At 46.7% G+C, this 60,948-nt stretch overlaps 1 protein-coding gene across 1 annotated transcript; it reads right to left on the reverse strand.

The window, feature by feature from the left end:
* Positions 1-29,462: 29,462 nt before the first annotated feature.
* LOC142774269 (uncharacterized) lies at positions 29,463-60,032 on the reverse strand. The gene is made up of 10 exons (XM_075874660.1): positions 59,876-60,032; positions 50,440-50,633; positions 47,815-48,001; positions 42,808-43,033; positions 41,225-41,279; positions 38,838-38,950; positions 37,173-37,518; positions 35,132-35,399; positions 32,330-32,541; positions 29,463-30,902 (listed from the first exon to the last, which is right to left on the reverse strand). Exons 1-10 carry the CDS (start codon positions 60,030-60,032, stop codon positions 30,534-30,536), a joined length of 2,127 nt encoding a protein of 708 aa, XP_075730775.1. The 3' UTR covers positions 29,463-30,533.
* Positions 60,033-60,948: the final 916 nt, after the last annotated feature.

A 60,948-nucleotide genomic window follows, 5' to 3' on the forward strand; every position in this document is an offset into this window, starting at 1 on the left:
GGCGATGGGATGCGTCATAAATGACTTTTCGATCTTGCTGTCGCGCTTCCGTGTTGATGCGAGTACGATCGTGACACCGAGCTAGTCTTGAAATGTATCCTTCTCTGGTAGACGGAGGCGAGTTGACGTCACTGTTGAAAAAGGAAACGTCGAGGAATAAAGTAGGGGAACGTCTATAAACAAGGTATAGAACGGCGAATAACCGGTGGTGCGCTGAACGGCCGTGTTGTAGGCAAAGGGGAGGAGTGGTAGGGGAGTATCCCAGTTTTTGTGATCTGGACTGTTGTAGACGGCTATCATATCAGCAAGAGTACGGTGAAACCTCTCGGTGAGACCATTGGTCTGAGGGTGGTAGCTTGTAGCTGTCTTGTGTGTTATTCCAGAGGCACGCAATACTTCATTTAGCACTTCTGACAGAAACACCCTTCCACGGTCACTCAACAATACACTAGGGGCACCGTGGCGCAGAATGATGGCGTGCAGAACGAAGTCAGCAACTTCTGAAGCATAGGCAGTTGATACAGACGTTGTCTCCGCGTAACGTGTCGAGTGGTCTACGGCGGTCACTATCCATCATTTGCCAGTGGATGTGACAGGAAGACGGCCTTAAAGGTCGATACCTACAACCTCAAATGGCGTTTTGCGGCACGAAATTGGCTGTGGAGGCCCGGCCGGTGCAGTTGTCTGGATTTTACGACGCTGGCACGGGACACAGGAACCGACGTAGCGCGTGATGCTAGTAGAAATACCGGGCCAGTAGAAGCGACTTCGAATGCGATCGTGAGTTTTTTTGAATACCAAAACGTCCGGCAGTCAAGTCGTCGTGGAAGGCTTTAAGAACGTCAAGTCAAAGAGAGTGTGGTAACACGGGGACCCAGCGTTGACCATCAGGGTGGTAGATGTGACGGTACAGGACTCTATTCTCCAGCTTAAATCGCAAGAGTTGACGACGATGCCGCACGTTAGGTGGATGGGAAGCTCCTGAAAGCTGGTCCATAAAACGCCTACAGTACGGATCAGACAACTGGCAGGAGTGAGGTGTGCGCTTGTCATCCGATAATAGCTGGCCTATTGAGGTCCGCTATTATCGCCAATTTTACTGGTGACATTGCACAAGCTAGCTGTCGTGCCAAGCTGTTAAAGGGGAACATAAAAGGTTTGAAAACCTCAGTACCTTCTCTGGTAACCTTTTTTGGGGCACGTGCCTACTTTTAAGGCACTTTCAATCTATCATTCAAGAGTCTGTGAAAAAGCACTGTTACTCTATCGGTGTCTAGTAACATGATTTTCTTGCCGACGCTATCGCTGGAACTTGGAGGTTTGGGCGTGGACAAGTTACAGGACCAAAGGAAAATTGCAGCCGCATTAAATGCTGTTAATGCTATTTGTTGTTCCTCTGGTACATTAAAAAAAGAAGAGAGGAATGTAGACGTGTGTGCAGTGTAGTCTTTTTTAAGCAAAAAAAATTAATTTGCTAAATCTCATTAAATGTCTCTACAAAATGTGGCACACCTTGTCCAAAGAATTTCATTCCACATTTGCTTCAGCTAATCGCCTATACACTGAAGGTGATGTTTTGATGTCCTCGACAAGCTTAACGTCCTTTAGACCTCCGCTCAATTCATAAAATGACAACACTGTGTATTTGACTGATGTTTTCATTTTTACTACATTTATTTCATTTTTTAGACAATACAAATGCATTGCCGACGTTCACGACAATAGGAGATGGTTTGCCTCCCAACATGGTCCTAAAGTTTGTAATGGTTTTAGTGGTTTTAATGATATTTTTATCCAAAATTACAATATTAATATTGTTTTAGGTTTGCCGTCCCAAAACCGTCATATGATTGAGAGATGCAGTGGTGGAGAAATCTGGCAATTTTGAACGCCCGGGTTTCTTCAACATGCATCTAAATCTACTTCAAGGGCCTCAAGCATTGTCGGCTCTGTTGAAGTTAGTTGAAGATTGACCCTGGTATTCACAAATGCTTCTCGACTCGACTTTAACCCTTCATTCACTTGACAGAGTTTGCACTGCGCCGCTGCTCGGCAGAAAATGACCCTGCGCTACTCAATAGTCACAGCAGATTATCGCTGATATGCTGTGACTTGCCGTGCCCATAGACGGCGCTCCCATCACCTTTCTCAAGTGAAGGTGAAGCGTTGAGTGAACGGACATTCTAGAATACCGGGTTGAATGTCACCAAAAGACTCATTTGTAATCATTAGCATGAGTGCACGTTCCTGTTTGTACGACTTGCGTGACACTCATAACTGCACCATAATCAAATGGCTCTCAATTCCTGCATAAAAGGAACAAAACCAACAAAGTGCTAAGAAATGATGTAGAAAAGCATGCATATACTACTGCTAGGAGTTTGCAGTTTATCTGCTTTTCTAAGAACATCCACCGTCTGGTGGCATTTTATTCCGAAAACTGGTCACAATTGCCATGTTTTTAAGTTATGCTTGTGGTACGTGTCAAAATGTTCCGTTTTCTTTAATTGCTCTGCCCATGCACATTCGACCTGCATAATCTACAACTTGAATAGCAGCAGTGGGCATTCTAAATTATATATGCATCATGCTATCAACGCACACGCCTGTGCCCTCCTGCTATTTATTAAGCAGTTATGGGCTTACTAAATCTTGCTGTACATCGCTGTTTTATTGGTGTCGGTGTCAACAACTTCAAGATTTTTATCGATGAGCAGTCTAGTTGTGGATACACTGAATTGAAGTGCACATAATTTCTTTTGTTGGTTTTAACATCCAGTGTCCAAACAATTTGTTCTTTAATACTGTGCTTTGAGAAGCTGCAGAAGTAAGGACATCGATAGATGTCGCTGTGAGCGAGATTTTATGAAAGGTTTCCAAGCACAAAGCTCTAGTTTGTGGTGGCGGTGAAGTCTGTCAGTATGTTATGTATACGTAAACATTACGTCATTCCACTCCTGGGTGCAATTTCTTGGTTACACTACTATACTTTTGTTATGGTCTCAAGATGTTTTACATTTTTGTTTGTTAACCTCTTAGGTGTACCTCAGCCTAGCACATATTTTTGTTACATCTTTATACTGCCATCTTTGACTCTAGCATGTGTGTTGTTCTCGAATCCCCGCTTCAAGCACGCAAAAGTGGTGAGCGCACATTTCACGGACATTATTTGTCCCCTTAATTTATTTTTGGAATGCTTAGAGCCCTTGTCTCTTCTCGAAACTGTTTGCCTTTATGATCAAAATAAAAAAGAAGCTTCTGAAATCTTGTTGCTTTGTTCTCAGTTCTTTCCATGAACGTTTGTTGACTTCCCTGAAAGAAGCTCTTAAAAGTGGTGATCTCAGGTGCTATAGTCTCTTCCCTTGCTTGTGAGTGTGTGGCATTATAGGAAAAACATGCAGGTATGATGTCTGTACCCAAAAAGTTCTGAAAAGAATTGCTGGAGTAGAAGCTGTCTCGTCATTTTGCCAGCTAGTGACACGCCTTACACAGCCTTAGGTGATGTGGCTTTAGCCACATCCTCTTGCCATCTTAAGTTAAGACAGCGCTTGCGCAACCTTCATCTCTAAAACGCGTTATTTTCGGGTAGTGCCTGCTTAGAGATAAAGTTGTTTAGCTCGGTTAATGTAAACACTAGGTGAACTCTAGAATAAAAGATTCTTGTTCTTTGTGAAAATAACATATAGAGGTGGGTATCTATGATACGCACTCCAGTAAAACTTGCCAAGACTAAGATTTTCTGAGCGAGCCGAAAAAATTGGAAGGACCCTTAAGCTTCGCCTTTATTAGTTGAACGCGACAGCGATATTCTGTTCGTAGTGTGTACTTTAAACACTTTGTGCATCAAATCTTTTCGAGCTTACTATGCACTCACTACATGGCCTTGCGGGTGCAGTAATGTGTGTGCCTTTTACTAGCTTTAATCTATGAAGTCATTATGATAATCCCATGTACTGACGCCCAATAGCAATGTACCCTTCTATCACGCATTATTACGGCAATATTTTATGTTGTATTGTGAAGCATGTATACAGGATGCGTGGGTTTGTAAAGCATGAAAGTTACTTTCACTGCATTTCCAAGCAGGTGCAGTTATTTTCAGGGTACTTTCAAGCAGAGGCGTGGTATAGTTAATGGAAACATGAATGTTAGAAGGGCACTCGGAACCAATGGTGTCATAATGATGGCATTTTGTACAAACGATTGTTCAGCTGAGAGACTTCATGAAAAACTGCAGTTTCAACTGGACTGGTATCGAGATTTTTGAAGGGGGCTGCTCAGATACCCTTTAAAATACCGTATTGTATGCAGTGGGAAAAGAACACTGTTGTTTTCATTGAACGCTAACCTTTTATCGTACCCCTACAAAGATGGCGACCACGGGTAGTTGGTGTTGGATAAAAGAGAAGCCGTACGCACCCAAGATGGCGGCTGCGGCAGCATTTTGAGGCAGGTAGAGCTTCACTTTTGAGGCATAATTTCTACTTAAAATATTTTTAAAACTCCCTGGTTGTACGACACCACTACATAAAATGGCATTGAATTTATCATTCCTTCGATTGTTCCCTAATGGCATTCTTTTTTAGTAGACCTTCCCTGAGTCCCATATTACAGTTAGCTTGAATTCACACTGCAACATCTTTGGAACCACACATACTCATTTTAGCAGTTGCATGCCAACTTCGTAGCACAAAAGAATCATTATACTGGCTGCATTCATGTAGTTGCAACGCCCATCAAGGTTGTGTATGCATTGTGATGGGACCATTGATATTGAAAGTTGTGTGCATAACTTATTCTTTGCAGTATTAAACTGTATTTTGAATTTTTAATTCAAATACAGAACCTGTGCCTTCAGAAGTATGCTTTTAAGGGCGGAGAACGTTAGGCTGTCGAGTTGCCGCATGCTGTCCTCGTCGCTTGGCGCAATGCTGGCAAGACCGTCTGTAGCATACCCATCTGTTGCATATTGAACACGCTCTCTTTCGGCTAGTTCATCTGCGATGAAACTTATACAAAACCCAACCTGCCTCATGTCTTTGTGTTTCAAAGAAATGTTTGCTCGAGTAAAGGCTGCACCAAGTTTCACTTCAAACTATTCTTCCGGCACCCGACGCAGGTGTGGATTTCCGCGAAAATATCAGGAACTGTAAATTATGCTACGAACAAAGAAAATTTGAACAGAAGCAAATGTTTTCTGTGAAACGTGTAGCAGACTCATGTTTTACTGCATCTCAAAACTGCTTTGCATGGTGTCATGAAAGACACTACGTGTAATGTTCTTTTATGTACACAAAAACTTATCTATTTACAGCCCTTATATTTACAGGATAATTGTATGTGCTCCTTGTGCTTAAAATCTATATTTTCATTTCTTTTTATGCTTAGGCTGTTCAGAGCAGTGTTGATAATTCTATGAAATTTTTTAGTTAATGTTTAGTATGCTTTTTGTTTGATGATTTTTTCATACTATTGTAATAAATTTGTGGTTTTAAACTGACCATGTTTGAACGATAGCTCCTAGCTGTACAATTTGACACCATAAACATTAACATCAGTAACTTTGGGTGACATAAAAAAAAGGTTTTCAGACTACGCAGGAGCGGCCAAATTTCTGGCGGTCACGAAAGTGTTAAACTGTCCATCACACTAACGGTGAGCTATGTATATGCACCATTGGCAACTGGCTTACGGTCAATGGACTTAAAATAAACATTCTTGAACAAATCATGTACTTTGTTTGGAGAAGCCATGCATGCTTTCCTTAAGGATTGACGTGTGCGATGGCTTGATCAATGGAGGAATGGGTTCAGCACGCATGAAAGGAGCATTCCAAAATGTCCTTGGCTCCACTTTCGATCTGAAGCAACAGGGAAAATTGCTCGCATCAAGTCCAGGACTGTTCGAGAAATTGCTGGTCCTGTCGTGCCTGTGAATTCGGATACCATCAAAAGGCACACCACCACTTTCACTTTAAAACTCGCTGCCTGAGATGAGTTGTAGTGATGCTTGCATCGTTAAAAAATCGCATGGCTTTGTCGACGCAACAGCATGCATTGGGGATTTCATGAACTTCTTGTTGCGCAGCTTCCGTGTGGTGTGCCTACAGGTTGTGACGGTGATATTTACTGGAGACTTGAACGTTAGTGTACTTCTACTTGAAAGCCTGTGATTGTCTCGTTTCTCGAAGCTGGGCCCGGACTTCGCCTCCTGTCGGACGTCACTCAATTATTCACAACACATGTTTAGATTCTGTGCATGGTTACTGCATTTCTGCCAATTCAAGCACAATCGACCGTGTTCACAAAATTTGATATGGCTGCTAAATTTGCTAGCCTTACTTACTAAAGCAGCCCAATGTGTTCGTTCACACGCAGTGCTTCGGCCTTGTGCCAAAGCTGTGACTTTTTCTTAATGCTCTTTCACTTCAATTAACAATGTCTGTTCTCGCCGTTCCTGGTCGAGAAGGCTTAAAACACTGCCGGCGCATACCTGAGTATTGCTGCTGTGTATGCTGAGGAAAGGCTTTGATGCATTCCCAATGGGATTTTCGATTCATGATGTAATGACCAGGTAAACATATTCGTCCAACCCTCTTACCATCCCATACGAATTGTGGTCGATCCGAAGGCGGCGATAACAAAAACCCCCAGATATAGTCGGCTGGAGATAGATAGATAGATAGATAGATAGATAGATAGATAGATAGATAGATAGATAGATAGATAGATAGATAGATAGATAGATAGATAGATAGATAGATAGATAGATAGATAGATAGATAGATAGATAGATAGATAGATAGATAGATAGATAGATAGATAGATAGATAGATAGATAGATAGATAGATAGATAGATAGATAGATAGATAGATAGATAGATAGATAGATAGATAGATAGATAGATAGATAGATAGATAGATAGATAGATAGATAGATAGATAGATAGATAGATAGATAGATATGTCAAGATGCATTATTGGACTGCAAGCCAGGCGTTACACATAGTATTTCGACTACCGCAAAAGTACCCTGACATGCAGAGAATGCCAAAGGTAGTGGAGCGTGGCGAAGTAGAAAATATTGTTCGTATATGCGAAACGTTATATCTCCTACCACATTGCAAATTAGCGGGATGCATTCGGCAGCAAGTTGACGGCCAAGTAGCGGTCGGCTGCTGCTGGTGAAAATATGTTAAGTGACGTTCCTCCCATAACCTTCCTCCTGAACCCTCCACGAAACCCAGTTTACGTATGCCGTCAACAAACACACGTCGCTAAGCTACTTGTGCACTCACCTGTCCCCAATCCTCCGCGACATTCTAGCAGTACCCTTTGCCGCGCATTTCCACTGGCTCCGAGATTTCACGGATAAAACTAATGCATAGACGGTATCGTACAACTGTTGAATACCTTCGTCTGATACGAGCGAATCGCCAACAATATTGCGAGCGCACGTGACCTCTGAACCTCCATCACCACCCGTTAATGCATTCTATAAGTTGCATGTATTTCTTGTATTCCACGTGTTCGGTAGCGGTTCTGGTGCTTGTCTAACGATGGAATCAGCTATTCATGTCACGTGGTGCCTCTAGCTAGGCTGACTAATTGGCAGTACATCTACGCTGATGGGCAGTACATCTACGATTTATTTCCTTCTCACTGCAAAGTTTCAAGCTCGTTTTCACAGTGAAGCTGTTTATAGTGCTAGGGTAAAAGAGAACTCATCCTGACAAGACTTAGATCGCGAACGCCTATAAGTTGGTACGACAGAATCACCATATTGTGCAGGAGAACACAGGCGAGCACTACGGCAGACACATGTAGACGTGCCCGGGATTCCCCTTCAGAGAGAGAGAGAGACCCCCTCCCCAACTCATTGCCCCTCCCGGTACTAAGTAAAAGTGTTGGGCATGCGTTGCGTTCTTCCCCTCTTTGATGACCAGAGGGGGCAGACTCTCACTAGAAGTAACTTGAGTGTACTCGGCGACAACTTTTCTTGGCCCTGAAGGGTAAGCTACAGTGGCGGAGCGTCTGCACATGTAGCGCTACGCGAAGTAGTCTGTTGTGGCGCACATTTCGTTACGCTATGAAAAGTGACGGGGCAGCACCATCAACGTTTCATGCAGACGCAGGTGCCGCTTAGTGTTTTAGGTGCGCGTAAAAAGGTGAAACTTTCTCGCGCGTTAAAGAACGCAAAGTCACAATGAATAAATTAAAGTAAATCTTAATGGTGGGAGCTGCGTCCTGTCTCAAATAGCTTCGCGAAAAAAACGAAGGAGGAACTTTTGTATTTCACGTTGTAAATGCGGGCGCTATTGTGGAACTGCGTTCACTGGCGGTATGATGCACGGGATTTGGCTCTGCAGCATTCGCTCGAATGCCAAGAAAAGTTGTCCATTGGTGCTAGTACAGTGTGCAGCATGGAGGAAGGATTATACTGAGGAGAGGCCGCTGTGCCACATTTAGTGGAGCCGGAAGTAGAGAAGAGTAGAAGACTCCTTTGCGACTCCTCCTCACAAGGTGGTGGTGATAGCGGTTAGAAGAGGAGAAAGACACCTAATTTCTGCAGCCCGGTCGGGAGCATGGCGCAGTGCCTGCTCACAAGATTGATCACGCTTCGGCGTCTCGCGCATGCGCAACTGGCGCCGGCGAGAGGGAGGCGAGCAGATTTCGGACGTGCCGTGGCGACACTGCCGCCGCCATCTGATATATGAGTTGAAAGGGGGAAATATTTGTGCTGATTAGTAGCAAACGTGCTGCGATACTAGCTTGCTGGGTGCCCGTGTGCCATTCGTAGCCTTATTACTGCTCACATTGTGAATATACAGTAGACATGCAGCCTCGCGTTTAATACACTGAATGCAAAAGAGCAACAGCGCGAATCCGCTGGATAATTGCCACGACAGGCTGTTTTCTTCTCGAGGTACGGTAAGTTCGGCGTAATAAACCTATAGAGTGATAGTGAAATGATGTTTGATTAGTCCTGCTTTTTAGTCCAATGGAAAGCCCCCGAATCATAATTCGGCCACGTGTGTCACGATACGAGCGCACGATTATCGTTCACAGTAGCTTGGGTCAGCCAATTGACTGTTGCCATGTAAAAAAAAAAGCTTCGCCAAATATGAGGTTACGGTGCGCAAAACGTAAACAGGATGCGATAATACGAACAATGAATCCTATTACTGTATCAGTCACGAGTAAAATTCTGGAATCGGCAAGCTCCTGTGAATATACAGTTGGCCACGCATATATTTTTAGTAATTGTGACCATAGTACGCGAGAACGGCTCACTGTCGCTTCCAACATTAAGAGCCGTAGAAGCTGCCGTTCACGTCTTCGAATCCAATAGGCCTCGTTCTCTGAGGCGCACAACAGCACAGCGCCGAAGGAAAACAGTGAATCTGCGGCACCAGTCATTTTTTTTTTTGAGACGTGGTCGCCAGCTTCAATTTCATGTCACGGTGGAGTGTGCCATAAAATTATTTCCTCCCCTTCCCGCTATCCTGCACCCCTTCCGCACCTAAGAGCTCTGGGACGATGCCCTCTGTGGCGGGCCTCCCGAGGTCCGCCAAGGCCTTGGTTCAACGGGCCAGGTTGGTCGCTGAGATCGTCATAGGAAACCTGGACTGGGGTTCCTTCCCACATGCTTTGCTTAGATGTACTTAATAAAATGTCATCTCTCTTTCTCTCTCTCTCTCTTTCTCTCTCAAAAACGGCCACTTTCGGCCTCGAGCAATATAAACTAAACTGGCAATTGTGAGACCAACGCTCTCTGTAGGCTTCTTACAAAATTGCAGATTTGGAATGGAAGCCGGCTCTCAACAACGCTGCCACACGAGTGGTGGTGCAGACGACACGAGACGACGACATGACCACGCGATTCCACAACTACCTTTCACGCGACTTTTCGCCACACTTTTCGCTGTACAGTAGCTCTGCAGCTCGCATTGCGAGGGCCCTGCTCAGCTTTTTTTTTCCTCCATGACGTGAATGTTCCTCCCCTCCCCTGTGCTTGGCGGTGCAAGCGCCATCTTGTCTGTCCTCCGTCGTGCGATGACACCCACATACCTGGAGTTACTGTAAATGTAGCATATACAGTAACTCTACACATAACCTCTTCCGGGGCACGGGAGTGGGTTCAGTGCAACGCCCCTACACCGTGCTAAGTCAAAATGTTGGACAGGTAGGGGCAGTCTCCCACCTACCCCATGCCCCCTATGAATAACTTGTGGAGCGCAATTGGTGCCAGTACTGTATGCAGCGTGGAGAAAGAATTATACTGAGGAAAAGCCTCTCCCGGTGTGAAAAGTAAAGATTTTACATATATCCTAGCACATTGCTAATTATCAGAATGCAAGTATAAATTCTTAGGCTTAATCTTGGACAACAAGTTAACCTTCGTACCGTACATCAAGTATTTAAAAACAAAATGTTTAAAAGCCATGAATGTTATAAAAGTGTTGTCACGTACTACGTGGGGTAGTGATAGGCAATGCCTCATGAACCTCTATAAAAGCCTCATTCGCACCCGCTTAGATTATGGGGCCGTTGTCTATCAGTCTGCTACTCAAAGTGCCTTGAAGATGCTGGACCCCGTGCACCATTTGGGCATCCGCCTTTCTACGGGTGCTTTTCGCACCAGCCCCGTAGAAAGCCTTTATGTTGAGTCAAATGAGTGGTCGCTTCATCTGCAGAGAACCTACATGTCCTTTGTATACTTCCTTAAGGTGAAAGCAGACAAGAGGCACCCCTCATACTCTACTATTAATGACTTGTCGAGCTCCATTCTTTTTCAAAACAGGCCTTCAATGAGGCAGCCTTTCTCAGTTCGCCTGAAGGGTCTCGCTGAGGACACTGGAGTGTCACTCGAACACAGTTTAATGGCTCCTGTAGCATACCCGCCACCGTGGCAGTGGCAGACTATAGACTGCGATGTGTCTTTTCTAGAAGTTACAAAACATGCGCCCATTGCCCATATCCGAACATATTTCCTGGAACTTCAACACAAATACACACGTCCTGAGTTTTTTACAGATGCCTCTAAGTCTAACTCCTCTGTGTCCTACGCTGCTGTTGGCCCTTCCTTTTCGGATGCTGGCCCTCTACATCCAGGCACAAGTATCTTCACAGCGGAAGCTTACGCGATACTTGTGGCAGCTAAACACATTAAACAATTACAAATACAAAAAGCAGTAATTTATACAGACTCCCTCAGTGTGGTAACGGCTCTGCACAGTCTTAAAAAACAAAAAAACCCTGTCCTTGTCTCACTATAATCCATATTTTGCACACTCTACACACTCAACCAACATGTTGTGGTGTGCTGGGTGCCAGGGCACCGTGAGATCCAAGGCAACGTGAGGGCGGATCAGCTCGCTGCATCCGTCCACAAAAACACTGCCCCTACACCCATATCAATCCCGGTCTTTGATCTGAAGCCGTCTCTCAAACAAAACCTCAGGGACTACTGGCAGAGCAAATGGGATACACACACACAAAACAAACTACACGTTATCAAGCCACACCTTGGCCATTGGCCACCAGTATCAAAATCACGTCTAACAGAAGTAACACTAACAAGACTCAGGATAGGACACATATACACGACACACACACATCTTTTGTCCGGTGGTGATCCACCATTGTGTGATAAATGTGGTGAGGCATTAACAGTTCTTCACGTTTTAATTCAATGTAAACATTTAGACACTCTAAGAAGACAACACTTCCCACTATCCTACCGATAACATATACCTTTACACCCTGCAATGTTCGTCGGTAGGGAACCGCTTTTTAGTCACAAATTATTATTAGCGTTTTTAAAGGAAATCCATAATTTTCATATCATATACCCGAGCATGCCGTGGCACGACCTCTCTAGAGAGGTTTTTGCTGCGGTGGCTACACAGGAAAGCACTTGCCTCACGGCCCTTGCACGCAAGGGTACTAACGTGTGAGGTACTTGTGCTAATGCCATACATGTCCGCCATCGTTTTTTATTATCACCAACTTTTGTCACCTATTCACACCATGCACACCTTTCACGGCATACTCATGATTTTATTACTTGTATGTTTTTACCAGCTTTACTGCGAGGAATTTTATGGCCCTTATACAGCCGCTAATCACAACCATTGTCCACATTCCTGTCTCATGAACTGGCGTTCTTTGGCCATCAAATGGCCCTTGCGCCAAAAAACACCATATATCATCATCAATTAGCAGAATGCATTTTGGAGCGAGTGGACTGCCAAGTGAACGGCATACACAAGCTGGGTTTCGTGGAGGGTTCAGGAGGAAGTTCATGGGAGGAACGTTACTTTATACATTTTAACTACCAGTAGCCGACTGCTACTTAGCAGTCAGCTTGCCCCACCGAATGCCTTCCCATAAGTTGCAATGCGGTAGGAAATATGACGTTTTGTGTTTCGCACATATGGACAATGTTTTTTTTTCTCTGCTCAACGTTATTTAGTTTTCTCTGTCAAACTACTTTTGCGACAGGCGAAATACAATGTGTCAGGCTTGACTTGCAGTCCCAAAATGCGCCTTCGCATATCTATCTATCTATCTATCTATCTATCTATCTATCTATCTATCTATCTATCTATCTATCTATATATTTTTCTTTCTATCTATCTATCTATCTATCTATCTATCTATCTATCTATATATCTATCTATCTATCTGTCTGTCTGTCTGTCTATCTATCTATCTATCTATCTATCTATCTGTCTGTCTGTCTGTCTGTCTGTCCGTCTGTCTGTCTGTCTAGCCGTCTACGACTGAGTGATTTCGTAATCGCCTACTTCAGATCGAAGACAATTAGGATGGGATGGTAAGGGGGTTGGACGAATATGTTTACCTTGTCATGACATCATTAAAGCGAAGATCTTGTCGGGTACGTTGTCAAAGCCTTTCCTCAGCATGCGTGTAGCGCACAAGTATGACACAGGCCGCAGTATTCGGGTCCATAGTAACCCTGTAATGCCCACTGTATCATAATTGATACATTGTATATGATACCTCAATGACGCTATTGAAACCTACTATAGGTGTCACGATAAGCAGCTATTGCAGATTTGATATGTTATGAAGGCGGTACAGTTACCTACATATAATACGATAGTAACTAAGTGCTGAGTGCTAAATAAGTTATGCCTCAAACAAAATTTATTTATATTTTTTAGCTGAACTCTGCAACGGCAGTGAGAACAGTCAGCATTTTCTCGCAATTTTTCGGAATAGCTGTTCGTGAGCATTAGAGGGCTAAGAGCGCAACGTTTTAAAACTGTTCCCAGTCGGCTCTGTCCGTCAGCCTCTTAGGAACCTGCGGAGGACATTGATTTGCCATTGATGTGCTCAGGACTATAGGGAAATGGTCACTTCCGTAAGGATTATTTACGCTTTTCTATTGCGATAGGGTTAGAAGCGATGGAGAGGCAATGCTTAGGCCTATGGAGGAGTAGGTATTGTTTGCGAGACTGTAATATGTGGGCTCTTTCCGATTAGGAGACACGCGCCGGAAGTGAAAATGAACTTCGAGAAGAAGCTTGCAGACCTGTTCCGCACCGTTCCAGAAAGGACACGTAACGCTTGCCCGTGCTCAACCTGCTGGGGTGTTCTTGGCTGAGGATTGAGTGGTTTTAACTTTCTGTCCTAGAGGCCGATTCCATAGTTTATCTGTTTCTGAGTCTAACCATATCTCTAGTGCTCATGTCGACTACTTCTCCTGGCCAGGCGCGATCCGCCTGGTCAGCGTTCCTGCCGTCTAATGAATTGCTGCTAGACTCCTTTTTCAGCAGTGGTATCGACAGCATTCCCGTGGCACTGGTACCTACATATGGAGGCTTCATCAGACTTACAAATCCTCGGGCGGTTCAAAAGGAACTTAAGACAACTTCAAACCATTTCCAGACCATCACAGACGTGCGCCCATTTGGGCGAGGAGGTATCGTGTGTAGGTCGCCGGATCAGACCTGCGTGCAGGATCTTCTCAAATGCACCTCCTTTGCTACTACCCCGGTTAGTGCTTTTATTCCGCCTCACCTTGCATGTACCAAAGGCCTTGTACGGGGACTCGATTACAAGCTGAGTCCAGCTGAGACCCTAGACAGGCTCTCTGGAGCAGGCGTAATTTCAATTTACCGGTGTAATCGCGTAGTCGACAAAGAGAGGCTACCAACCGAATCTCTCATCGCGACATTTGTGGGCACAAAATGCCCGTCAGAAATAAAATTATGGCCACTGATCATCCGAGTAGAACCCCTCGCTTCTCGTCCGATTCAGTGCAAGAACTGCTGGAGATTCGGCCACAGTGCGGGAGGATGTAAATCTAACGATCGTTGTAGTACCTGCGGAGTGGGCCATCCTTCAAGCAAGTGTACTGCAACAGCGGAAAAGTGTTGTCTCTGTGGGCGCAGTCACTGCGCCGACAACTCTGACTGTTCCGCTCGTTCCCGGGAGGTTCAAATCCTAGAAGTTATTGACTGCCGCCGCTGTTCTCGAAGAAAAGCCATTGACATAGTTAGAGACAGGGCTTTTGGATACTCTTGTATTACAGCGCGCTGCACTTCCAGTATGGACTCAAACCTACCGCAGGCTATTGAAACTGCTGTGGAAAAGGCGATGAGTAAGGCAATGGATAAACTCATATCTAACCTTTGGGACTGTTTAGTGCAAATTCTTTCAAGTCAGATTGGACAAACGGTACAGACTAGTACAGAACCTGCAGTATTACACATTACCAGCGACGCCACACAGCTACGCAATGTAGTGTTGGACGAACTTTCTGCATCTGCAGGCAAGGCTAAGCAGTCAGGAACACAGGTGCACTTGGACCGACATTCGCCTCAGCCGAGCACAAGTACTGCTACAGATATGGAACTCGATATACGAACTAATAAACGTACCAGATCCCCTATCTTCCCCGATCTCAAGTCCGAATCTAAACGGAATGAATCAGCTATTTCGCCTGAGGATGCTAACAAGGGCGCGACATGCGCCTCTGCGGTGCGCTCAACACCATAGGTCATTTGAGGGTACTACAGTGAAACTGCCGTTCTATATTCTCAGCCTCAACCGACTTACATTACTTTTGCAATAATTTTAATCTTGATATTATAATTCTCCAAGAAACTTGGCTCACACCAGATAAAAATTTCCATCTTGCAGGATTTCCTTCTTTTCGATTAGATCGCCCATCACGTGGTGGTGGTTTAATGATCCTTGTATCAAGTAAATTATGCCATAGGGCAAAAATTTCTTTCAGAATATTAGACTTGGATTGTGAATTACTAGCATTAGACTTGTGTCTCCCCGGATACCATCCTTTTTCAATTGTAAATTGTTACTTCCCCTCCGGTGTGCAAAGCACGCGTTATCTTGACAGCGTTTTGGTGGCATGTAGAAAGGAAATTGTACTCACAGGAGACTTTAATTCACATCATTTGTCTTGGGGTATAAGGACAGACTCTTGTGGTAGGCGACTGTGGGAATGGACTATTGATCACAATTTCTCCTATCTGAATAAAGGTCATGTAACATTTGTCCGAGGTCAAACTAGCTCAGTATTGGATTTAACGTTTTGCTCCAATGCAATCAAGATTTTGTCATGGGCTGTTCTGGATTCGGCAACTAACAGTGACCACCTTCCTGTAGTTTTTGACATTACTTGTCCAACAATAACTTTAGATCAGCCAAAACGCACATACATCAACCATAGCAAATTTCAAGCCTGCCTCCGTTCTGCCATTTCCAAGCTTGGAAATGCCAGTACTAAGGAGATCGCATCTACGATTGGTTCAATGCTGGAGGGATCTAGAAAAAATGCCGAATTTTCTATTCAATCCAATAAACGATCCTCCTTTCGTTGGTGGAACGATGAGTGTACGCGCGATTATAGAAGACGAAAAGCCGCTTGGAAAAAACTTCTTAATCAGAGCCCAACAAACTGGAAAGACTATCACTTCCTTGCTGGCGTACTTAAGCGTACAGTGAACCGCGCGAAAGAAGAATACGACAGTAGACATTTTGATTATCTTTCTAAATAAAAAAATAAGCGTGCTTTGTTCGCTTATCTTCGGACAAGAAAAGTACTACCAGCACCTTTAACGTTGCAGTCATGTGTCTTGACGCCAGTAGAAATGAACACCTCTCTAGAAGACGTAGCGCAAGGTTTAGAACGCTGCTTCACTGCTAATTTTTTGGCTGTTCAGTCCGTTCTGGTAAACTTGCATGAATTTCTAGAGGTTTCTTTAGCTGAATTGAATCAGACAGTATTATGCTTACCGAGGACGGCTCCCGAACCAGATGGGATAACGAACTCTATGTTGAAATGTTTACTCCAGGAATCGCCTAATATTTTGCTAGAACTAGGGAATTATTCTTTAGGGAACGCATGGATACCTCCAGAATGGAAACTTGCCAAAATTGTATTCTTGCTAAAAAAAGAAAATGATGCATACACGTTCGATAACATAAGGCCAATCGCACTGACATCAAACTTGGTGAAATTGGTTGAGAGAATCATCAATATACGAATTAATGAACTTATTACCATGAGGTCAATTCTAAGTCCCTGTCAAATTGGGTTCAGGGCTGGTTGTTCAATTTGGGATGCCCACGTTGACTTAGAAAGTAGGCTTCAATTAGCTCGGCTACATAAAAAATATGCTGCTTTAGTTACCTTAGACATCGCTAAAGCATATGATACCATGGAGCACTGTATTTTGATAGATCGATTAGAATACTTTGATTTTCCATTATACATAGTAGCGTGGGTTCACAATTTTCTCGCAGACAAAAAATTTCATTGTTTTAAAGATGGGTTTTCATCATCTACTCGTATCCAAACGAAGGGAGTACCGCAAGGCTCGGTGCTTTCACCGGTGTTATTTAATTTACTAATGAGCACCATTCCACGTAAACAGGATATAACAACTTATGTTTATGCAGACGATATCGGACTTTTTGCAATGGCAGATAACGTTCAGACCTTATATGAACGGCTGCAGACTTACCTTAATATATTGGAGAGCTGGCTCGATGGCAACAGCTTTTTACTTAGTCCAAGTAAATGTGCCCTCCTTGTTTTCCCCTTGCAATACCCTGTGAACATCTCTCTGTCTTACCATCATGAGGATATACCACAGGTGGAATCTGTTAAATACCTTGGAGTAATTTATCACACATCGCTTAACTGGCGACCTCATATCGAATATATCGCCGGAAAAGGTGTGCGGGCCATTGGCATATTACGTAGGCTAAGCAACTACCGCATAGGTATGAGAAGAGACAGATTATATTGATATATCGCATGTATGTTCATCCCATTTTGGAATTTGATTGTGTACTTTTCTCTGGAGTTCCAGCTTACAAGCGGCCTCTAATTCTTCTGGAAAGAGAAGCTTTGCGCTTATGCCTTGGCCTTCCCAAAACAGTTGCCAACAATGTGTTGTATCTCGAATCGAGGGTCCCTCCGCTTTCTTGTAGAATTCGCCTTCTGACTGTTCAGACAATCTTAAGAATTTATGAATCACCATTACGACATTCAGAAACAGCCTTTATTTCCACCCCGGAATCATTTTTTGCTGCTCTATGGCCGCTATTTCACACGCCACAAATTATATTTGTTCAAAATTTACTGGAGCCTCTAAACATACGTATATGCGACATCATGCCGAGTCGTTATAATTCAGCCCTGGTGGAAATTCAATTCGACGACATTTTTCCTAATAATGCCAAATTACTTCCCCATAATATTTTGGATGGTTTACTACAAGATCACCTGCACCGTATTACAACGAACGTTATTATTGCTACAGATGCATCACAATACGACGAAAAGTCAGGAGTTGGTATTTTCAGCCCGATCTTAAATTGGATTTATTCCCTTCGACTACCCGATTTCATACCCGTTTTTGTGGCTGAGTTTCTGGCAGTAGTGCTCGCCTTACGCAAGTTAGATACAGCAATTATATCAGCTGTCATAATAACAGATTCCCATCTCTCTGTGCAGCACTTTCTGTTGGTGCTGATAATCACGTAACAAGGGCGTTCCGTGCACTAGTACCTGTGCATTCGAGAAAAGTGCGATTAGTTTGGGTGCCTGGACATAAAGGTTTGCTTGTGAATGAAATAGCCGATTCCTTAGCTAAGTCGTCAATCAGCGAACCAATTCTACCGCTCTGTCCATCATCTGCTTATGTGACTGCTGCTCGATTCCGCAGATGTACACTTATACAAGTCTTTAAAGGTTCAGCACTAACAAACTCTACAGAATATCGCCATTTATTATATGCCTGGCGAAGAGACTTTTGCCGCACTCAAAAACAAGAAGTAGCTATCACAAAGCTGCGTTGCCGGGTACCAAATCTAAATTTCTATAAACACAGGTCTGCTCAGGCACCTTCGCCACTGTGCGCATTCTGTGATGAACTGAAGACAATAAACCATTTCTTTTTGACCTGCAGGCGGTTTAACACATTATGAAAAACCCTATTAGAAATATCTTTGCGTGGTATTGGTATGGACTTATCTCTGCCTGTCATTTTGTCTTTTGGAGCTTCCATTTCTGGTTTCTCTAATGGAACAGTATGCGCGGCCGTCCGGGACTATATTGATGAAACTAATAGGTTGACTAATTAACCAATTTCATTATCCTAACATGTCAACATAACTATATACGTAAAAAATCAGATTACTGCTCTATTCAAAGAATAAATTCGTTTATGTAAATATTTGTATGCATTACATTAAGCACCACACTTACCTAGGCTATCGGTAATTTTTCTGTTATACCTCCATCATTCCAAATCTGAACAGTAATTTCAAAACCACTCGATTCTCGGCCAATCCCCCATAGTGGGTATGCGCCACTAACAATAGAAGAACAACAACAACAACAATTTCGAGCAGGCGACCTCGTGCGTCGCTGCGAGAGTCACCGTGTAGAGTATACTGTGTGCATTGAAGTCTCCAAGGACGAGATAAGGTTCGGGTAGTTGATCTGTTAAGGCGTTTATTAAAGCGAGCATACGAAATGGCGACAGTCACGGCCAAGCACAGACTCTCAGCGCGAGCTGCGTCCTTGTTGGTTAGCCCCACTAGGAGGTACTCAAGAGTTCGACTCATTTCAGAGTTCGGAGGCTTCGCTACAGATCTATTAATGACTGTAATTTATGTTTATTCATTTGGTGGTGCGGAGGTATGTAGAGAGAGCAAATGAGTTTGTTGAAAACAACGGCTCGAACAACCACCGCCTCAAGAGATGTAGGTGGCGAACGTGTAGAGGCAGTTCCTTGATTAACTATAACACCACCGGAGAAGGCAACAGCGTCATCCCGGTCCTTTACAAAAACGACATAATGGCGTATAGAGTTGGTGTGTTTTGGTTTCAGGTGCGTTTTTTGCACACGCAGCACTTCCGGTGAATGTTCGTGTAAATGTTATTGGAAATCGTAGAGGTTTCTCAGCACTCCTGTCACCTTCCAGTTTAGTATTTGTGCCATTTTAAAGTTGTGTAGTGCTGCGTGTCCAAAGCAGTTGTCCTGGCTTACCTTGGAAGCCCTGTAATTGGAAGTTTTCCTTCTTCGGCGCGCTCCAAAGGGATGCGCCTACCCTTCGGCGTCCGATGTGCCAGAAGAGTGTGACTTTTATCCATCGCTCCGAGGAAGACTCGAAGAGTACCGACCGAAGTCGACGCTTCGTCCTCCACCGAGGACCAGCTGGATCCAACGAAAAACAGCGACGCCTTCTGCCCATAGCCACTGCAATTCCGAAGTACGGCCGTCGCCACTCGTGGTTCAACGCGTGCTTAGGGAGTGCAGTCTGGCGAGATATGCACGGTGCCCTGCGGGCCCTGCCTACGTACACTGCTTCCAGCATCCGCGCACTACTCGGGACCTCCGGCATGGTACGTCCGCGCCATCACGGGAAACGCCGCAGCCGAGTAGATTGCGGTGTGCTGTCACCCTGCGATTCGGCAATCCTATTCCACCCTTTGCTGTACAGGTCGTCAAGGCAGTCGAGAACGACGTGTCTGTCAACTTTTCGCTACGCTTGGTAAACGCTCAATGACGCGGAACGCCGAAGACGGACGTTTCAGGAAGGCGTGGTCGTGAAGGCAGAAGACGACGGTCTACGAGGGCGACCGAAGCCAGTGCACGAATAACCGAATGCTGATTCTTTTATTTGTCGTCGTTCTTTTTGAACTAGGCCTAGGTGGAACGATCGTATTTTTACGTTTTGTGTTATATTCAAACGAGAGATTGAGATATACTGTTAGGGTTTTCGCAGTCGAGTTTGTGACTTGTAGTACTGTACGTTTTCGTACTTGTACGTTGCACTATAATATCCAAATGTACTCGAATGTTTCCTGTTTTTTATTATCAATCTTTTCTTATTTCTTTAAAGTAGCTCGTACGAAACATTGCACCCGTAAAGAGCAGGGGTGGTGAGGGGAATAAGTATTACCTCCGCCTTCCATTCCCGTTTGTAGAGATTGAAAAAAGAAAACTTCACATGGACGCAAAAGTGGCAATAAAGTGGTGGAGCAGGTATACTCTCACAATGGCCAGTCATGTGGTGTATGTCAAGCCTTTTCGGGGATAAAAATAGTATACTGTTCTTTGAATTAGCCACCAAGGATCCTCGATTATCATTGTTGTCGAAAAACACGCTTATGGTCATTATCCTAGCAGCTCAATAAAATTGGCACGAAAAGTGTGGCTTAGAAAATCATGGGACAGAATTGGCCCCATCAACAATTGCATTACAGGGTGGGCGGCCCTCTGCCCCTCAATTCACCTTCCTGAACTAGCCTGTGATCCGTTCACGGTGTAAGACAAATAATTTAGGTGTGGACTCTCCGGCCACCGCGAAGGAGGGCGCGTCCAATGTTCGCCTTTAGTACATGCGCCGGCCGCAGTTTTTTGGGGAGTGCTGCAACATAAGGGCTCCCCACCATCATTATCATCACTGACCAGCTCACTCACATGCGCATGGGGACAACACTGGCACGCACGCGCGCGAGACACGTCCACTACGCTTCGTGCGTTTATGGTGGTCGTTCCATTTCGTGCTTGCTGTCCATGATCCGCAGGTCTTTTGAAATCGTCGACGGTTGTCTAGTGAACGCCAAGACCACTAGAACACACGAGCACTTGCCGCTACGAAGCAAAGAACGCCGCCAGGGTATAAGGGAAACTCGAATAACTGCGGCTGACTACGACGTCTTCTCGACGATATCTAGGCCGAAGACCGCGGATGTCCCGATCGATGTCAAGCGAACGACAGCCGCGCCGAGCTCTTAAGGCTTCACCCTGTCGAAACCGAAACAAGCTACGGCCGCCATACAATGCTGGCGTGACTAGGGCGTCGTCTAAGGTTTCTGCCATTCGTAACCGCCAAAAACACCGAGACCACCGGGACTCCGTGGAAGACCCGAAGAGTACCGACCGAGGTCGACGCTCCCGAAGTCTCCGTGGAAGACCCGAAAAGTACCGACTGAAGTCGACGCTCCAGAGGACTCCGTGGAAGACCTGAAGAGTACCGACTGAAGTCGGCACTCTCGAGGACTCCGTGGAAGACCCGAAGTGTACCGACCAAAGTCGACGCTCTCCAGGACTCCGGGGAAGGCACGAAGTGTACCGACCGAAGTCGATGCTCCAGAGGACTCCGTGGAAGACCCGAAGAGTACCGACCGAGGTCGACGCTCCCGAAGTCTCCGTGGAAGACCCGAAAAGTACCGACTGAAGTCGACGCTCCAGAGGACTCCGTGGAAGACCTGAAGAGTACCGACTGAAGTCGGCACTCTCGAGGACTCCGTGGAAGACCCGAAGTGTACCGACCAAAGTCGACGCTCTCCAGGACTCCGGGGAAGGCACGAAGTGTACCGACCAAAGTCGATGCTCCAGAGGACTCCGTGGAAGACCCGAGGAGTACCGACCGAGGTCGATGCTCCAGAGGACTCCAGGGAAGGCCCGAAGAGCACCGACCGAAGTCGATGCTCCAGAAGACTCCTTGAAAGACCCAAGGAGTACCGACCAAGGTCAATGCTCCAGAGGACTCCAGGGAAGGCCCGAAGAGTACCGACCGAAGTCGATGCTCCAGAAGACTCCGTGGCAGACCCGAGGAGTACCGACCGAAGTCGATGCTCCAGAGGACTCCAGGGAAGGCCTGAAGAGTACCGACCGAAGTCGATGCTCAAGAAGACTCCATGGAAGACCAGAAGAGTACCGACCAAAGTCGACGCTCTCGAGGACTCCGGGGAAGGCACGAAGAGTACAGACAGAAGTCGATATTCCAGAAGACTCCGTGGAAGACCCGAGGAGTACCGACCGAGGTCGATGCTTCAGAGGACTCCAGGGAAGGCCCCAAGAGTACCGACCGAAGCCGATGCTCCAGAGGACTCCGGGGAAGGCACGAAGAGTACCTACCGAAGTCGATGCTCCGGAGGACTCTGTGGAAGACCCGAAGTGTACCGACTAAAGTCGACGCTCTCGTGTACTCCAGGGAAGGGACGAAGAGTACCGACCGAAATCGATGCTCCAGAGGACTCCGTGGAAGACCCGAAGAGTACCGACCAAAGTCGACGCTCTGGAGGACTCCGGGGAAGGTCCGGAGAGTACCGACAGAAGTCGATGCTCCAGAGGACTGCGTGGAAGACTGAATGGGTACGAGCCGAAATAGACGCTTCGTATGGACCACATGAAATCATCTACGAACGATGCCACCATCTGCGCACAGTGTCCGCGATTTCGAAGCAGGGCGTTCGCTCCCGTGTTTCCAAACGTTCTTGTGGAGAGAGGTTTGGTGAGATGCTTGCGGTGACCACGCTCGCTCTTCTCTTCGAGTATCCGCGTGCTATTCGGGACCTCCGGCATGGTACCACCTGAACGTCACATGAAATGTCGCCGCCGAGTCGACTGGGGTGCGGTACATGTTATTCCACGGTTAACCGTATGGCGCCCCTTGCTCCAGCGGACTTTGAAGCGTCGAGATAGTCTAGGACGGCCTACCAACTTTCGGCGACGCTTGGTGAACGCGCACTGACGCCTAACGCCGACGGCAGACTTATCGGAAAGATGTCGCCGCGAAGGCCGAAGGTGACGTTGCGCGAGGGCGGCTAAGCCTTGAAGAGAAATAAGTGGATGCTTCATTTCGAACTATGCGTAATAGGACCATTGTGTTTTCAAATATTGTGTCAAATTTATAATTGGGCTTGAAATGAATTGTATGGGCTTTCTCCGTCTAATTACGAATTTGTTATTGTTTTCGCACTTCTGCGTTACAAAAACATCGAATCGCCTTCGTCCATTTCCTTTTCTTGATAATAATCTTCACGTAAAGTGAGCCGGACGCAGTGGCGTAACCAGAATTTCAAGGGCTTAGGCTTCTCCGTTGTCTGTGTGTCCAGCACACGCTACATAACCACTCTACGCCCGCCGTAACTTTCATAAAGTAGGAGTCCCGGCACTTCCCTTCCTTCCCCTCCCTTCCATCATGAAGTACCCACTGTGCCATTCACCATTCTGATGATGTACCTGATGATTATATGGGTAAAACCACCATATAATTATGAGGGACGCCGTAGTGGAGGGCTCCGGAAATATCGATTAGCTGGGGTTCTTTAACGAGCACCCAAATCTGAGTACACGGGCCTAAACAACATTTCTGCCTCCATCGGAAATGCAGCCGCCGCAGCCGGGATTCGATCCCGCGACCTGCGGGTCAGCAGCCGAGTATCTTGGCCACTAGACCATGGCGGCGAGGGCTAATGATGTACTTGCTATACATCTGAAAGGCATTACGCGAACTTTTTATGTGCTGTAGTTGATCACGATGAAGAATAGGCGTCTTTCAGGCTACATATTCGCGTTGTGCCATGGATGGAAACGAACCTAAACGCCCTCTCGCCTGCAACTTTATAGAACTAGAACGTTCTAGTTCATTATATTCTTATGGCTTTATCCAAGCGCCGTGTGTCTTGTACTCCCCGACAAAAAGATAACTAAAGTTAAAGTAAGCCGGTTTGGTAATGTAATGTCCACTGCGAAAATTTAGCATGAGCAGGATGTACTTATGTATGAAATTGGCTTTTATAGTAATTATTTTATTAATAAAGAATGCCCACGCCTCTAGATGGATATTCTAGTGGGAAAGACCAGTTGCCGATTATGTGAAATTATGTATAGACTGCCATGTAAATTGTAATGCAGTAATATCAGGGGCGAATTTAGAAGCCGAATATAATTAATCCGTTGTTGCATAATGAATAGATCGACACTTCCAATGGAGACTCTTGAGCGTATCCAAAGCGCTTTCTTTCCAGAAATCTCTTTGAGAGGCCCTCCTTGTCCGTCAAATACTTGTTGTTCCTTGACTGTTTCGGTGAGGTAGAGAAAAAGAGAAGAAACTTTATTTTTATTCCACCTAAAGTTTCTGGGCAAGTGGGTGGTGTATCTGCATTTCGATCCTCAATTTAGCTCTGTATACCTACTATAAAGAGAGCGTCCTGCTGACTGAGAACTCTATATATACGGGCCTCGTTTCAGATTAGGTGTCATTGGATGGTTGCGAAAGCTCTGAATTTTGTGAAGCCATGCCCGACTTCCCTGGTGATTCAAATACATGAGTCATCTGGTTAGTTGCAATCTGTGACAGGAACTTACAAGTGTTTGCGGCCAGGCGTTGCATGGGCTTTTCATTGCCTTTTTATTCACATCAGTGATAGAGAGGATGACGCTTCTATTTCAGTGTTATCACGAGCCACAACACTGTTAGTGCAGTGGAAACATGTTAGCCAATCGGAAACACCTTCTGCAGGGAGGACACCAGCAGTAAGCGTTGCTCTCGTTTTTTCAACTTTTTATTGAATCTAAGAACACCATCTTATGCTTTAGCTGACGATGACACACTACGGATTACACACTGATGAGAGTAAAATTACATTCCCTTTAACAACTGCAATTACTAAGAAAAAGAGCAAAAAAAACTGATTCAGTTTCATAAATCACATGCGTGCATTTGCACAACAGTACATTTCTTGTAGTCCGTATCTGGAGCTACAACCAACCGATTTAAATACCAAAACGATGGTCAAAATTTATGCAATATTTGTCATGCACATTACTCATGTTACACATTCCACGTGGCAATAAACTTTCTACAGATTTTCTTTGCAAGCTCTTAAATTTGCATTTTTTACTTTTGTCGGCATTGGCACAATACACAGCAATATTCGCATGTCGCGTTTCTTCCCAACTTATCACAGTCACAGCTTTGGTACCACCTGTGTATGCTATAAGCGTCGTTAGGTTGGTGAGATTAAACGTAGGCGAGCGCAGACCTGAACGTTCATTCAGGATGTTCTAAATTAGCTGACGTCTTGAATTCTAAAACATTATTTAAAGTCTGCGTCTGATCAAGAAAGACTGGAAGCAAGATACTACCAAGAACGTGCAATAGCACTTGAATAAAATCGAAAAGGCATGTGAAGCTACTGTACTAAAATCAAATTTACGTCACACTTGTGTGCAGTTTATTGTGGAACACCAAGATTAGTATCGGCGTGCAACTTACGGCGTTTAACGTTTATATTGGCGCATTAATCCAGGATGTACTGCCTTATAGTCCCTGTTGGTTGGGACACTTCACTTGATTACACCTACTCTGATACGCCCAAATTTAACAATGAACGACTATAATATAGAACAAATTTGTAAAAGGAACAAATGACAACAGCGAACAAAATTAAGTAGAATTAAACAAATACATAATGATAAACATGCATAGTATTTCGCATGTGAAAAAAAAAGATGTGTGCTCAAGGTTCGAGAAGACTTAAAACAGAAAGCAAGATAATGAGAACGCATTACAGACACCAAGAACGAATGTGAAAGAAAGCTTTGGTTAATAAATGAAATGAAAGAATTGTGTTGTCAGAACACCCGATCTGAGGTAGTGTTCCTTGACTATGTTTAACAAAGTATGAAAAACTTATCGATAATCAAAAGTTTTCGGGAGTTAACCCTTGCCGTTGCCAAACAACACAAAATGTCTGCTGACAGCCTTCAGCAAGGTAGAAAAAAATACTTGACGCCCCAGGGGTGGACAGCACGAAATACAGCAGCATGAATAAACTGGAACTTTGTTAAAGGCCTAACTGGTGCCATCTTCAAGAAAACCATTGCTGAGCACACGGAGGAGTTGGCAGCCACAACGCGCATATGTCGACACTCGATGATTCTGTGAACGCTGCTCCAGTCGAAAATGGAAACAACGTGATATGACGCATTAGCATTATTTCATCAACAGAAAATGTCAGTCCGTGCGAAGCGCAGGAACCAGGTGACACGGACGAAAAAAAAAAAGTGGGGCGACGTTTGGCATCGGCCACTTCGTTTATATGAAATGCAGCCGTCTGAAAAAAGCGGATGGCCGTTGTCACTATAAGAAAACGAATGCAACATCACAGTTTGCTCATATCACAGACTGGCGTAGACTAGAAAGCAATTCTTGTACTCTGGTAGCTTATCGAGACGCGAGAGGCCGGTCAGACTTCGCTGAAAGAGATCAGATCGGCCGCTAGTACGAACTCTCAGGAACGTGAGAGAACGAAAGAACGTGGCAGAAGCCAGGTACTCAAGACTAATAAGTCTGCCGTCCGAAGTACAGAAACAATACAACTAGGCTTTATAGGAACACCGCGAAGCGCGATGGTGCTCAACTGCGGAATATGCCCCGTTTTGCACGATGCATTCAAAGCGCACGTCGCCTCCAGTGCGGTTGCTTCGGAAGTTCACACCCGTTTCGTCAAGCTACGCCCGAACATCCCGCAAAATGGACGCTTATTCCCGTTTTTTCACTTTGTGCTAACTTCCTAGGTGAACTTCCCAGTATAAACCGTCTGAGACATGTTCCCATTGGGGAGGACGATCTCGTACTATGTTCCCATCTTTCGTGTCCGTTACCTAAAGCGAAGTTGTCGCACGTAACAACCAAGAAACTAAATATTTCACAACTGTTTCACACAATGCGGACCTTTATGACATCGAATTCACGTTCGTTAAGCACTGAACCACAACCGGTGTACCAAATCTTTAACGCGAAACGTAGCAGAGAGCTGAATTCGACACTGCATTTGCAACCGTCCTGTGGCCCCGCCTAGTAAAAGCACGAGCTATACATGAAAATAAAAAAACACGCCTACTGCTCGAATTTGCGTCGAAAAGGCCGTGGCATCTTTTGTCAGGGAAGAACGCGTCACACTTTTAAAGAAGGCTACACAAGCTAACAGAGAAGCTACTTTAGAGATGCTGCACAAGTGAACAGCTTTCTTTTTTACCTGCGAAGTAACAAAAACAAAATGACGCCAAGGCATCTTTACCCCAGTAATCGGTCCGCATTACTGCATTTTCGACGCAGCAACGTTAAAAGAAGAATGTGCAGAAGGGAAGTTCACTATCTTGCCTTGACGCTAGAAGCAGTGCATGTGCAGCTGATGAGTGCGAAACAACTTGCATACTTCTAAGGGGCTCAAACGAGGCAGGAGGCTCCATCATTGTACTGGATGTTCGAATCGAGGAAAGACAAAAAAAAAAACACGCGATTGCTGAGCGTGCAAAGAGAGAGCTATAATTATGGCTGGCGTCGTCAAAGCACCGCGGTGAGCCTCAATAGAGGAGTTTAGCAGAACACGAACTTATTCTCGGTGAAGGGCACACGTCAGCGATGGTGCGCAGGGATTTTACGTCGCCAGCAACACAATTGACCCCTTAGTGCCTTTCAGGGGTTATCAAGGGCATCGTGCATTCGGGCTGTACGTGAAAGGTCGTGCAAAGATGGATTGGCTGAGAGATGCTTCTTGCCTATTCCTCAAGAGCTGCAGACCTGGCTTGAAGGCTGCACCACGCGCACCTCACTGAGTACATACCATCCGTTCTGCTTAACCTCTCTCCGAAAGCAAGGGTTAAAGTATAGAGCGGGAAACTACACGTGGAAATGAAATCTTCCACTCAACGCGGCACGCCTTTCTCTTCAGGCTCACCGCGGCGATTGAGCCGAAGGCGTACCGCTAACCAGAATTCAATATTGCATCCGACGTTTGCCATCCTAAAAATCTACAGAACTCTAGCATGCACAGTATACTCAATTCAGGGACGTTTGGACACGGGGGACGCCATTCCAATGAGCACTAGCGTAGAACGCTTTGGGAAACATTCAAGAAAACTGTGAAGGACTGTATTGACAAGCACGTTCCCTTACGCCGCATCAAGTCACGGCGCAAAAGTCCCTGGATTGATCGAAACGTAATACACTTAAAAAGAAGACTAAAACGCGCAAGAAAAAAACAGGTCGTAAGTGTTCAGCAGATACAGACGCTGCAGACTGAGCTCTCCACAGCTCTGGCGACTTCTAGAGACAAATATTTTGGAATAACGCTGCCAAACTTCATCAAAGAAAGCCCGGAAAAATTTTGGCGTTATCTAGCCTTCAAAAGTGGTAAACTAGAACAAATCCAACATAATTATTCTCTTATTACCGATGCCCGTTTAGTTGCCGACAAGGCAAACGACTACTTCCATTCAGTATTTTCCGCACCGCAAGATGACAGTTATCCCTTGGTTCCTACAGCCTGCCCTCCTGAAGATTTTATATGTCAAAACAGCGTGTTATCACTGTTGGTCAGTGTGCGAGACAAGTCACCTAGTGGACCAGATGGCATACCCAACGCATTCTTGCGCAGATACGCGAACCAATATCTCACATTTTAACTGTAATTTTTCGTTCGTCCTTAGCGTCTGCCATTTTGCCTTATGACTGGATAGTTCCTCGCATAGTAGCCACACACAAGAAGGGCGATCGATTACGGATAGAAAACTACCGCCCGATCTCTTTAACGTCTACATGCTGTAAATTGACGGAGCACATTGTTGCTCACTACATAACAGACTTGAACGTAACGGCTTACTTTCCGAATTTCAGCACGGTTTCCGTAAAGGGCTATCGACGCACACACAGCTGATAGCTACGGTGCACGAAATTGCCTCTGCCCTTGATTCGGCCAGCCAGACTGACTTAGTATTTCTCGACTTCAGCAAAGCATTCGATCGTGTTCCTCATGGTAAGCTTATAAGCAAACTGCTAAACATTGGTATCGGGTGTTCCACAGGGAAGCGTCTTGGGCCCCAATCCTCTTTTCAATTTATGTAAATGATATAACTTAAATTGTCTCGTCTAATGTTCAAATACAATTATTTGCAGATGATTGCATAAGTTTTAGAAAAATTTCATGTACTGAGGATCAAATATTCTTAAATGACAGCTTGACACGTGTTGGCCAATGGTGCAAGTCGTGGTTCATGAAGTTAAACTCGGACAAAACTGTTCTACTGCGAATCACAAATAAAAGAGAGTCGCTTAAGTTTTCTTACTGTATCGATGGAGTGACTGTTAAAGAAAACTCGGAGAACAAATATCTAGGGGTGACAATTACCAATACGTTATTGTGGTCTAAGCACATTGAAAATACCTGCGCAGCTGCCATGCGCAGGCTTGGGTTCATAAGGCACAAACTTAAAGCTGCCCCTACAGAAGCAAAACTGTTGGCTTATAAGACCTTAGTGTTACCTAAGCTTGAATACTCCAACATTGTTTGTGACCCCTTTTCTAAAAAAGACAAGCAAAAGCTAGAAATGGTGCAGCGCCGAGCAGTGCGTTTTATTTTCAACAAGTACAGATCCACTGATTCCCCATCTTCGTTGATGGTGCAAAATGGAATTTCAACCTTAGAGCAGCGACGTAAACTAGCCCGCCTAAAATTTTTGTTTTCGCTTTTTAATGGCCACCTGAAGCTTAACACAAACTATTATGTCAAGCTGTTCTTACCTCGAGCATCGAGACATTGCCACTCACACAATCTTTTTCCTTACAAGGCCCGCACAAATCTATTCAAATACTCTTTCTTCCCGCGGACAATTGCGGAATGGAATGCATTACCGAGTTCGGTTTTCTCTGCGCGAACTGCGGCCGCTTTTTCAGCGATGGTGCTTGCTGCCCTAGAATAATTATCATCTTTGTTTCAGAGGTTTGCTGACCGATTGCTGGTGCTTTTTTAGTTTTTGTGTAGCTCTCGAACGGTTGAGGATGTTTTAGTCGTGGGTTTTTATTGTTTGTTGAAAAAGAGCGTATTTGTCTTTTACGAGCTCTACTGCATAATACGAGCTCTACTGTATAATGGTTTTGTTTTGCTTGACCTAGAGACAGTGTGATTGTTGCAACTTTCTAGTTTACAATGAGTTTTGCACTGTACAACGTTTTTTGTTTACCTGAAAATGTGTGTATAAATGTATGTATGGGTGTATTTGTTTATATATCTATACTGCACGTGTGTATCACCAAAGCATGGTTATTGATACGTATTCACCGCTACCATGCGATACATGTAACTTTCCCATCTGCCCTCCTGCTTGGTCCTTATAGGACTGCAGTATGTAATTAATAAAATTAAAAAAAATAGATGTCGCCTTAATCCGTGGGTGCCGACGGGTCGGTTTTGGTAGGAGCATGAGCCGAGCAGCTGTCCAGTTTTTCTATAGAGAGTGGCAGCCCGTCGTCAAAGTCGTTCGTGTCGTCACCGTTGTCGCGACGTGTAGGAGACTCCTCCGGCTTTGGCCAGCGCATCGGGAACATCGCGAATGCGGTGATCCGCTGCCCTCGCGCGACATCCTTTCCAACGTAACGCCGCCACCGCCGCATCAGTCGCTTCCACGCTGGCAACGACGTGCGTACGAAAACGGCCACGCCATTCGAGTAGTCGACCGGCGGGAGCCCGAACCCGGATATGAGGCCGTCTAGGCAGTGCAGCGGCACCGCCGCCACCGGTTCCACGGCATTCTGCAGAGAAGGAGAGCGATCGTGCAGCTTCATAAGTGGCGACTTCACACAGGATCTAGAGAGGCGGCGTAAGCAACGAGGTTTTGTACATTGGTTGGCGCTTCGGATATGTGCGCTCGGAAAAGCGCACTTGGCTGGCAGCACCCCTCGGAGGTATCAACAGATGGGGATAACTTTGTAAACTACACAGAGCTGAAATCTTGACTCACCTGAAGGGACCCTGCAACACTATGCCAAGTAATCATCGAATGGTTCGGTTAGAGCCATTTATTGCCTCGCGAATGGCTGGACGCAAAAATACTTATAAGTCGTCCAGTGCGCGCGGCGACACAGAATCGGTCACGTGGTCTTTGTGCTCAGCTTTCATACAGCAAGTGTGCACAAGCTACGAAAGGAACTTGGAAAGAATGACAAGGTGTCAAGAAGCAACATCTGTTCGTAAATGCACTTGGACTTGCTCTCTGGATATCGTGCCGACCGGTAGTGCCTCTGCGATCTCCGACGAAAGCGCAGCTCTGGCCGACTGGTTTACCTATACGCTATCTCCTGACGCCGACAAGAGCTCTCGCCGAGTGGTGCCCCGTCCTTGGACTCCTGCGACCGTGTCCATCTTTCCTATCTTCTCCTTACTTCCGTATGTGGCTGTTCCTGCGCCTCACTCTATCCTTCTCCCTCTATCTCTACACCTTTTAAACCTATCATTTTAATCCCTCCTTACCCCTGTCCTTTGTGAGCTACTGCTGAGATGTTGCACTACGAGGCACAATGTTACGGGGCTCACTTTTGTCTTCTTTTCTCTTTAGAATCACATAAGAAAGAAACGCAATTCATGTCCTTGAACATTTTTTCTTAATTTCGTTTCTTATAACGTGCGGTTTACTTTCAGAGAGACATCGAGCGAGTGCATTAAACTTATAGCTCACGATGCTTAAATCAACCAATGGCCGTGGACTTATGGCTTGGCATCGGTTTGTGTCGTCACTTGTCGAGAGAACAATGATCTTCAGCCGACATTAAACGTAATTTTCTAATTCAGGCAGTGTACTGCGGTCCAGGTTTTGGCGCACATGTTCAGAGGATCCTCCACTACCGATCGGCAGTACCTCCAGACCAGAGAGCAGCAAAAGAAAGGATCGGCAAAAGAAAGGGCAACTCACCAAGACTTACTCATGAAATATGCATCGTGCATCGGACGCACTCGGATTAACACTCACGAAACCTTTCTTCAACCGGACTCCCTCACACTCAAGCTCAACAAACGATTACTCACCCGGGCTCAACTCAGACTCGCACTCATTATTCGATACAACTCTGAGTGAGTTCGAGCGAGTCGACTGATGAGCGAATCTACCGACAAATGCGAGGGAGCTAGTGCTGGTTCGTTTAAACCTTCTGCGTTTAAATGCAGATATTAAGCTACGGTTTACCTTCTGTGGCTTGGGTGACAGCAGGGGTGGCTTCGCATCACTCAAAGGCAAATCCGTGTAGCTCGGAGGCGAAGCTATCTGCGGGAAGTGTGTTGGCGAGAAGAGGACAGACCGGGGCGAAAACTTCCCGCTGGCTCCGTACGTCGTGGCCCCGTGTGAGTGCTCGCCCGCAAGGTTGCAATTGTACTTGTCATCAATCGCTTGAGCAAGACCTGCGATTAGCGTGCCGCAACAGCTGAGAAGGGTGGTAACGTGAAACACTAATGTGAAACACTAAAGCTGAGTGAAAACGCAGCGAGAATTTCGGGGGCGTTAATTTTGCTGTTACGAAGTTCGCTATTGGCAGTGACACTCACTGGCGCTGTACGTTGTGGCCCCGTGTGAGTGTTCGCCTTGTGACTCGCCCACAAAGCTGAACTTTTACTTGTCATCGATCGGTTGGACAGGACCTACGATGAGCGTGCCACAACAACTGAGAAGGTTTGTGACGTGAAACACCAAACGACATTCAGCTGAGTGGAAACGCAGTGAGTATTGCGGAGGCGTTAATATCGCTGTTACGAAGTTCGCTATTGGCAGCGACAATCACGATCGCTATTTCAAGGTAAGCCCTTGCATGACAAAATTTTTAGTCGAAAGCATCACACGCCATAGAGTTTCCTAAATATACACTAGAGGGAACTCTGATGCTAGTCTCTGTGGGAGCTGAAACGCGCGGCGCTTCAGCGAGCCTGGGAATTATGGGAATTTGTCTAGCCTTCGTACCGTACGTTCATCTTGGCTTCGCGTGGCTTAAAGCTGCGTTATCACGAACCAACAATTGCAAACTGTGCAGCAAGCAGTTGCAATTCACCAGCTTAATCTTTTGGCCTTACCATTTCAAATCCGGTAACAATATTCAAAAGGGTTCGTTCTTTTCTTAAAAAAAGATACAGAAACAAAAAATAAACGAAGCCGTAAATGGGATTAACCACCCCCAAGTACAAAGACTGGGCAAATTTGCGTCATCATCATCATCAGCGTGACTACGCCCACCTCAGGGCAAAGGCCTTTCTCATGGTCTGCCAATAAAACTGGTCTTGTTCTTTCTGCTGCCATGTTATACCCGCGAACTTTTTATTCTCATCGGCCCACCTAACTTTCTGTATTCCCTTTATGCATTTGCCTTCTCTGATAATAGAGTACCCTTAATGACCAGCGCTTATCCTGTCTACGTGCTGTGTGCTCGGCACATGTCCATTTCTTCTTCTTGCGGATTTCAACTGTGATATGCAACCCAGGTTTGTTCTCTGGCCCACTCTGCTCTCTTCTTGTCTCTTAAGGTTACACTTATCATTTTCTTTTCGGTCGCTCGCTTCTTTGTATGCCTCCAGGTTTCTGCTCGAAAGTAAGTACCGGCAAGATGCAGATGTTATATACCTTCTTCTTGAGGGTTAGTGGCAGAATACCATTAACGATTTGAGAATGCTTAACTAATGACGTAGCGCGTAAAATAATGTGAAGCACAGGACAAGGGAAGAGACAAAGAGTACAAAGTGCCCCCCTTTGTCCCTTCCCTTGTCCTGTGTCTCGCATATTTTACGTGCTACGTCATAAGCCTACGTCTTACCAACACGCCCAACTTCATACTCTAGTTGATAATGCTCACCGAATGTGATCCGCCCCATCCTGATTCTTCTAGTTATTCCACTCTCATGGTTCGGCTCCGTGGTAACTATATACTTTGGTCAGGTCCTTCACAAGTTTCAGCGTTTCGCCACCTATCGGGAAGCGCCGTTTACTGCCGAGACTGTTGCACATTACTTTCGTTTTGGGTATATTAATATTATATCAGATCTACTTTTCTGTTTTCCGCGTCCAGTTCAGTATTCATGAGCTGCAATTCGACCCCTGAGTTGCTCATCATGGCAATGTCTTAAGCGAATCGCAACTTACGAAGACACTCTCCATTGACTATTATCCTTAACTCTTCCCAATCTGGGGCTCTGAAAACCTCTCGTAAACACGCGGTGAATAGCATTGGTGAGATCGTCTCCCCCCGCCTTCCGCCCTTCTTTATTGAGATTCTGTCGCATTTTTTATGGAGAACTGTGTTTTGCGGATCCGCTGTAGATTCATTCCCGTTTGTCAATGTAGGGTTCTTCGATGCCCCGATTCCGTGTTGCCTGCATTACTGCCGATGTTTCAACTGAGTACAAAGCCTTCTCGTAATCTATGAAGGCTATAGGTATAGAGCTCGGTTGTATTCGGCGCACTTCTCTATTACCCGATTGACAGTATGAATATGGTTTACTGTAGAGTAGCCTGTACGAAATCTTACCCGGTCCTTCGGTTGATTGAACTGTAATGTCGCCCCATTTATATTAGCCAGTATTTTTGTAGATAGTTTGTGGAGAATGGTTAGTAAGCTGATCGGTCTGTCGTTTTTCAAGTCCTTGGCGTCTCTTTCCTTATGGATTAAGATGATGTTGGCGTTCTTCCAAGATTCCAGTACCCTTCACGTCAAAATACACTTTGTACAAAATGTGGCCAGTTTTCTTCCTACCGATAACGGAAAAATTGTCTTCCTCTTTAAAGCCTCTTTAATGCTTTCGCATTCATAGTTCATAACTACTTCTTACAGATGATCATGCTATGGTACGCTTTAATTGTGATAGCGTGACATCTTTTGCATTATGAGCGGTGACAAGATCAATACGAGATCAGTAAAAACTCTTTCAAGGGCCCCTATATGCAAGGGAAACATATCAAGTTCATGCGTAAACAGATGTCACTTATGTTTCTCGTGGGAACACCACTCACATCCAATGTCATCAGATCTGATCATCTCCAAGAGCCCGTTTCCCGCCTCCGACGCCATGAACTCTCCCCAGCTCTGCTGGGACACCTGGGACGTCTGTGGAGATTCCGGCCACGTCATCTGCTGCTGCTCGTTTTGATCAAGTGGTGGAAACTCCGGCTTCCACGAACACTGGAAGTTGTCCACGGCCGCTGGCACATATGCCGGTGCTGGTGACGCCATTGTAGGCACCGCGGACGTGGTCGCAGATTCACTTGGGCTCACGAACGCCTGCACACACTAGTCTTGTTAACATTCACTCATCGATTCATTTAGGTGCGTGGGCACGTATAAAACCCCCGGTGATTGAAATTCACGAAGCACCTCTCTCCTCCTTCACCTACGATGTTGTGTCTCATAATGACTTCGTGATTTTGGCACGTAAAACTTTTAAAAGTTATTCATACACTCATTCGTACATGTTTAAACAATGCGCCGTTATACCGTATGGCCTGGAGCAAAGGCTCGGGTCTCGCGTACCAGCTATTCTGCGATAGCATCTTCCGCAGACAGGATTCGCAAGAGGGACTAAACCGCTAGGAAGTATTCAGCTCAAGCCTAGGCGAACGAAGGATAGCGCCTGCATTTTTAAGGTGTGTTTCTGTCGCCTCCGTTTTTATGTCCTTGTGATTCGAAAACGCGTACCTTAATCGCCAGCCTGCCATATCATGCCGTAAATGTCTTTTTCTTTTCACCTGTCTATATTTTGTTTCATGCTTCAGGCGCAAAGCCTTCGGTACTATCGGGTGAGTTCCAGCAGTGAATGCTTCCGCACCAATGTTTTTACTGCTCATATTGTGAAAGCATATTTTTGTTTGAATATTTCTTTCTTTTGCTTCTTTGCTGCGGGGATTCTATTTTGATAGAGGCAGAATGCCAGAGGCCCGTGTGTGCTGCGCGATATCAGCGTATACATTGAAGAAAACTAGATGGTCCTATTTCCGGAGGCCTCCACTCTCGTAATCATATCGCGACCGTGGCACGTAGTACACCAAATAATAATAATAATAATAATAATAATAATAATAATAATAATAATAATAATAATAATAATAATAATAATGTTCGTATTTATTATCACTATATTATTATTATTAACGCATGATCTTGTGGGCCTTAGAATTAACTCCATTAAATGGCTTCAATGTGTAATTCCATAGGTGTTTCAGCCCTAAAAGCTGTCTTGCAACCGTGCGGGGTATACTTCTCGGCCTGTTTCCGAGGCGCGTTCCTCCAGATAAAGTATCGGTGTCTTCCGTTGGCCCGGTGACAGCAGCGGATATCTATCGTCGGCGGAGAGAAAATTGCTCAGGCAGCCACCAGGTCAAGCGGCGTTGCTCGCACTGCCCCGTCTCAAACTTGTCAATAACGTTGGCCGTTAGGGGCCCGCTGAAAGTAAGACGTGCGCACGCGTCCCTCATCTAGCCTGGCCACAATTTTCCCCAGTCCGCCCGGTAATGCACGGAGGGAGACGCGTGCATCATTTCGACCGACCCCGTCTCGTTATTGCTGTTCTATGTGCTTGGCTTTGGCTTCTGGTGCTGCAGTCACTAATGAAAATATCGACAGCAGGGTGCCTAAATGACGTGGTCGGCGGCAGTATACGTCGCCGATACATGACCGGCCAATATATGACGTCAGTACATATATGACGTTCATATATGGTCACCAATATATGACGCGGTCGGCGGAAATACATGGGGCATATATCGCGGCATATATTGCGGCCTATATTGCCGCACATATTGCCGAATATATTACGGCGAACGCCGGTATACCGGCATTTGCCGCACGTTAAGTTTCTCGTTCGCGAAATACACAAAATGCGTCTACAACTTGTAGGTGCATGACATGGAGCAAGTTGAATATGGATTTGGTCACGCGCACATACCCTGAACCAGCACCTCTTACACTGGAGGGGGAGTTGCCCTGGAACGCATCACCAAAAACGCTTTAGTACTACACGCCACTTAGGTAGACCGGCGCTGCGGTACAGCCTCCTACCTGAGAGTGCGCAGGCCAGGCGTCCATCTCCATGTACTCCATTTTCCACAGGTTCATGTGGGGCAGCGGGTAGGTGGACGAAGGGCCGGCCTGTTCCTCCACGGACGGCTGAGGAACCGAAGGCATGCAGTCGGAACTGCCGTGGGCTGCAGTTTGCCTCCGCTTGCGGCCCTGTGGCTTCTTAGTCTCCGGCGGCGAGATTTCCCGCGCCGGTTCGAGCTGGAAGGCGGACAGCGCCGCCGCATTTTTCTGCGGCTCGTCATCATCGCCTCGATGACCTGCTTTGGCCTGGACCGGCGACGAAAAGGCCCTCGGTTCTCGCTGGGGCATCACCCACTCCCGTGGCCTGCGACCCAACCGTAAGAAAGTCGGCAAGTCGGATACCATTCGTAATGGTTGTGAGAGCAAAACACGGACAACGAAATACGAGAAGACAAGAGTTGCATCTTTGTTCTCCCGTCCCTCGTCTATGTCAACTTGTGCCGTCTGAACTTGCGTCTAATTCGGACATGGGCTAGCTGGACTCGATCTGACTGCTATTGTCCTGTTTTTTTTTTCGAGCTAGTCTACAACGGAGAAGTCACATTTCTCGAGGTCAGGGATGAACGCGCGTTCTGATGCCTTGAAGTCTCGCACCGCGTATGGAGCGAGTTTTCTTTTTTTCTTTCGTGTTTCCGTAACACAAAACTCAGGCGGCGGACATTGATTGCCTCGCGCTGTATTCTGGTAAGGACGATGAAGGCTCAGAGGTGCGAACTGTTTTTCTCTCTGTCGATCATCATCCTACCGTATTACTGGTACTCTGCAATCAAACACACAATCAGCAAATTTCACCGCGAGCTACATTGTTAGTCCAAAATTAATTCCAGGCAACACTATAGAAGCAATATACGGAATAATGACTAGTCACAAAAAGCAGCGGAGTACATCATTCCCATTACTGAGCTGAGACAGCCGAGGCTGAATACACAGATGCGAGAGTTATTATTGTGCTTATCATCACCATGACCGGGTGCGATAGATAACGGACATTTCTACAGCGAAAGTGAAGAAAAATTCTAGCTTAACCACCGTAAATAACGACGATGTGTTTAGCTTGGATATGGTTGACCATGTACCACTCCACATAGTTTTCGATGAGCTGAAATCATCTGCATTGCTTTTGCTGCACATGACACCATTGCCTAAAAGTGGAGCGAGCGTGCGCACGCACGCACGCACGCACACACACACACACACACACACACACACACACACACACACAGAGACATTGCGGTGCAATAGCGTGCCTTCGCGCGCACAACATACATATCCACACACAAATACAGATGCACTAACATAAGCCCTCATGAGTACGACGAAAGTTCGTCTGGTCAGGCACTAGATGGATGGATGATATGAAACAAAATCGCTAAGTCTGATCATGGTCGTAAGTTTCGGAACCGCATGCTGTTTCCTTGTTCACTGAGCTGGACTACAAATTCTCGTCGATTGAATGACAACGATTTCTGAACATGACTGCTACTTCTAGTCCATCTAAGTGAACAAGGAACCCGCGTATGCTTCCCAAACGTCAGCCGACCGTGTTTAATCTCACACAAGTACACACACAGCTACACACACAGCTACACACATACAAAAGCGCGCTGCCGCGCGCATACCCACCTGAGGTAGTAGTTGAGTCCCCAGAAGTAACTCCTGTGCCGAACATTCTCGCACATGGACGTCGGGCACACCTTGACGAACCACTTTTGGAAGAGGGCGTGGCGCACCGAGCTCTGCGAGGTGTGAGCGAGTGATCTTACATCACCGCTTCACTTATTTCATCTCGCTGTCTTCGGACAGGAGAAGAGGTCAGACGCATCGCAACTACTGGCCTCGCATCGCTCCGCGCAACGTGCCCCCATCGTCACGCACTACGTTGAGCCTGACGTTATTGGCGGCGAATGAGGTGTAATCGTCTTCTGGGCTAGGTGGAAAGCTAGAAAGGCGCTTGCAAAGTGCTCTGCACTGTACAAAAAGGGCCGTATACATGAACACGCATGCATACCTGAAACACCGCCTAGTCCGTTCGATATTTATAAGCATGAACGAGTGAGACAAATGAAAGAAACGCAGATTCTAACGTAACGCATTGTGCTGTGCTGCACTTTCTAAACTCCTTTCACGAGTTTTAGCTGATGGAATGTAACCGCGAATAACAGCGATCGACAAAGACAAACTTTTTTCCAAGAGTTGTAGGGCGCGAGCTGTTCCACAGTGTACTAGCAGCACTGCACGGCCAGATGCTGTGCTGATAGCGCACTTGTGTTAAAATTATTTTCCTTGCTTGATATTGATTTCAAGATAAAATTAGATTTCAATGGGGGCTCTGCATCACTCTCGAAGAACGAGTCTAATAAGTCTCCTAGCAACCCATCAGTTTATTCCGCCGTGTGAGTAAACTTTGTTTAGGGTTAGTCTGACAGTTTCCTTTAGGCGAGGCAGAGGAGAGAGTATTACCCCCACCTCGTCCAACCCTCTATCTGTAATGATGACGGTGCCTCAAGTGATGGTGCGCAACAATAGTTTTTTTGCTTGTTTTTTTCACAGCCACCACTTTTGTGGCTGGCTGGTACCCTGACGCCATACGTGACCTGAAAATAATGTGTTGGTACCTTTGAAGGATGTCCTTGGTTCATAACATGAGGCCCGCACATTCAATAATCACGTACACCACAAGCATACGAAGTACCCAAGCAGCTCACCAGCTTTAAAGAATTTCTCTCGAGCATTCTTAAATTCAACTGATTACTAAACTTCCAAAATACATGCAATATTAGACGCCAGAAAGATAGCCGATCATGTGCTCATTTTCTCTGGTCGCAAGTTGTGGTGTTCTGCTTGTTAACTGCTTCATGTACGACATGTTAGGTCTAAATATACTTAACAAAATTACCATACGCACAAGACAATGGTAATTTTCAAAACTTTGGTAGGTGAGCATTTGATTTATTGCGCTGTTCATTTATTGTGTGCTTCATTGAGAGAGTGATAACTGAGGTCTTCAGTACGCCGGTTATAACGTGTGGATGCGCAGACATTGCGAACACAAATAGGTAGTACATGGTGGCCAGGGGCGTAGCCAGGGGTGGCCTACCAGGCGCGTGCCCCTCCCCCCTTTCCTCCTCCCCGAATTTATTGTCGTCATTGCATAAAGGTGGTGCCCCTCCCGAAACCATAAAGGTCCCCCCCTTAAAAAAAATGTCCGGCTTCGTGCCTGATGTTTGCCAAATGAGTAGCGACTACGAGAGGTGGCTTACCGGTTGTTCCGTCAAGAAGAACAGCATACAGGGTATACAATAAACAGACACATTGAATAAGAACTGTGATGCTGCACTCGTAGGTTTTCAATGTCTATTGTCGGACCCATGTGCAATAAATTGATCAAACGCAACGCCAGAATCCCAAATGTGTGTTTCTTTCTATAAATATACCCTAACGCCAGGGCTGCCGCTTACACATGAGGGGTTTACGATCATGATCACTGTGTTGCCGCTCGTGGTGAACGCAATTGAGAGTTATCAGGAAGTTCACCGCCCCTGCTAGAGACTCTTTCTGGGCGTATCAGCCAAATAAGGGAGGCCTATAAAAACGTAAAGTAACCGCTTAGTAGCACAGGTAAGGTGTCAATCCGAATGTGTTAGAATCAGAATGTGTTAGGGGGGCAATATGGTTCATGAGTAAGTTTGACAGCGTGAAAACGGAAGATGTAGTACATCATGTTGCCTCATGTGCTATCTGCGATTTTTTTCTTTTTGCTGTGTTCTGTTTTATAGTGTTAAGCTAAATTCCACTCTGACAACGTGCTGGAGTGGCTAATTGACGTTTCATACCTAAAACTGCTCTCCCCTGAAAGTAAAAACAGCGAGTTTTACTTTTCAGCAACTCGTCCTCGTCTCTCCTGTGTCGCGGCGGGTTCTTTCGCGCTGACCAGTTTTGAGCCACTGTGACAACGTTATGTGGTGGAGGATTGCCCTGATGGCAACAGCTGTAGTTTTTGCGTCACTTACCTTCCAGCTGTTGATGCCCCCCTTGTCCAGCAGCTTGTAGTATGGGTACTTGCTCCTGTAACGCGCGTTAGATGACGTAAGTGGCACAACGTCATTAGGTATAAACCTGCTGCGCGATTGCTTTTAACTCCTCTGGCTTAACAGATACAGGATTACGACCGTAATCTGAAAAGCCCGATGGCAATACGAGTGTAGCTTTAACATGAAGGTCTCGAAGAAATAGTTTTATAGTCGTAAATCAAATTGTGACGATTGAAATGGAAAATTTTACGGAAAGTAACTAGCACTGTGCATCATATCGGTGCTACGAAGAATAAAGCACAACTTCACAAAGAATAAATAAACAGGAAATGTGAAGGGTCTCAAACGTGTGGGCCGCTGATCTTTCACAGGCAGCCTGCACGTGAGTGCAAATATTTTAAATATCTTTAGCATGTGTGTTCGTGAGCTACACATATGTGTCTGCTGTGAAGATTTTTTTTCACGTGTCACCGTATGTTAAAAGATATCCGCACAACAAACATCTGTGATTACGAATCGTCGTCTGGATTTCAGTGTTTCTGCATGTCCGTGTCGAGATGCTTTTGAATGCTCAGATAGAATTCCCTTCTAGAATCACCTATACATGAGACATGCGAGATGACTCCTTTAAACGGGAACGTTAATAGCCGGCATTTCGTTCGGGAAGCGTAAGGGTTTCCGAGAAAGGGGATTTAAGCGAGCCAGATGATGACTGTCACCAAATTCGCATACAAAGGCTGTGAAACGTATCCCAAAGGCTACGAGGTGCCAACCTCAGACAACAGCTTCTGTTCCTGAGTGGCGAGGCCAACGTTTCGCTAGCGTAGAGAATTGTACGCATTAATAAAATTCTGTACGTGTTGCTGACTCGTTGCTCTTGCAAGGTCGGGACATCGAATACCGACCGCAGCGCCTGCATTTCGATGGGGGCGAAGTGCCAGAGGTCCCTGCACAAATACGCACGCGTTAACGAACCCCCGGTGGCCGAAACTTTCAGTGCTTTTTACCACGGGGTTTCTCAAATTTTCAAGGTTTGACAGCACCAAAAAATACACGGTTGACAGGAAGAGGACGGGACAAGCGCTATGTGTCCTATTCGCCGCGTATTTTTTTTTTTTTGCGCTGTCAAACTTTAAGTATGCTAGACCATCTAGCCCAATCAGCCACTTTCTCAAATTCATATCGTAGTTTGGGGAAGTAAAGCCCGAACAATTATCATTATTGCCCTTCAGCAAGAACACGGCACCCAGATGCACGCTGCTCAGCAAAGCCTAGTGAAAATATTAGGATTCCTGGCTCGCCTACCAAAGGCGCTCTTAGGCAAACCGAAACCCTGCAGGGGAGCAGCCCTTTCTGCGTAAAACTGTTCGATGGCTCTCGAGGATGGCTTGACATATCTTATAGAATGGTTGCAGCGCAAGCATACGAGGAGAAACTCGGGAAGGCGCAATCACTTTGTCTTGTCTAATCACATTTTCTCCGTCTGCCTGCGGTTCAGCTTTTCAAAGATGTCCGTGAGTGCAGAGACAGAGGTGGCGTAGGTGGCAAGCGTGTACACTCACTGCAACGCAGCGTAGACGTGCGTCACTCGTAGCACCCGATGCGGGCTCTCGTGGATGGCCTGGGCGACGAGCTGCACCAGTTTGGTCGAGGGTCTGCGCACCACCGTGCCCACGGGCAGCAGCGACGACCAGCGTCCCACCAGGGGCTCCCTCACCACGCGCTCGTCACCGTCGACGGCCACCCGGCGCCTCCGGCGCACAGGCGCGCTTCGCGCTTGGCGTCCACCTGCGAATACCGCGAAGCCATGGATTACGGAATCGTTTCTTCAAGCGAAGAGGAGGGGCGAGAAGGTATGGGTTATTAAATTAAAGCCATTCAGGAAGGATAAAAAGAGAGTTTGCATGACGTCATGCAGCCAGCCTCGTCAAAGCCAATGAAGCCGGCAGCGTTGGCACAACGAAGTCATAGTTTCCTGAATTTTAGAAGACTCTACGCAACGGGTGACCTTTGGATGTCACGTTTTGCTGATGCTGACTACATATGTCTGATTGGATGCAATGAGTGGACCTATATCTGGCTCGCTCGTTGTGTATTTCGGATGTCGACGCTTCTACCACGGAACATTACAGTCGTTATTGACATCATTGTATTACGTATCAATCGTATAGGTTTACAAAAACTGAAAGTGTTTCTTTGGGTACCTAGACGAATAGATTCTGATCTATTTGCCACACGAAACGATTCTACCACCCGGCCAAGGTTTAAGCACTTGCTGAGCGCCTAGCCATCTTGAACTGGTCGTTGCGTTCGTATACCTGGGAACATTATCGATCAAAACGCAAATATTACGAATATCTGAGACGCAGCATGAATACGTATGGGTTAGGTGGTGTGCTACTTTATTACAATACGCGTAGACAGGTAATTCTAAATAGTGCTTCTTAGGCTGGGCTGGTAATGCGAAGCTATGCACCAAAAAAGGTCGGCAGAAGACTATCGTCTCTCGACGACGACGACTATCATCTTTTCCTTCACTCGCCAGCCTACTGCCTCGCTGCGACACCGCTCCAGCTGCCCTTTCTGGTTAACCTTCCTTCTTTTTCTTTGTTGCTTCCTTCCTTCCACTCGAACTGCCCATGGCGATTCTATGTGACTCCTGACCAGCCATGCAAGCGCTGCTCCAACCAGACCAAGCATGCAGCACTGTGGCGTTCCTGCATGCCAAGCTAACCACCGTCGGAGATAGCGAGCCTCCCTTGCACGTTAGAACAGCCATGGTAACGAGGAGGTTGACGCCACCGCTAAAGCAGCGCACCACTGTGACACGCCAGTCACCAAGGTGGTAACCGAGTCGGATGATTCCCGGCCACGACTGCGGCTTTTCCTACCAACGGCACACCCTGACACGCTGGTGACAAGCCTGTGCTTAACGAGACCGGCCTGAACAGATGTGAGCGGTGGTTGCTGGTTCGCCAGCAGTGCCTGGCTTCCGGTAGCGCTGCTCATCGCCTGCGTGCCGAAGGTTCCGCGACGACGCAGCGCTGCAGCGTATTACCTCCTGTCCTACCTTGGTCAGAGAGCGTCGCGCGATGGTGAGCCGTCATCGCCGGCTCGGTCTGCCTGCGGCAACAGTGGAGGACGTTCCATGTCCCGCGCGCTCAAAACTCAAGCCCTTAGAGCTTTACGTGAGTTCTGCGCTTATGCGGACCTCGCCGCCTTATATCCGAGTGTTTTCGCTTCGTGCTACCGACTACACTGACAAGACTCTCTCTTGTCGTTGTTGTTGTTGTTGCCCCTTCGCACTGGCACATACCCACTATGGGGGATTGGCCATGAAATCTAGAAGTATCCTAAATGATATATATTAAAAGGTTTATCCTTAATCAAAAAACTAATGATGTAATAGAAAATAATCATTAACTAAAAAGGAATATTAAACTAAACAAATAATTAAAGATTGAATCAAGAAGAGAGAAGGTGAGGTAATACTACAGTGGAAGACAGAAATTTTGAGTAGACCAGACAATCGAGCTTATCTCACCCGGTCACAATCAAATGAATATGCAAATTTCATTCAAAATTAGACAAGTGTCGTCAGAAATATATTTAAGCAGGCATTATTATGACATGCGCTTTGATTCTCGAATGAAATTGCATACAGCATCGAATACGCTCCTGTGGCAATGTCCCAAGCTAAAGGCACCGAAACTTAGAACATTATCTGCAGTTAAATTTAAACCTACTGCTTGAAAAGGAACAATTAAAAGTCTTTTCCTAATTAATGAATAGTTTTTACATGTTATAAAGTAATGCTCTATTGTTTCCGTTTCTTCACAGAATGGACACAGGGGGGATATCGCCAGACCAGCTCTGTGCAAGTAAAAGTTTAATGGAGGGACACGGCATCGAAATTTGGTTAAAATAACTGCTAACTTTTTAGATTGACTCCACTGAGGTTTCCAGGGGTATGTTAGGTGCTGATAGTCCGTATGTTTAGTAATATTTTCCATAATATCCGTATAAATAGCCCATTTTCTATATCTGATCGACACTATGTGTTCCGATTCTGGTAGTACCGAGATCACAGGGCCATCAAGTGTGGCTCGAGATAGTGAATCGGCTATTTCATTCAACCGTATGCCACAGTGTCCCGGGACCCAGACTAACTTCAGGAACTTCACATGAGGTGGAACTAATGTTTGTAATGTCGCTAGAGCTCTTGATTGTTCTGAAGCTGTGAGAGTAGTACACAGCGAAAGAGAATCAGTAATTATCATTGCACTCTCTTCGTTTGAAGGAAGTTTTCGTAGCGCTAAAATAATAGCCAGGAGCTCAGCTTCGAAAACCGGAGTGAAGTCTGGTAGTCTTACCGAGAATGACCAACCGAGGTAATCTGAGACGATTCCTACTGCTGCCTTTTCTTTATTCACAGAAGCGTCTGTGGCTATTATGTTCTTTATTTCCGCATGAGCTATGTAGTCTTCTAACCTGTCATTTAAGTAACTCGAAGATTGAAACTTAGATAGTGGGGGAAAAATTTCATCACATTCTATCGTAATATTGTGATTTAATGCTTTGGTTCCAATTACCGATCTGATATCCACCTTTATGCTTTCAAGTTTCTTTTGTACAAAAATAATCTGGGGAGTACGAAAGCGTGGCCAGTGAGCGAGGAAGAAGGCGTCGGGGTCACTAATAAAGGCATATGCAGACCGTCTCGCTGATAAGCCATAAAATTTCAAGTATGTTTGTACTGTTAAGATACGGAATCGGCAAAGAATAGTTGGTATGCGAGCTTCCTGATATAGTACATTAATAGCGACATACCTGGGGAGTCGCAAACACAACCGTAACGCTTCTCGCTCTAATAGAACTAACGGTTTAATTTTGTACGTAGGGCCACCCGAAAATAATATACACCCAAATTCGAGTATTGGGCGCATGTACATTTTATATATCATTAATAAGGTGTGCCTACGTAACCCATATTTTCTGTTGCTCAACCTTCGCAATAATCCTGAAGCTCGTTGTGCCTTTGCCACGATATAGTCTATGTGAGGGCTCCAGTTAAGTTTCTCGTTATAAATAATGCCCAAATATTTGATAGACTCTACTTGTGGAATCGGTTCCTGATTATAAAGTACTGAAATTTGAATAGAATCTGCTATAGGGAACACCAGGAGCGCACTTTTACTGATGTTTAGAGACAATGAAATTGAATGCAGCCAAATTTCAAGAGAATACATGTACTTTTGCAATTTTTGATGCAAAGAATAAATGTCACTGTCTGCAACGAAAAATGCAATGTCGTCTGCATAAATGTAGACAGTGATATCTCGTTCAATGGGAATTGAGCTCATCAACACATTGAATAACAGCGGAGATAGGACCGCCCCTTGAGGTACTCCACGTTGCTGTTTGAATTTAGATGAGTGACATCCATCCTTTGCACAATAAAATTCTCTCGATTTTAGAAACTCTGCTACCCAATCAACAATATATCGCGGAAAGTCACATTCGTGTAAAGAATTCAATAAAATAGAGTGCTCAACGCTATCATAAGCTTTAGCTATGTCTAGTGTTACTAGTACCGCGTATTGTCGTCTTTTTCGGGCAAGCTGTATTCGGCTCTCTAAGTCAGCATGAGCACACCAAATTGAGCATTCGCTACGAAAACCTATTTGAAATGGTTTCAATATTAGCTTGTCAGCCATCCAAACTTTTAATCTATTATTGAGAACTCTCTCTATAATTTTGATCAGGTGAGATGTTAGAGAGATTGGTCTGATGTTGTCAATGTTAAAACCTGACCCTTGTTTTTTTAATATGGGAATCACTCTAGCTATTTTCCAGTCATGTGGTATCCAGGCATTGCTTAAGGAATAGTTTATAAGGTTGAGGACGTCGCCGGGTGATATCTGGAATAAAATTTTAATCATAGGAACTGTTATACCGTCAGGACCAGGAGCCGAAGAGGGTAAGTTTCTAATTACGCTTGACATTTCGGACAATGTCACTTTTTCGTAGTCAGTCTTTATAGAGGACTTTTGCCAGTTGATTGTCAAAGTCGACGAAAATCTGTTAGCTAAACCTCTTCCGATTGCCTCTAACGAATTAGTGTCATGCCTTTCACCTTTTCTTTCTCTCCTCTCTTATTTCTATTAACTTTACGTCCACCTCCCCATTTTTCAAGGCAATGAGCCGTGCTCCCGCGACGGCAGACAGAAAATAGCGTCCTTTTTATCTCTGCCCATTTTATTATTCTCTCTATCTCTCTCGTCTTTCGACGGCATTTGCAGTCGATCACGAAAATACGCGGCCAATTTAATACTTTTTTTCTTTTTGTTGTGGGGAGGGGGCAGTTACAAGCAATGACGCAGTTCTGTGGTAGATCACCTACTTGTCACGCTGGTGGTCTGGGTTTGATTGCCACTTGTGTGCAAGCCCTTTTTTAATTTTTAAGTTATTTGACTACATCGCGAAATTTAGCTCATTAACAACGCTGATATTCCGCAAAGCAAGCTCGTTAACGCTATCGCGTTAATAAGAGTTGATGACCGACTCACGGGGGCGTCTCGGCGACGACATGACGGGCGGCTCTTCCTCGCAGCCGTCGCCCGCCGAGTAGCTGCTGCACGGGGCGTTCGCCGAGTGCCCGGAGGTCTGGCCCGTGGCGTAGATGGTCGTCGACGGGTCGGGCAGGATGGCCGAGATGTACTGCTCGGCCTGCATGTCGATCACCGACTCGCTGTCCTGCGAGTCATCATTGCGCGAGCAGCACAATAAGCTCGAGGTACAAAAAACACCAAGGAGCGAGTAATGTTGCCGGCAACGGGGCACAAAATGTGACCAGCCATACACTGTTTCCACATGACGTTGAAAGCGCAACGCAGGCTTTTACAACGAGGATGTCTCACTCTACTATCTGCCGTCGTTGTCGGGGTAGTAATAGTAGTACAGCCATAGCAGTCGTAATTGCACTTGAAATATTAGTAGTAGTAGTAGTAGTAGTAGTAGTAGGAGGAGGAGGAGGAGGAGGAGAAGGAGGAGGAGCCGACGTGAAGTCGGGTCACCTTACCAGAGGGGAGAGTGAACGAAAAAAATGAAAATGATGATGATGGTGACTCACGTGATCTCGCTGGTTAATACCTATATACTACCCGACACTACTGGTTATGCTGCCGGACTGCTAACCTTAGTGTCGCGGGATCGAATCCCTGTCAGGGCGACTTGATTTCGATGGAGGTGAAAACTCCTTGAAGCCCGTGTACCTATAGATATATATAGGTACACGTTAAAGAACACCAGATGGTCAACTTTTCGGAGCCCTAGACTATACGGCGCTCTTCATATTCTTATCGTTCTTTTGAATCTTACTGTGGTTTTGAAACGGATAAAACCGCAACAACCGTTGAAGTGTCTATAGAGTCCGTAAGAACTTTTCACGTTTACCTATAGATACCGACAGCTGCCTCCTCTCCCAACCTCGTCTTACGCGCAGCTGGCACCTGTTGTCAGGTTCGTGCTAACTTAGAAGATTTACAAAGCTACGTACGTTTAAGCACTTTAGCCGAGCTCCTTTCAAGGGACGACATGCGAACGCAACGCGCGCCAGCGTCCCCCGTTGTTTCACCAGACGCTGAAAAGGCGTTCGGAAAAACATTGCTACCGAAAACAAGTGTTAACCAATGACTTTCGTCAGTGTCTCTTTAATGAGTCTCTACTTAGCCAAAAAAGACAAAAAACGTCTTGCTACGAAAAAGTTTCCGTGACATAAAATTTAATCGCTAGGAATGAATACATGTAAATAAGGCATGGACTTCTTCCAGTGATGATGATGAGCGAAACTTTATTTTGGTCCCTAGAAGACGCAGGGGAGGCCCCACGCCACCCGGCTAATCGCATGTAGGGGCCGTGAAGCCGAGCTTGGCGGCCCGTTCACAGTCACTGTGGACGACCAGGGTATGACTGTTAAGTTCGCGACTGCGTAAGAGCGCTGCCCACCTGTCCTCGCTCAAAGCGGAACCGATGGCTTGACATTCCTACAACACATGGTTTAATGTTGCTAATAGTCCACTGGCAGGGCAGTCCACACGTTCAGGGTACATGGCATAAAGAACCGCAGGTGAAGTGAGAAATTTCAAATCGCCGCGCCACGCCCGCGTCACTTAACACATTTTCTGCACGTTTCAGTAGTTGCGGCTTCTCGTTAAATATAGGTCAACCACATCACTTGATTTACGCTTTATTGATGCCATACTACACAACGTTATGTTTTGCTGTGCTGGCGCGCTGGAGGGATTACGAGGTTCGCAATCAGATCGTCGACGCTGGTTCGAATCCCGCCTCGTTCTTTCTTTTTCTGCACGTTCCGGCTTACTGCTATAACGCTGGAGGGCGCTGCTGGAGAACAAACTATAGTTACTGTATATGCCACCTTTAGGTAGCATATACAGTAACTTTAGCACGAACTAGCACGAACCGGGCGCGCACATTTGAAGGGGGAAGCAGAAGACCAAGAGGAGGTCGGAGAGGGCATGTGCACTAGAAATCTGGGAGCATTCGTGATAATGATCTTTCTACGCGAAACAGTATGGACGGTTTCAACGTTGCAAGCGTTGTACCGCGAAAAAACTTCCGGTCACCTGATTTACCAGCTTCTAACGTCCGAACTGAAAGCACATTTTCAAGTTCTGTTCTATGGTATAAGGAAAGTCTATCTTTCGTTTTTCATATAAAAGTAACGTGCGTAAATTACAAGGGAATGTTTCATCATTTTTGTGTAGCTCAAAAGAACATTTACTTGAATATATTTTGGCAAAGAAGTGAAAGAAACTCGAAAATCGGCGGGCTATTTTCTGAAGCTTTTGTTGATTTTGTTGTTGTTGTTCTGTTCCTCTTGTTGTTTCGTCCACCGATGCTATGAAGGCACATCGGTGGACAAAACCGAATGTCATGAAAGGGCTGCGTTAACATTAAAAGGGTAGAATTAGAGCTCTGCTGAAAAACAGTGCTTTCGTCTTTCCAGTAGTTTTAGGCGAATGCATAAGAGACGCTGTCAGTCTTTCGTGTTCACACAGCATGGTTCCCACATTGGTCGCTGATGGGAATGCACAAATGCACGTTGCGGTCGTATGGCGAAGCATTGCGACTGAAGAGGCGAGAGACAATGGCGTCACGCCGATTCTCACCGTAGTGATCGCCTCGAGCACCATCTCTCCGGCCGTTTCGGGCTTGGTGGGGACGCCGTGGCGCCCCTTGGGCGACGCATTGACAGTCAAGGGTGCGGCGGAGCTCTCGGAGGCGGTGGTAGGGGCTCGGCGAGCGCGACCCCGCGTGCTGCCACCGTCTCTCGTTCTGGAGGCTGCCGACTTGCTTCTGCCACCTGCGTCAAAGAACAGCATCCGATCCAACGCTTAATGCAGCACCAAATCTGCTCTGATCCGGCGCTCATCCCGCGGTTGACGCAGCGGGAACGTACAGTTCTTGTGTAGGTCTTCACGTGGTTCTAAATCTATAGCTGAATGGAGCTCCATCACCGAGAAGGTCGAGGAAGTGTGCATGCACGTGCTCAGGTGGGCAGTCACAGCATCACATGTCCGCTTGTCCGAACGGCAGTTCGAGTGACACAACCTGCCCCCGTTTTCATAATTGCAAAGGCGATGAGAGTGGACATCTCCTATAGCACATGTGTTGAAAGGAAAGGCCAGCTTCTCAGGAAACAAAGCAAACCGCGATCACAGAAGCTACACAGATGCAAGCGAACGCTTTCGAGTACAAAGCTATAGCGCTCACGATGACGAAGTCTTACAGGAACGAAAATCAGATGGTAAGCTGCGTACTTATTAGCACCTGGAGCGCAGGTAGTCCTATGCCCTGAAGTAGAGGTGAATGCTAAATTCCCTATACGACCGAAAAGTGAAGAGAGGGCACGCTTCGCTGGAGGACGTGTTGCGCTAATCCCTGAAAATTGTCGCAAGACGCGAATATCAAGTCCAAAAGGCTGACGGTCACTCGTTTGTCACCAAACTGGATGAGGTACTGTCGGCGACACGAGTGGTAAGAAGGATTGTATGTCGTCATGCGAAACTACTAGATTAGTTGCACGTTATGTCAAGGTGTCAGGTCAGCGTTACATCTAAGTTCACCAAAATACCTGACGTCATCGTGCATCAATCAATCAATCAATCAGTTTTATTTCCTTTCATTAGAAAGAGTGTGGGATTAAAAGCTCGATAAGTTGACGAGGTTTCCACGGCGTCACTAGGTGACAAACCACCAGGGAGACGGACAATCATGCTTGAAGAATACAAGCTGATGAAGTGAACAAATGAGATCGTGGCTTGGTGAACGGTGAGCGAATGGTGAAAGATACGTGAAACTGCGTGAAGTGCGAAAGATTTAAGGAATAAAATGAGGGGGGGGGTGGCACTCGGTTAAAATCAGTCATCACAATCGACACAGAAAGAGATAATGAAGATAACGTTTGCTTTGAACCCGTCTTTCGTACCCTGCGAGGTTTGCTTTACTCTTCCATTTTAGTTGGCGGAAAGTAGCCGCAAAGTTTTCTCACTATATCAGTAAGAAAAAAAAGAGCAAAAAGAAAACTCGTTTATATCATTGGAGTGTGTCGAGCATCCGTTCAATTTATTCCAGTCCGCTGTTTGAAGAAGTATGCTGATTAGTCGAGAAGGGAGTCGTTCTCGTGACAACTACTAGACGCAAATGAAAGCAATGAAGCAACGCCGCGTAATGCACTAATTTAGCATCCCTCGCCGCACCCCTCGAAAAAAAAAACAAGCATCTACACAACATGCAAAAAAAATGAATTAACAAATTTTCCATTCCAAACGTGAGACGAAAACTAAGTGCTACTCACGGCAGTTATTCACGGCACTAGTTTAAATAAACAACAATAACTGCCACCACTGAATGAACGCAGCGGTATTATAGCAATAAAACCTAGAAATAACGTTACATTTCTTTAAAATTTGATGCTTTGTGACCATCAATGGTAAGCTGGAGCCCGCTGTAAAAGCTATCTTTTGATAGCTTGACAACTACTTGGACACCTATGAAAAAATATTTCGGTGGTATGAAATTCGAAAAAAGCAGATAAAAACTAGGTAAGGCTTCGACATAGCTGTAAATTGTAGTGCCATTCAAATCGAAAGAACACATGGATATGTGACAAAGACATTACAAATCTATGATCTGTTTTGTGGTTTCAAAATGCGTGAGAGTTGGCGAAAAGCAACGTGGTGCGAGGTACCTATATACAGTAGCATCAGTACACTATGATCGAATCAGAAGGTCATAATACTACAGGAGTATAACGGCAGAGCAAGGCTAGAAAAGCATTTATGCAACAATATATTAGGGGTCTTGGCAAAGAAAGCGCCTAAAAACAATCGTTGTATTGTGTTCTCTGGAATAATGTTACCTCAAAATATTTTCTGATGCTGTTACGGAGGCAGTGCTGTAGTCATACACCATTGTCTAACGTTGGTTACCTCTAAACAACAGTGCTGGTATTGTTTGAGTGTATGCAGTAGCCAGCGTTGCCGCTAATATGCGGCTACATTCGGTAGGCCAGCCACGGACTTGTAACTGGTCGGCTGTCCGCACAGTCGGATACATTATCCTAAGTATGTCCTTACCAATGACGGTATATAAAAAAACTTTATAACCGGTAGACAGCCTCGGTTAATAACGCAAAAAAACAAAAAAGAGATATTTATTTTCTGCGGTAACTCAAAGCAAACAACGCTTTGGAGGTTGGCGGTGAGTTTTATTGGAGTCGAGAGCATAAACAAATTTAGAGTACAATAGATGCAGATCGGCTCCGCAGATTTTCTATGGTTTTCGGCGATTTCTTTCCAGCCATTCAGTTCAGAGTATTCCCAAGTGACTGTGAAAGTCCTGCGGTCTCTCCCGATGCCATTTGTGCAGGTGAGCCCGTGTTTTGGTCACTTTTCTAAGATTGCCCGTACCGCCACGCTGGCACGACATTCAAGCCAGTAGACAAGGCACGGTAGGCCTGACAAGTCGCCGGAGCAAGCGGGCGCCCCATCCGCTGCGCCGGCGCCCGAAATGGAATTCGTGCAAGTCGAAGGGGAGGAGATATCGCCGACGGAGTTCGGAAAAGAGCAGGGATGGTGCGAGATCAAACGAAACACCAAGAAGGCGGGTGGAGACGCCGACCCGGCGAAGAACCAGCATGCAACGCCAGCGTCTACCGAGAAGGCAGCGTTTATACAGAAAGCGACGCAGTACGTGCGGAAGATCACCATGATGAGCCGAATGCCCAACCTGCCGACGGATGACTACAAGATCATCGTGCGACCCCGGGATGGCTTCAACGTATCCCACTACCAGAAGGACCGCGTCCACTTCTGCATACGCAACGCTGCAGGGGTGGGGCACGAGGTAGCCGAGGAGGACAGCGTCTGTCTCAATGAGCGACAAAACGTTATTGTGGTAAGCACGCCGTCAGAAGATCGCACTAGACGATATGGAGGCATTTGCAAGCTGCGAATTGGCGACCGCGAGTTCGAAGCGAGTGCCTACAGAGCGGCTCCGGAGAACACGTCCAAAGGCCTCATCAGGGGCATATCGCTAGACGAAAAGCCGGCGGACATCGTGAGAAGTCTGGTTAACCACCGCAACCCGAACGTCCTGCATGCCAAGCGCATGGGAAACACGACCAACGTGATAATCCTTTTCGACGGCTACTACGTGCCTCGTTACGTGAACTACGGCGGGATGGTGATAAGGTGCACTCTTTACAAGAAACATATCGATATGTGCTACAAGTGTGGTCGTCTGGGACACAGGGCCGACGTGTGCCCCAACCCGAACGACAAGAAGTGCCGTGGGTGCGGATGCGGCAACCCGCCCGACGATCATCGGTGCGAGCTGGTGTGCCAACTGTGCGGAAAGGGTCACCTCACCGGAGACCGCAAGTGCAAAGCTAAGTACAAGACACCCTACCTAGTCAAGCGCCGACAGTGGGAACGCAGAATGCGCGAAGAGGCTGAGGCCGTCTACAGCAGTAGTAGCACAGTCAACGACGGGGAGGAGGGCTACGGACGACGCCACGCACCGAGACGACGTAGCGGCAACAGTCGATCGGCCTCGAGGGAGACCCGCGCGCGGAGCCGCACTCGCTCCCGTACTCGTTCTTGAGCCCGCTCTCGCAGCGTCTCCCGACCCCGTTCAGCGAAGCCTCGCAGCACGTCGACGGCCCGAGCCAACAACACAGCTGCAGCCAAAGGCGGAGGAGAGGTTGACCCCCATAAATTGAGGTGGGTAGACGTCGCCTCCGGACGCGCGCCCAGCGCACCGCTAACGCGAACCGAGACTGCCATTGATAGAAGCCCAGATGTAGACAGACGCGGCAGCTCTGCTTACAAACGCAACAGCGACCAAGAAAGTCTAATGCAGAAACGATTGGGTCAATTCGAATCAAGAATCCAAAAACTACAGCAGGAAAATGCAAGGTTAAGAAACGAAATTGCCACGTTGAAGGGGGAAGCCCCGACAGTTCTCTTTCCTCCTCCTCCTCCAATTAAACCCGTCGCAGTCGACGTGGCTGCTAGTACAGCCGAGAGCGTGGAGGAAGTCATGGAGGCTCAAGACGCGCACCCCGCACCCACTAAACCTAAGGCACTTGACCCGAAATGATTCGACGTCAAATCGCAGAAACGCGAGGAGAAACTCCGCGAACGAGTCGATAGACTCGACGACAAGGTAGACGCGATGATGAACCAACACGCGCAGCAAACCGCGCAACTTAACAACGCGATTGCTCAGCAAACCACACAAACCGAACAGTTGAGCATTGCAATATCTCAGCTCACAAAAATGGTCGCGACGCTGCAAACGCGCATAGACAATATCGAAATGCGACTTCCGGGCACAGTGGGTCGCCCAGTACGAACGATTGAGAAACCGTACTTTAGGCCGTTACCCGACGAAGAGGCGCAGGATCAGCCGGACGGCAAATCATAACACGTACAGTCACCACGGCTCGGCACGAAACCACACAAACACAACGCCCACAACAGCATAACACACGGAACACGTTCACTATCTGGCAGTAGAACTGCAGGGGGTACAGGAGGAAACGGGCGCTTCCCCAACAATTCTTACGTAGCCGGCAACGACCGGACGTAATACTATTGCAGGAAACCAATGACCCGGTCAAGCTGGCGGGGTACAAATCTATAGACGAAGCTGTGACCGCGGGAGCCCCACCGGCCGCTGCAACGCTAGTGCGACGCAACCTCACCGTGGCGCAACGCGAACTTATGAACGTTAGCATACCGCATGTACTCATACAGATCATCCCGACAAAAGAACGCGGCCCCGGCTTCTTTGTGCTGAACGTGTATAGCAGACCCAAAGCTAGACACCGCTTTAGCACGTTACTGCGAGAGGCGCGCGAGGCAGCTGCCGACAGGCCCTTGCTCATCGCGGGCGACTTCAACGCGTTCCACGCGGCGTGGGGGCACGGCTACGAAACGCCAAAAGGTAAGCGCCTTTGGGACGATGCGCAGAATGAGGGCCTCGAGCTCATCACAGACCCTTCCGCACCTACGCGCAGGGGCAACAGCGTATGGGCAGACACCTCACCCTACCTCACATTTACTAAGAACGTTGCTAGCACGCGATGGCACAATACACAGGAGGACCTGGGTAGCAATCACTCGGTGATCGAGATCCAGGTCGACGCTGAACCTCCCCACCGCGTTTATTGGGAAGGTACCAAGGGCAAGAACCACCGGCTGGTGGATTGGGACGCGTGCGGCTTTTGAGGATATAGATAGCTGGACTGCAACGCTCAAGAGGGATTTAGAAACGGCTACGCGGGAGGTTCTGCCTGAAGCACAGCTCGAAGTGGTAGACAGCAAACTCCTACACATGTGGGAAGCCAAGCGCAGCCTGCGAGACAAGTGTAAGCGTCAACGCCACAATCGAACGCTGCGCAGACGCATAGCACGGCTAAGGAGGGACATGGAAGAGCACGCGTTACAGGTATGCAAAACGCAATGGGAAGAGATTTGCAATGGAATGGAGAACCAGCTGGGACGGGCCAAGACGTGGCATCTCCTCCGGCACCTCTTGGATCCGGAGGAGACGAAAACATCGCACGCATATAAGCTTAACAAGTTGCTGCACGACTACAAAGGCACCCACGCGGACTTTCTAGATGACGTGCGAAGCCGTTACTTTCAGTCACGTAGCCCCCTCGCGTACTTGGCATACGCCTGGGAGGGTGAGGGTAACGCGGAGCTAGACGAGGACTTCAGCGTTGCAGAGGTGAGGGCGGTGCTGCACAGGCTCAACACGAAGTCGGTGCCAGGCCCGGACGGGATAACCAACAAAGCGCTACGTAACTTGGACGATGAGTCGATAGAACAACTGACGGCTTACATGAACGAGGGCTGAAATGCGGGCGCTATACCGAACTCGTGGATAACGGCGCGCATAATTATGATCCCCAAACCGGGCAAACGAGTACAGAATGACAACCTTCGACTAAAATCCCTGATGTCCTGCGTTGGTAAGGTCATGAAACATGTGGTTCTCGCTCGCCTTACCAACTACCTCGAGGACCGAAACATGCTCCCACACACGATGCTGGGGTTCTGTCGTAACCTTTCCACGCAGGACGTTATGCTTCAACTCAAGCACGATATCGCAGACAATTCCACACGATCCACCAAAGCGATACTTGGGCTCGACCTCAAAAAGGCGTTCGACAACGTTAGCCATGCTGCGGTACTTGAAAGTATACGAGCATTGGGACTGGGCGAGAGAACGTACCACTACGTATGGGATTTTCTTACGGGCCGCCGGGCCCGATTAGCGATCGGCGGACTAGAATCGCAAGACATATACATGTGTTGTACGGGCACGCTGCAGGGCTCCGTAATCTCGCCCATGCTCTTTAACCTCGTGCGTGTCGGATTACCACGAAAACTCGCTGAGATAGAAGGCCTCCACCATAGCTTGTACGCCGATGATATCACCCTCTGGGTTGCCGAGAAAAATGACGGCCACGTAGAGCAAACGCTGCAGGAAGCCGTCGACGTGGTGCAGGACTACCTTCGCGACACTGTCCTCGATCGTTCTGCCGCCAAAATCGGAGCTCCTGCTCTATAGACCCTCGCGCAGGGGCCGTAAACCCAAGAACGCCGATTCCGCATTCGAGTGCGCATATAGAGAAATTAATGTACGCACATCAGACGGCGCTGTCATCCCACAAGTTAACACCATTAGGGTACTGGGCTTGTGCCTGTCCGCCAACGGCCACAATGGCGAAACCGTTCGCAGACTAGAGGGCGCGGTCAATAAAACAATCCGGTTGCTGAAACGAATTACAAATCGGCATAGCGGAATGAAGGAAAACAATACCATTCGCCTGGTACATGCTTTCGTTATGAACCATATAACGTACGTCGCCTCCTACCTCAAGTGGCAGGCGAATGAACGCACCAAACTAGATTGTCTCATCCGCAAGGCGTACAAACGCGCAATCGGATTACCGGCCAATACCAGCACGGAAAAATTTATCGAGCTGGGGTTGCACAATACTCTAGATGAGATAATCGAAGCACACAACATCGCCCAGTACGAACGTCTGGCGAAGACCAGAACTGGTCGACACATCCTCGAGACATTGGGTATCAACTACCATACTTAGCGCGGCGAAAAGGTCGGGATACCCAGACGTATTCGCAAGCGCATCGTCGTTCTGCCGTTGCCTAAGAACATGCACCCGACACATCACGTCGGTCAGCGCAACAGGCGCGCCCAAGACCTTGAAAAGAAATTCGGCAATAGCAAAGACACAGTTTACGTGGACGCGGCCCGTTACGACTGCCACCGCGGTTTCGCGGTCGCGATCACGGATCATGTAGGAACTTGTGTCAAGAGTGCGACGATAGGCACGGAAGAGACGGAGGCGGCCGAAGAAGCTGCCATAGCCCTCGCGATAGCCACCACCGACGCCGAGGTGATAATAGGCGACTCGCAGGTGGCGATACGCAACTATGCCAGCGATCGGATCTCCCGCGAAGCGGCCCGCATTCTCCAAATTCATGAACGCAACATCTGCCGCAAAAACGACAGTTTCCTCGTATGGACACCCGCCCACACGGACCCTTCGCTTGCGGGCAACGCGACTGCCCTCGCCGCGGCTCGAGGACTTACACGCCGAGCTGCGACGCCTGCCGACAGTCCCGATGTCTCGCACACTTCGACAGCGATGCGGGAATGGACGTGGGGGGATCGCATGACCACTTTCAGAGACATCACGCAACACTACAAACTGAACAGATGCAAATATCCACCACCTCACGCCAAACTAAACAAGTAACAGCAGGTTGCCTGGAGACAGCTACTGACACACACGTACCCGAATCCGGTGATCCTTCGCCTCTGCTACCCAGGCATTTATACGTACGACGCGTGTAAGGCGTGCGGAGCCAGAGCGACGCTGCAGCACATGCTGTGGAAGTGTACCGGTAACGCGCAGCAGTCCCCTACGAACCCGGTAGACATGGCGGTCTCGAACCGCGAGGCGCGATGGGAGGCGGCTCTGCTCAGCCACGACCTTGCCGATCAACTGTGGGCCGTCCGGCAAGCCCAGGATGCCTCCCGGGTCCAAGGGCTCGAGGCCGTCACCTAGGCCGGGGAGCTTGTAGCCCCACCCCGCTCAATGACGCCGGACATGTTCAATAAAGTTTTTACTCACTCACTCACAATAGATGCAGAACTAAAAAAAATAACAAGCGTGCTTTCCTTCGGCACAGTTGAGAAGGCTGTTATCAAGACAGATATAATAGTATCCAAGCGAACCTGTTAACTATACACAACTGATAACACACTGATGAATAAAGCGAGGAAAACCAGAATTACGCTTCCACAGACACTCTTTTTGCAGAGATTGGCATAGCGAACTAGCGCACACAACTACAGAATAATAATAATAATAATAATAATAATAATAATAATAATAATAATCTCGTCATGTGCAGGTAAAGTCACGAAAATAAATTGGGTGAGAAAAGTTTTTCGCAGCAAGAACTCACAACGGCCGCTGAGTTTTCTACGCGTCGTAGTCTGGAGCACCTAAAAGTGTTTCAAGGTGACTTTCAAACCAACGGTAGGAGCGAACTTCCTCCGTTCTAAAAAAAAAAGGTTTCGAAAACACCCTGAATTAACATCTGCGACGATATTTCGGCGAGAATCAACAATGTCTAGCACAATAACACAATATATAGCCACGCAGAGTTCCGCAATGAGGCAAAATAAAGGAGGAAAAAAAGCAAACAAACAAACGGTGAACAAAGAACGTTCCACGGACGGTCCGGGAAGCCATCATGGAGACGTCTGCCATAGCGGTCTATGATAATCAAGCGGGCAGCTGATCTCGATCGCACGCCCAAAAGTTGCACGATAACGAGCACGCGCTGCGACGAAAAAAAAAAACAGCCGGGGCCCTGGTGCGCACCAAAACTTCGTACATCATTAATAAAACTGACTCCCAGCCTATAGAGACTCTCGAAAAGAATGAAGAACCACCCCGATGCATGCCAAGATGGCGAAGACACTCACCGCGAGGCTTAGCTGTGGTTCGGCTACCGCGAGCAGAAGTTGTGCGGCGCCGGCCACGGCCCGGGGTCGGCACGGGCGGCTCGGGCATCTTGTTCTCGATAAGCGCGAACGACGCCTGGGTGCCCTCGCCGTAGTCTTCCTCCACGCTGTCCTCCATGGACGCGGCGGTCCTCGCGAAGTACGAAATCAGGAATGGATCCGTGCTGAAACATAGGAGGGTCAGATGGTAGCCCTTCACTGCTCAGCCGCCGCGATGATTAAAAAGCCGTCTGTTCGGCGAAAGCAGACGATAAATGCTGTTTGCTCTCTCACCTTGACCGCGCCGCTCCGGTGTCTTCTTGCGTGTGATCTCCTCCACCCTGGCTATATAATTGGCGCAGTGCGCGTCTGCGCATGGAAAATAAAACAAACAAGAACAAAAGGGAGCAACGAGATCACGTGACCCGTCACCCGCTCGTGCACAGTGCTGAGACGCTAGGTTGCTCCATAAGGAAAGCAAGTCGGCGTTCCTCGTTTCAAAAGTACGCTGAGGTACCCTTACCATGGCAGCGAATCTTTTCTTGTTGTATTTTGATTTCGCGGAACGCTGACAACATTTTCTGCGCGTTGCATTGAAGGATGTGTCATCGGCTGACCTACTTAGGTCGGAGGGCGGGAGGAAGAGGGGAATTCGCTTTGGAGCTGCGAAGCATGCTCACTTTTGAAGGACTCGAAAAAAAAGAAAAGAAATGAAAGCGATTTGGACATAGGAAAATATATTAGAGTCAGGGTACCTCAGTGGGAGTGGTATTTACTAGTGCAAAATAAGAAATAAAAATAAAATAAAAGGTGATGCTCAAAAGCTGGCAGGAGTGTAAGCGCTCTCAATGTCCTGTCATTTCGAATTTTCTGCTCCATATTTGAGTAATTTTAGTCACGCAGAAAAAAACATTGTGTTTTAAGTCTCCACTGATCCAACTTTGCGCATTATGTAGCACGAATTTTTTATTTTTTTTGGCTGGTTTGTCCTTGTCACGGTCCGGCGGCAACGTATAACATTGCAACACGGAGGCCTTTCAAGCTGAGGTACGACT

The sequence above is a fragment of the Rhipicephalus microplus genome, chromosome 10 (assembly GCF_043290135.1).
Source record: "Rhipicephalus microplus isolate Deutch F79 chromosome 10, USDA_Rmic, whole genome shotgun sequence".
NCBI lineage: Eukaryota > Metazoa > Arthropoda > Arachnida > Ixodida > Ixodidae > Rhipicephalus > Rhipicephalus microplus.

Excerpts from the sequence above, each read along its gene's own strand:
- LOC142774269 (XM_075874660.1), bottom strand. The coding sequence starts at position 60,032 with ATGGAGGACAGCGTGGAGGAAGACTACGGCGAGGGCACCCAGGCGTCG. Across the intron at positions 48,002-50,439 it reads TGCTCGAGGCGATCACTACG|GACAGCGAGTCGGTGATCGA; the intron begins GTGAGAATCGGC and ends GATGACTCGCAG. Across the intron at positions 37,519-38,837 it reads GGACTCAACTACTACCTCAG|GCCACGGGAGTGGGTGATGC; the intron begins GTGGGTATGCGC and ends GTTGGGTCGCAG.